The 72,089-nt window shown below is 44.6% G+C and overlaps 1 pseudogene; it reads right to left on the reverse strand.

The window, feature by feature from the left end:
• Positions 1 to 10,490: 10,490 nt before the first annotated feature.
• On the reverse strand, positions 10,491 to 46,492 carry LOC136628795 (receptor-type tyrosine-protein phosphatase alpha-like; annotated as a pseudogene).
• Positions 46,493 to 72,089: the final 25,597 nt, after the last annotated feature.

The following is a 72,089-nucleotide window of genomic DNA, read 5'->3' on the forward strand; positions in this document are numbered from 1 at the left end:
TAAAACGGGTCAAAAAGTGAACCTGCAAAACAACAGCTGGGTAAGTCTTACTTTCATTGTGGGTAAAATGTTTGAAGGGTTTCTAAGAGATGCAATTGAGTACCTCCAGGAAAATAGCTGTATAACTCCATATCTGCATGGGTTTATGAGTAGAGATGAGCGAGCACCAAAATGCTCGGGTGCTCGTTACTCGGGACGAATTTATCGCGATGCTCGAGGGTTCGTTTCGAGTAACGAACCCCATTGAAGTCAATGGGCGACCGGAGCATTTTTGTATTTCGCCGATGCTCGCTAAGTTTTTCATGTGTGAAAATCTAGGCAATTCAAGAAAGTGATGGAAACGACACAGAAACGGATAGGGCAGGCGAGGGGCTACATGTTGGGCTGCATCTCAAGTTCACAGGTCCCACTATTAAGCCACAATACGGGCAAGAGTGCCCCCCCCCCTCCCAACAACTTTTACTTCTGAAAAGCCCTCATTAGCATGGCATACCTTAGCTAAGCACCACACTAGCTACAACAAAGCACAATCACTGCCTGCATGACACTCCGCTGCCACTTCTCCTGGGTTACATGCTGCCCAACCCCCCTCCCCCCTGCACGACACAGTGTCCACAGCGCACACCAAACTGTCCCTGCGCAGCCTTCAGCTGCCCTCATGCCACACCACCCTCATGTCTATTTATAAGTGCGTCTGCCATGAGGAGGAACTGCAGGCACACACTGCAGAGGGTTGGCACGGCTAGGCAGCGACCCTCTTTAAAAGTGGTGGGGCGATAGCCCACAATGCTGTACAGAAGCAATGAGAAATCCAATCCTGTGCCACCTCCATCAGGAGCTGCACACGTGGGCATAGCAATGGGGAACCTATGTGCCACACACTATTCATTCTGTCAAGGTGTCTGTATGCCCCAGTCAGACTAGTAATATGTACCTTAACAGTAACCGCGTTGGTGGTAATGTGGTGGTGACTGCGGACCTAGTAGCACGGTTGTATTTTGTTGGTTTTCGGAATGTGGCCAGGATTAAGTGGGCCGTGGCGGGGGGATGGTGGGGGGGCTCTCTTGTTGTGTCGGTAAAGGTGAAATTCTTGGACTGCAACCAGACGAACCAATGCAAAGGAATTTGCCAAGAATGTTTTCATTGTTGGAGGAGGAGGGGGATGTTTTTGAGGCACTACGTGTCCTCTCCACGTGTCCGTGGTTATATGCACCTTAACAGTAACCGCGTTGGTGGTAATGTGGTGGTGACTGCGGACCTAGTAGCACGGTTGTATTTTGTTGGTTTTCGGAATGTGGCCAGGATTAAGTGGGCCGTGGCGGGGGGATGGTGGGGGGGCTCTCTTGTTGTGTCGGTAAAGGTGAAATTCTTGGACTGCCACCAGACGAACCAATGCAAAGGCATTTGCCAAGAATGTTTTCATTGTTGGAGGAGGAGGGGGATGTTTTTGAGGCACTACGTGTCCTCTCCACGTGTCCATGGTTATATGCACCTTAACAGTAACCGCGTTGGTGGGAAATGGCCTCGCCGCCATCATGTCTTTGTGAAGCCTCTGTTTCCACACCCCAGAGACATACCATTAGCAGCGGTATAGGCAGAGCCCAGAATTCGTAACATTTCAGCCGTAGCATTAGGACAGGCCCCACTAACATATCACTAGCAGCATTATAGGGGGAGCACAGTATTAGTTCCATTTCAGTAATAGTAGCACTCAAGACAGGCCCCAGTAACAATTCCGAAGCAGCAGTATAGGAGGAGCATAGTCTAAGTTCCATTTAAGTAATAGTAGCAGCCTACACAGGCCCCAGGAACAATTCCGAAGCAGCAGTATAGTGGGAGCGCAGTCTTAGTTCCATTTCAGTAGCTGCAGTATAGCCAAGGCCCAAGTTACATTTATGTAGCTAAAGTGTAGGCCAACCCCACACACCTTTCTGTACCATGAGTGCAGGCGAAGAACATAGAAATTGCTATGATTACACTGTAGGTGAGGGCCCAAAAAAATTGGTGTACCAACAGTACTAATGTACCTCAGTAAAAATTGGCCATGCCCAACCAAGATGGCAGGTGAAACCCATTAATCGCTTTGGTTAATGTGGCTTAAGTGGTAACTAGGCCTGGAGGCAGCCCAGTTTAACGAAAAATTGGTTCAAGTTAAAGTTCCAACGCTTTTAAGAGCATTGAAACGTATAAAAAAATTTTTAGAAAAATTATATGAGTGAGCCTTGTGGCCCTAAGAAAAATTGCCCGTTCAGCGTGATTACGTGAGGTTTCAGGAGGAGGAGCAGGAGGAGGAGGAGGAATATTATACACAGATTGATGAAGCAGAAATGTCCCCGTTTTGGATGGTGAGAGAGAACTATGCTTCCATCCGCGGGTGCAGCCTACGTATTGCTTAGGTATCGCTGCTGTCCGCTGGTGGAGAAGAGAAGTCTGGGGAAATCCAGGCTTTGTTCATCTTGATGAGTGTTAGCCTGTCGGCACTGTCGGTTGACAGGCGGGTACGCTTATCTGTGATGATTCCCCCAGCCGCACTAAACACCCTCTCCGACAAGACGCTAGCCGCAGGACAAGCAAGCACCTCCAGGGCATACAGCGCTACTTCAGGCCACGTGTCCAGCTTCGACACCCAGTAGTTATAGGTGGCAGAGGCGTCACGGAGGACGGTCGTGCGATCGGCTACGTACTCCCTCACCATCCTTTTACAGTGCTCCCGACGACTCAGCCTTGACTGGGGAGCGGTGACACAGTCTTGCTGGGGAGCCATAAAGCTGTTCAGGCCCTTAAAGACTGTTGCACTGTCTGGGCTGTACATGCTACTCGATCTCCGCACCTCCCCTGCTACCTGGCGCTCGGAACTGTGCCTTCTGCCACTAGCGCTGTCGGATGGGAATTTTACCATCAGCTTGTCCGCCAGGGTCCTGTGGTATAGCAACACTCTCGAACCCCTTTCCTCTTCGGGAATGAGAGTGGGAAGGTTCTCCTTATAGCGTGGGTCGAGCAGTGTGTACACCCAGTAATCCGTAGTGGCAAGAATGCGTGTAACGCGAGGGTCACGAGAAAGGCATCCTAACATGAAGTCAGCCATGTGTGCCAGGATACCTGTACGCAACACACGGCTGTCCGCACTAGGAAGATCACTTTCAGGATCCTCCTCCTCCTCCTCCTCCTCCTCAGGCCATACACGCTGAAATGATGACAGGCAAGCAGCATGGGTACCGTCAGCAGTGGGCCAAGCTGTCTCTTCCCCCTCCTCCTCATCCTCCTCATGCTCCTCCTCCTCCTCCTGAATGCGCTGAGATATAGAAAGGAGGGTGCTCTGACTATCCAGCGACATACTGTCTTCCCCCGGCTCTGTTTCCGAGCGCAAAGCGGCTGCCTTTATGGTTTGCAGGGAACTTCTCAAGAGGCATAGCAGAGGAATGGTGACGCTAATGATTGCAGCATCGCCGCTCACCACCTGGGTAGACTGCTCAAAGTTTCGAAGGACCTGGCAGATGTCTGCCAACCAGGCCCACTCTTCTGAAAAGAATTGAGGAGGCTGACTCCCACTGCGCCGCCCATGTTGGAGTTGGTATTCCACTATAGCTCTACGCTGCTCATAGAGCCTAGCCAACATGTGGAGCGTAGAGTTCCACCGTGTGGGCACGTCGCACAGCAGTCGGTGCACTGGCAGATTAAACCAATGTTGCAGGGTGCGCAGGGTGGCAGCGTCCGTGTGGGACTTGCGGAAATGTGCGCAGAGCCGGCGCACCTTTACGAGCAGGTCTGACAAGCGTGGGTAGCTTTTCAGAAAGCGCTGAACCACCAAATTAAAGACGTGGGCCAGGCATGGCACGTGCGTGAGGCTGCCGAGCTGCAGAGCCGCCACCAGGTTACGGCCGTTGTCACACACGACCATGCCCGGTTGGAGGCTCAGCGGCGCAAGCCAACGGTCGGTCTGCTCTGTCAGACCCTGCAGCAGTTCGTGGGCCGTGTGCCTCCTATCTCCTAAGCTGAGTAGTTTCAGCATGGCCTGCTGACGCTTGCCCACCGCTGTGCTGCCACGCCGCGCGACACCGACTGCTGACGACGTCCTGCTGCTGCTGACACATCTAGATTGCGAGACAGAGGTTGAGGAGGAGGAGGAGGGTGCTTTAGTGGAGGAAGCATACACCGCCGAACATACCACCACCGAGCTGGGGCCCGCAATTCTGGGGGTGGGTAGGACGTGAGCGGTCCCAGGCTCTGACTCTGTCCCAGCCTCCACTAAATTCACCCAATGTGCCGTCAGGGAGATGTAGTGGCCCTGCCCGCCTGTGCTTGTCCACGTGTCCGTAGTTAAGTGGACCTTGCCACTAACCGCATTGGTGAGGGCGCGTACAATGTTGCGGGAGACGTGGTCGTGCAGGGCTGGGACGGCACATCGGGAAAAGTAGTGGCGACTGGGAACTGAGTAGCGCGGGGCCGCCGCCGCCATCATAGCTTTGAAAGCCTCCGTTTCCACAACCCTATACGGCAGCATCTCAAGGCTGATAAATTTGGCTATGTGGACGGTTAACGATTGAGCGTGCGGGTGCATGGCGGCGTACTTGCGCTTGCGCTCCAACACTTGCGCTAGCGACGGCTGGACTGTGCGGTGCGAGACATTGGTGGATGGGGCCGAGGACAGCGGAGGTGAGGGTGTGGGTGCAGGCCAGGAGACGGTAGTGCCTGTGTCCTGAGAGGGGGGTTGGATCTCAGTGGCAGGTTGGGGCACAGGGGGAGAGGCAGCGGTGCAAACCGGAGGCGGTGAACGGCCTTCGTCCCACCTTGTGGGGTGCTTGGCCATCATATGTCTGCGCATGCTGGTGGTGGTGAGGCTGTTGGTGGTGGCTCCCCGGCTGATCTTGGCGCGACAAAGGTTGCACACCACTGTTCGTCGGTCGTCAGGCGTCTCTGTGAAAAACTGCCAGACCTTAGAGCACCTCGGCCTCTGCAGGGTGGCATGGCGCGAGGGTGCGCTTTGGGAAACAGTTGGTTGATTATTCGGTCTGGCCCTGCCTCCACCCCTGGCCACCGCACTGCCTCTTGCAACCTGCCCTGCTGCTGCCCTTGCCTGCCCCTCTGAAGACCTGTCCTGAGTAGGCGTTGCACACCAGGTGGGGTCAGTCACCTCAGCTCACCCACTGAAAGGTCTTGAGACAGTTGCCGGAAGTCCCCAGCCTCATCCCCCGGACCCCGGGAACTTTCCAATGGTTGTGCATCAGTGACGATAAACTCCTCTGGTGGGAGAGGAACCACTGCTGCCCAATCTGAGCAGGGGCCCGAGAACAGTTCCTGGGAGTCTTCCCGCTCCTGAGCATGTGTCATTGTAGTGGAGTGAGGAGGCTGGGAGGAAGGAGGAGCAGCAGACAGAGGATTCGGATTTGCAGCACTGGACGGCGCAGAACTCTGGGTGGATGATAGCTTGCTCGAAGCACTTTCTGCCATCCACGACAGGACCTGCTCACACTGCTCATTTTCTAATAAAGGTCTCCCGCGTGGACCCATTAATTGGGCGATGAATGTGGGGACGCCAGAAACGTGCCTCTCTCCTAATCGCGCAGCAGTCGGCTGCGACACACCTGGATCAGGAGCTCGGCCTGTGCCCACACCCTCACTTGGGCCTACGCATCCTCGGCCGCGTCCACGTCCTCTAGGCCTACCCCTACCCCTCAGCATGCTGTATTACCAGTGATTTCCAAGCCAGGAAAGAAATTGGCGCAAGCCTGCAGCCAAAATAGAATTTTTTCCCTTGTTTTTCAAAGGACAAGCCACACTGCGTGTATTCAATGAATACTACTAAGTTTAATAACTGTGTTGTGGCCCTGCAAATGTGTCAGAGAACTGCAGTGATGCAAAGTTATTCGCTACAGCAGATCAGGGATTTCCCATGCAGGAAAAAAATTGGCGCAAGCCTGCAGTAAAACGTAGCTGGCTGCGTCTGATTTTTTTTAACGTTCTGCACGCAGCACACACGTACCCAGAGCCCTGAGGACTGTGAGAGGCAGGCGAAATACAATTTTTTCCCTTGTTTTTCAAAGGAAAAGCCACACTGCGTCTATTCAATGAATAATGTATGTCTTCTGGCCCTGCCTACACAATTCTATCCCTGTAGTATTAATGCCGGGTGCAATGGTCTGCACAGCCGGTTTTGAGAAGAAAAAAAAAATATGCAACACTGCTAACAGCAGCCTGGACAGTACTGCACACGGATAGATGTGGCCCTAGAAAGGACCGTTGGGGTTCTTGAAGCCTACACTCACTGCTAACACTCTCCCTGCCTAACCACCACTTCTGTCCCTATTGCAGGGCGCAATGCTCTGCAGATCCAATTTTGAAAAAAAAAAAAAAAACAGTGCTAACACAGTACTGCACACTATTAGATGTGGCCCTGAGAAGGACCGTTGGGGTTCTTGAAGCCTACACTAACTCCTAGCGCTCTCCCTACAGCAGCTCCAGCACGATAGCACTTTCCCTCAGCTAACTCACAAGGCATCTGAGCCGAGCCGCGGGAGGGGCCGATTTTTATACTCGGGTGACATCAGATCTCCCCAGCCACTCACAGCAGGGGGGTGGTATAGGGCTTGAACGTCACAGGGGGAAGTTGTAATGCCTTCCCTGTCTTTCAATTGGCCAGAAAAGCGCGCTAACGTCTCAGAGAGGAAACTGAAAGTAACCGGAACACCACGTGGTACTCGTTACGAGTACCGAGCATCCCGAACACGCTAATATTCGCCCGAGTATCAAGCTCGGACGAGTACGTTCGCTCATCTCTATTTATGAGAGATCGCTCCTGTCAAACCAATCTGATCAGCTTCTATGAGGAGGTAAGTTCTAGACTGGACCAGGGAGAGTCATTGAGTCTTGTGTATCTGGACTTTACCAAAGTGTTTGATAATGTGTCACATAAAAGGTTGGTACAAAACATGAGAATGCTTGTTCTGGGTGAGAATGTGTATAAGTGGGTAAGTAATTGGCTCTACGAAGCAGAGGTGGTAAGAAATGGATGGTACATACTCTGTGTCACCATTACTAGTGGGGTCGGTACTGGACCCTATTGTATATATATATATATATATATATATATATATATATATGCGCCCCGGTAGAATGATTGCACAGTAAAATAGCAATATTTGCAGATGATACAAAACTATGTAAAGTAATTAACAGAAGAGAGGACAGAATGTGGTTGCAAGAGGATGTGGATAAGTTGAGGACTTGGGCAGAAAAGTGGCAAATGAGATTTAAGACTGATAAATGTAAGGTTATGTACATGGGCAGGGGAAATACATGTCACCATTACACACTAAATGAGAAACCACTGGGTGACACTCACATGGAAAAGGACTTGGGGATTTTAGTTAACAGTAAGCTTAACTGGAGCAACCAGTGTCAGGCAGCTGCTGCCAAGGCAAATAGGATCATGGGGTGCATCAAACATTGTTGTTCTTCCTCAAGTCACTGGTCAGACCACACATAGAATATTGCGTACAGTTTTGGGTACCAGTACTAAAGAAGGACATATTAGAGCTTGTGAGGGTTCAAAGGAAGGCAACTAAAGTAATAAATGGAATGGGCGGACTACAATACCCAGAGAGGTTATCAAAATTGGGATTATTTAGTTTAGAAAAAATACAGCTGAGGGGCGACCTAATAACTATGTATAAACATATCAGGTAACAATACAGAGATCTCTCCCATCATCAATTTATACCCAGGACTGTCCTCATATAATGCTGAAATATGCAGCAGCACTCACAAAATAGGAAAACCCCACTCTGGGGGGAATCTTCTAATATTATAATAAATGCACAGCCGTCAAGGAAGTTGTGAACACTCAACTTCAGAATCTTCAGAATATATCAGAGTCTGGCAGCTTAAACTGGTGCAAAATAGCTTCTTAATAAGAAAAAGCTTTTATTGTTCCATAGTCAGAAATGTAAGCAACGTTTCGGCCAGGATGGTCTTTCTCAAGCCTAAATACCAAACAACATATATACATAAATATACACACACACACATATATATATATATATATATATATATATATATACACGCACAATACATATGCACAACATCTTAAAAACATAAAGCCACATAAACAGTTAAACATTTTTCAGAGTAGTGTGTTACATACCGCTATCTGACAGAACAATGTAGCAAGTCCCTGTTCCGGATGCCCATACTCCAATAACACTCACTTATATATGTTCATCTGTATTGGCACGTCTGGCGCGGAACCTCTCATTCTCTGAGTAATTTCCGGCATCCCTACGTCACTGGTCGAAACGATGCCTACATTTCTGACTATGGAACAATAAAAGCTTTTTCTTATTAAGAAGCTATTTTGCACCAGTTTATGCTGCCAGACTCTGATATATTCTGAAAATACCTAGGATTGTGACTGTAACAAGGTGGCATCCTCTACATCTACAGGAAAGTAGGTTTCTAGACCAACATAGAAGGGGGTTCTTTACTGCAAGAGCAGTGAGACTATGGAACTCTCTGCCTGAGGATGGGTGATGGCGAATTCAATAAGAGTTCAAGAGGGGCCTGGAAGCCTTTCTTGAGCGATACAATATTACATGTCAGAATCACTAATAATTTCAGAAGTGTTTTTGATCCAGGCATTATTTTGACTGCCAGATTAGAGACGGAAAGGTTTTTTTCCCCTTAGGTCAAATAAGTGAGTTTTTCTTGCACACCTATGAAAGCAATGGGATGAAGGCAACCCCTGCAGTGATGATTTTCAAGGGGTGGCTTGAAATATTAGCCCTACCCCGAAAATCATCCCTAGCTGTTAAAAAAAAAAAAATGTAACTCACCTAGAAGCGCTGTCCGGCTCTTTTCCCCATCTCCGTAATTTTTCATCTGTATTCTGGTGGCTGGGGATTGAAAAATCCGTGCCTCCAGAAAGCGCTGCCTAGGATTGGCTGAGCACTGTGACCAATTTTTTTTTCTTTTTTTTTAACAGCTAGGGATGATTTTCGGGCTAGGGCTTATATTTCAAGCCATACCCCAAAAATCATTGCTGCAGGGGTTGCTTTCATCCCACTGCTTTCAATGGGGCGTCAGCAGCACCAGTCCCATTGAAAGCAATGTGATAGCTAGGGCAGGGATTCTTTCATCCTCGCGGGGAGTCCCATCACCACTGAACACTGTGACAGTATTTCAGTGTTCAATGATGAGGGGACCCTCATGGAGCAGCTGTGCTTCTACAAGCACAGCTGCTCCTGTCAACGGGCATCTGAAACTTTGCCTGTTGAAGGCCTGCACACACTGTTTCAAGCACATGTAAAAAAAAAAAGCACAGAGCATTGGTCACGTGCATTTTGCACATTTTTTTGCTCCCGTAGGCGCGCAAAAAAAACCAAAACACTCGTCTCTCCGAGCCCTTAAATTGAGAAAATTGGCTTATACCTCATCGCTTTTTTTGCCTTTCTCTGGATCAACATTGGCGGGTAGGGGGTGGTAACAGGCTGAATTGGATGGACATGTGTCTTTTTTCAGCCTTAGGGTTCTTTCATATGAGCGTATGTATTTTTACGTTTTCTCACCGGCACCGTAAAATCGCGTGAAAGGACATTTTCCTGCCAGGTTAATTAGCGTTTTCCCGCCCATTCACATTACCGTTGAGCGTGGTGTTTAGCGAAAAAATATGTTGCACCCCGCAAAACCCTCACTCGGCTTTATTCCTCTCAATGACTTTTAATGCCTACATAGAGGCCCCTAAAAGCTTTTTGCAGCCTCCCCCTCCCTTTTCCCCCCCGCTCCCAGAGTCTATTGGACCCACAGGTGTATATTGACCAAAACATAGTTCCAGAAGTATCTGTTTGACCAATGTATATGCGTCGGTGTATATTTTGGTCGCATATGTTACATTTTTCGCCTTTTTTTACGTGCCATATATTTGCCCGTGTGAACAACTGCATTGGAAGCCAATGCCACAGATGGTTACGTATATCGGTCACCCGTAAAAAGGTGCTGTTTATGCGCCCATGTGAAAGGCAATGGGTGAAGAGGGGGCAGAGAGGGGACAGAGAAGGGGCAGGAAGGAGGAGGGAGTTTAGCAAAGCTCAACTCTCTCCCCCTGTCCGACAGTATCCCGGGCTTGGCGTAAATTCGCTGCACTTGGGCCATCTAAACGGGCATACAAATCACATAAACGTTCATGAGACTGTCGTCCGTGCTACCGAAAATCGCAGCGCCCATGTGAAGGAGCCCTTAAGTGAGGAATTAACCCTTTCCAATCCACTGTCTGACCTCTGACGACATTATGATTTAAGGCTGTACAGCTCTGATGTGGGAAGACATCCGTCAGGGTTCTCTTACAATATATTGCCAGCCTCTCTGCTGTCGGAGCCTATCCAACGTGTCACCTCAGGCAGTACTGGCTTTAGCCAGCATATAGCATCATTGTATAACGGCAGAAAAAGTGTAAGCCCCCTAGGAAAACCAGGATACAAATTGGATTGGAAAGGGTTAAGCTAGGGTTTTTTGAAAACTTTGTAAAACCGATACCATTTTTCTTCAGTAAGCTCCTCAGGTACCCTGTACCACAGTACATAACTAGTGGTAATTGGTAAACATTTCAGAGAATTAAATAGGAAGATATTCATTTGATTTACAAGTTTGAATGCTTTGTAATAACTGAAAAGCATATGATAAAGTTGCAAGTAGCAAAAAACATTAGTGCTAGACAAGAAAAATTCATATGGAACTAATTCATATGAAATTATCTGAAGGACATGATTTTTCTTCATGTCGCCCAGCAGGTTACCCGTCCTCATCTTGTTGTTCAGAATATTAATCGACATTCCTTTTTTGAACTCTTCCTCAAGTCTGTTGCTGTTGGTCCCAGGGATTTTATTATACAACTTCTACAGTTGGGTTTTATAGAAAGGTCACCTCGAGCTCTGTGTCTCCATATAGGAAATGCTCCAGCAGCTCCTGATAGATGAACAAATACTGCATATCTGTTTGGACCATCTGACAGCGCTGAGCCCGGATCCGATTGACAAACCTGTACATATCCACCTTCTTCTCTGTGTTCATCATATCCAACATGCTGTCTATGATGCTGAATGTCCCAGTGCGACCTACCCTGGCACTGCAGTGGACAATGATGACTCTGACATATTGTGGGTTGCAGGCTTTCACTTTCTCCAAACATATCAACATCTCTATAAAAGAAACCCGGAAATAAGGTCAACTGGTGAGGTGCGACTGAGTGACAAGGCGCTGAGGTTTGTTATTGGTAATATTTCCGAATTGCTGAAAGGCGAATTTGCATATGGTTTAGTCCACCAAGAAGGTTACATCTTCCACAGACACCCTGATATTTCCGTAGCTCCAGCAGCCCTGGTCTAGCCAGTACTGGGCACATTTACACTCCTTCCTTTCTTTCAGGTTTGTCACCATGAGAATGGTCACTATATTCTCTTCCCAAATCATCCTCCAGAAATCATTCACAAGTTCTTCTTTTGGACCTTGAGCTGCTATAAACTTGTTTTTCTCTTGGCAGCCATTGATGAAGGAGGAATTAATGTAATCAGAATCTGGAACTCCTTTGATGGGACGCAAGCGAAGTCTGGAATGATCATAAGGTAAGATGTTCATGTATCAGTTCTTCTTCTCTTTCTTGAAAATAGCTTCACAGGTACTTTCCAAGCCAGCAAAGCAGTGGACTCGTTCCGGAAGAGCTTATTGTCATTGGCCATTCTGCAGTTTATCTCCTCCCAGCTTATCGATAGGCAGTGGTGGGTACTAGCAGTAGGTGCTGGGAGATCCAGCCAAAAGTGGCATGCTCAGAGATTCAGTGTCACCGGCCCTTCCATTTGAAAGCCTGAAAAATTAGAGTAACTTTACACTTGTTTATACTTCTTAAAATGCAACATGTACAGCACTATGATAATGAAGATGATGATAATGAGGAGAGCCACCATGAGTGTTACAATGGGTGTCTCATCTTGTCCTCCTTCCTCTGATGCACCTGTGGTCATAGTGCTCTTATCGATTCAAATTTTCCAGATTGGACTTGGTTGGCTGTCTTGTGCAGTTCTTTACCGATCAATGTCAGGGATCACTGAGACGCTTGTCTTACTGATGGGGCTGATGGTGGTGGCATGGACAGTGATATTCTCAAAGACTGTATGGAGTCAGTGTTGTTACTGGTTACCTTAAAGCACTATATTTCCGAGCAATTACAAATGGCTAAAACCACTAGTACAATTACAAGAGTAAATAACAATGGAAACAGTGGGCAGCCCTACCTAGTGCCTCTTTGAAGTTTAAAAATGGCAAAGGCAGCACCATTTACCTTAATTCTGACTATCAAGTCTCTATAAATCAACATTACCCATGAGAGTACCAACCTGTTACCAAATCCCCAATTTTTGTTAGCATAGAAGGGATATACAGTGGGGAAAAAAGTATTTAGTCAGATACCAATTGTACAAGTTCTCCCACTTACAAATATGAGAGAGGCCTGTAACTGACATCATGGGTAGACCTTAACTATGAGAGACAACATGAGAAAACACATCCAGAAAATCACATTTTTAACAAATTTATTTGCAAATTATGGTGGAAAATAAGTATTTGGTCACCTAAAAACAAGCAAGATTTCTGGTTCTCACAGACCTGTAACTTCTTCTTTAAGAGGCTCCTCTGTCCTCCACTCATTACCTGTAGTAATGGCGCCTGTTTGAACTTGTTATCAATATAAAAGACACCTGTCCACAACCTCAAGCAGTCACACTCCAAACTCCACTATGGTGAAGACAAAAGAACTGTCAAAGGACACCAGAAAGAAAATTGTAGCCCTGCACCAGACTGGGAAGACTGAATCTGCAATAGGCAAGCAGCTTGGTGGGAAGAAATCAACTGTGGGAGCAATAATTAGAGAATGGAAGAGATACAAGACCACTGATAATCTCCCTCGATCTGGGGCTCCACGCAAGATCTCACCCCGTGGGGTCAAAATGATCACAAGAACAGTGAGCAAAAATTCCAGAACCACACAGGGGAACCTAGTGAATGACCTGCAGAGAGCTGGGACCAACGTAACAAGGGCTACCATCAGTAACACACTACGCCGCCAGGGACTCAGATCCTGCAGTGTCAGACGTGTCCCCCTGCTTAAGCCATTACATGTCCAGGGCTGACTGAAGTTTGCTAGAGAGCATTTGGGTGATCCAGAAGAGTATTGGGAGAATGTCATATGGTCAGATGAAACCAAAGTAGAACTGTTTAGCAGAAACACAGCTCGGCGTGTTTGGAGAAGAAAGAATGCTGAGTTGCATCCAAAGAGCACCATACCTACTGTGAAGCATGGGGGTGGTAACATCATGCTTTGGGGCTGTTTCTCTGCAAAGGGACTAGGACGACTGATCCGTATACATGAAAGAATGAATGGGGCCATGTATCGTGAGATTTTGAGTGCAAACCTCCTTCCATCAGCAAGGGCACTGAAGATGAAACGTGGCTGGGTCTTTCAGCATGACAATGATCCCAAGCACACCGCCAGGGCAACGAAGGAGTGGCTTCGTAAGAAGCATTTCAAGGTCCTGGAGTGGCCTAGCCAGTCTCCAGATCTCAACCCTATAGAAAACCTTTGGATGGAGTTGAAAGTCCGTGTTGCCCAGCGACAGCCCCAAAACATCACTGCCCTTGAGGAGATCTGCATGGAGGAATGGGCGAACATACCAGCCACAGTGTGTGCCAACCTTGAGGACTTACAGAAAACGTTTGACCTTTGTCATTGCCAAAAAAAGGATATATAACAAAGTATTGAGATGAACTTTTGTTATTGACCAAATACTTATTTTTCATCATAATTTGCAAATAAATTCGTTAAAAATCAGACAATGTGATTTTCTGGATGCGTTTTCTCTCATAGTTGAGGTCTACCCATGATGTCAGTTACAGGCCTCTCTCATCTTTTTAAGTGGGAGAACTTGTACAATTGGTATCTGACTAAATACTTTTTTCCCCACTGTAGCTTCACTTGGTGTGGTCAAAAGCTTTGACCAAGTCAAGTGAGACCACAGCCTGATGTGTTACTCCAGAATAGTTTTCATATATTATCAAAAGTAGATTGCCCTGCTGGGAAGCCAATTTGATCTAGACATATCAAATTTAATCAGACTTTTGAAAGCCTCCTGGTCAACATTTTAGCTAATATTTTATAGTCAGAATGTAATAAGGAGATTGGTTTATACAATGCAGAATGTTTTAAAAAGTTTAAAAACAATGTAATCAGAGCTTTATTCATACTACTGTAGGTGGAAATTCATCCTTATGGAAGGAAAAATGAAATACCTTCAATAATTTGTATAACAATTGATCACCAGACTTCACAAATTTCCCTATTGGAAGGCTGTCAGGGATGGAGCATTTATTATTTGTTGTCCCAACTGCATGATAGAGCTCTTCGATTCTAAAAGTGGCATCCAAAGTTTCTTTTTTTGTATCTGTAAGACTTGGATGTCGATGCCTGTCAAGCAAGGTTTCAGTCCAACACTTTAACATAATGGTATCCCTGAGGGCAGGCCTGGCACACTATGGAGCAGTTGTTCATCACTGTGATGAACACAACCTATTACAAACCCATCTGCTTTTCAAAGTTTGACAGCTCCAACAAATGTGGCATGTCATATGTGAAGCAGTGCTTTGATTGCTCCAAAAGTTACTTGGTATTTAGGGGTCATTCACACAGCCATATTTATGGTGCAAATTACACACATATATTTTCCGCGTGTAATATGTAGTGAATTGAACCCATTGATTGCAAAGGATTTAGTTACAAATGCGTATTTTTCACACAATTTTCAGTTGTGTGAAAAAATATGTGGCATGTTCTATTTTGGTGAGTATTATGCACCGAAATAGGCCATAAAAGTAAATAGCCTAGCGCAAATACAAAGTGAATATGCAAGAAACCTGTGTGCATTCACTATATATTTGCGCAGCAAAACAATAGACTCTTCTGCGTATTTTCTTTATGCATGTAATTATGCTGCATATTTATGCACACAAAAATCTGCAGGAAGGGCCAAAATATACAGGGTGAGGGCTCTAGCACACGGGCGCTGCGAATTTCGGCTGCCCAAAATGCAGCCGAAAAAAATCACTTGAATGAGAGGCAGCCACGACCAAGTCGCGGCTGAATCTCCCATTTTCTCGTTCACATAGATGAGCGGGTGTGGCGTCTATAAGCTGCAGCCCGTAGCACCGTTGGCTGGAGAAAGAGAGTTCAGCTCTGCTAAACTCCCTTCCCTCATTCTCTCCGCCCCTTCCTGGCTGCTGGCAAGGAAATGGGACAGACGGGGCAGGACAGAGTGGGAGCTTAGAAGAGCTAGTCATGCTAAACTCCCTCCCCAGCCTATGGGAGCTGCTTGCAAGGGGAGGGGGAGGGACTTTAGCAATGCAAGCCACTGCTAAACTTCCTACCTATTGCCTTTTCTAATGGTTCTCATAGGCTCCCATAGGAGTCTATGGGAATGGCCAGCGTATTCTGGCTAAAGATAGGACAAGACCTATCTTTTCTGGCCAGCATAAAAGCGTAAAACCTATCTTTTCCGGCTGAACGATTTTATGCACCAGAAAATCGTCCATCTGAACAAATGCATGGGAATCCAATGCTTCAGATGGTCGCGATCTTCATCCAACGTTTTATCGCGGTAAAATCGGTGTGATAAAACACTCGAGTGACACTAGCCTGATGCAGGTTTTAGTCACATAAAGACACAGCATATTTACGCTACTGAAACCTTACATATGACTATGTGAATGAGCCCTTAGGCTGACCTGGAAGTAAACCTCTAAAAAGTCTGAATTTTTGGCATCTTCCCCACAATTGCAACTTTTATATACCAGAATTTTGCCACAACTGAATTTGTGAATTCCTCCCATTTCAAAAAGGCTCTGTGTGAAGCCAACTCTAGCCCCACTTTATTTAGGTGGTACAAATAGACTGATAGAATTTGTGTATATTTATTAAAAGTGCCAATATAGGGAAAATTTTGAAAAAAATTGTTATTTTTTCACATTTTCAACTGCAATATCTCAAATATGTGCAAACGTACTGTACAAATTTTGATAAGATAAATATTTCCATCTGTTAACTTTATTCTGGATGCACATTGGTAAATTTTCGTGGTTTTTTTAACCATTTAAGAGACGTACAAATTTAACATTAATCATTAATATTTTGAGGAACATTTTGTTTTCCTGCACCACGCTAAGATTGCCAAGGCTCATACGTGTCAGAATAATAGATACCCTCACAAATGACCCCATTTTAAAAAAGTACACATCTTAATATATTCACTGAGGGGAGTCAGGAGTATTTTGACTCCACAGTTTCTTTTCAGGGGTTAATGCGATTTAGAGGAGAAAAAATAAAATCTCTTATTTTTACAAATATGTCATTTTAAAGACAGTTTTTTTTTCTATAGTGCACATGAAAATGAGAATTTGCACCCCAAAATGGATACCCCTGTTTGTCTTGTGTTCAGAAACATACCCGTTCTGGCCCAAATCTTATGTCCGTATGCACAACGGGACCTAAACTGAAAGGAACAGCCGGTGGCTTTCAGAACAGACATTTTGCTTGAAAGTGTTTTATTCCTCATTACACACTTGTAGAGCCCTTGAGTGGCCAAAACGATAGAGAACCCCCACAAATGACCCCATTTTGATAACTAGACCCCTTAACGAATTCATGTAAGAGTGTACTGTGTATTTTGACCCAACAGTTTTTGAATGAATCTAAGCAAAGCAGGAGGAAAATTTTATGATTTACGTTTTTTTGGCAATTGTGTCATTTTAAAAAGTTTTTTTTATACAGCACACATATGAATGAAGACTTTCACACCAAAATGGATACCCCTGTTTGTCCCGTGTTCAGAAACATACCCATTATAACCCTAATCTTCTCTCTGGATGCACAACAGGGCCCAAACGAATGGAGCATCAAACTTCAACTTTTACATGATTGCCATTATGTGTTGCATAATGGTGATCACGTGACCAGGTACCGCTCACTTCAGCCTTCAGTCACTGCTCCAGGCTCTTGGCTACCTTTAGTAGTGAGAAGATTTAAAATTTCCCGGGCCCTGTTCAGTGAAGGGGCTGAAACTTTAACTTTTTAAAACTTTTGTATTACCTTTAATGAGATCGCGTGACCGGGGAAGGTGCTTCCCGCAGAACCGCATGACAGCTCCAGGTCGTCGGCTACCTCTGGTAACTGTCAGCATGGAGCTGTCATGTCCACAGCCTGCAAGGCTTAAATTCCCAGAGTAAGTGTGTTTTTACGGCCCTGGGGATTAAAGCCCAGCAAAAACTATGGGGTGGTCACTAAGGGGTTAAGAGTATGTTCACATGGGCAGTAATGCTGCAAGGTTTCTGCAGCGGAAAATTCCACAGCAAATTCTGCAGCATTTCTGCATCCGAAACGGAGTCAAAATACCCACAATTGGTGCAGAGTCTGATTAGGGCATGGGCAATGTGATTGTCGGCCGCACGCATAGCAGCCACATCGCGGCCGAAAATCGCATAAACAAGAGGCAGTCGTGACCAAGTTGTGGCTGCATCTCTCGTTTTCTCGCCTGTTCAGACAGCCAGGAATGCGGTGCATATATGCCGCAGCCCGAAATACCATTGAGCAGGGGAGACAGTTTAGCTAGTGTACGAATCTCTTGCACCGTCCCACCCCCTTCATTTGCTGGTAGCCAGCAAGAGGCGGAGAGGGGGAGGGAGTTTGGTAGAACTTTTCCGACAGCTCCCATAGGAGTCTATGGAACCACCCGCCATATTTCGGCCAAAGATATGACCAGATCTATCTTTTCCGGTCAGCGTAAAAGGGGCCAGTTGAAATGCGCTATTTTTTCCATCCGGCCAATCTTACACAAAAAAAAGCATTGGAATTCAATGCTTCAGATGGTCGCGAGTTTCAGCTGGCATTTTATCGCAGCAAAATCGCCACGATAAAACGCACTGTTGGAATAAAGTCTCAGCGCAACCTTTCTTCCGGTACAGGACAACCTCTACTGAGCACCAGGCTGCTGGTCAGGAGATGTGGAAGTGGCATCACCTGAACAGCAGCGTTGCACTAACTAGAGTCAGCCGGGTGAAGGAAGTACGGACAGGGCAAGGAATTTGGAATTAAGCGATGTGACTGCTGAAATCAGCTGTGGAAATGCAGCTAAATACTCGTCAAATTCCACACCGATGGATGCGGAAATGCTACAGAACTTTCAGCGGGATCTTCAGTTGTGGAACTTTTCGCTTCGTAGGAACATACCCTAAGACTCTTTATGAACTGATTTGGCAACAGATGGTATAAGACACTTTTAAAACATGTAATTTCTTTTTTAAGTCTACTATGGGGCTGACGGCACAGCAGAACTTACCCAAGCTAATCAAATGAAATCACAGTTTAGTTTACATCTGATGGATGTGGAAATAATGATGTTTTTCTCTTTATTTGTGGCTTTTAAAGTTGCCATTCATTAACATGTCAGATGCAATGGTGAATGCTTGCTACTAATGAAACTTAAAATGAACATATTCACTTTGATTGTGTATCATTTAAATAGACAATTTATCAACTGGTATGCTAATTAAACTATGACAATTACCTTGTATTTTGCAATTGAAATGAAGAAATAATTTGATAACTGATGCCTAATGTTTATTGGCTGCTAAGTACCTAAGGCTTAGAACATTTATTTCTCCTAATTAGGCAATTTAAGTGTAATATTTGTTGGAGAACTACTGCAAACTTTTACTGCAACAGAATGAATTATATTTTAATTAATATCGAAGAATTTTAATGCTTTTGGGTTGAAATGTTCATGGTGTAATTATTCCCCCTCCTGCATTACTCTGACACTTTGGTTACAGGCAATAATTTAAATATCTTAACAGCTTGTACTCAAAAGAAGGGTATAACGAGGCAACATGGTCCAGGATGACCTATCTTGGTGCCGAAGTAGGAAAGTCAGCTATGAAATGAAAGACACAGAAGAAGTCCAAATGTTGGAAAGATGATGGTGTCGTACTAAAAAAACTACATTGCTGATGGTTCCCAGAAAGTGCATTAATTATTTGCTCAGGATTACGGGGACAGAGACACATATAATCACCATATGTTTTATGTCTAAAACACAAATACAAAATAAGCATTAGAATTAAGTAACTTTCTCTACAAGGAAAACTTTCCCTCAAATGAAAGAGATTTCTAGTGATAGCTGAGCTTACAAACTCAATCACATGGGTGTCTTTCGGCTCAAGCAAGCTCTAAGAGCTCATGTCCACGGGCAAAATGTGATTTAAAATCCGCAGCGGATCTCCCGCGCGCGGATCCGCACCCCATAGGGATGCATTGACCACCCGCGGGTAGATAAATACCCGCGGATCGTCAATAAAAGGCATTTAAAAAAAAATGGAGCATGAAAAAATCTGGACCATGCTCCATTTTCATGCGGGTCTCCCGCGGGGACGGCTCCCGCGGGCTTCTATTGAAGCCTATGGAAGCCGTCCGGATCCGCGGGAGACCTAAAATAGGAATTAAAAGCATTTACTCACCCGCAGCGGACCGCGAAGCTCTGCTCTTCCTCACGGCCGCATCTCCCTTGCTTCGGCTCGGCGGATGTGCCCGGCGCATGCGCGCGGCACGTCGACGATGTGCCGGCGACGTGCCGCCGGCGTCAGGAATTCATCCGCCGGCCGAAAATGAAGATCCGGCCGTGAGGAACAGCTGACCTTCGCCGCCCGCTACGGAAAGGTAAATGCTTTTAAATTGCTATTTTCAGCGCTCATGTCCGCGGGGCAGGAGGGACCCGCTGCAGATTCTCCATGTAGAATCTGCAGCGGATCTGATTTTCCCCGTGGACATGAGGCCTAAGGGTCCTTTCAGATAAGCCGATTCTCGTTTGAATGAGCGAGCAAGTGACATCACCACTAACTCATTCGCACTCATTTAGACAGGAAAGTGCATTGTTGGCTTGTTCAAACGTGAATCATTCAGTCCTTGTATAAGCGAATACAGAGACTGAACAATTGTTTAAACCGAACGATAAATGACCGAGCCAACGATGATTTGTATGCCTGTATAAAATGAACGTCAAACGGCTATGGTCATCAGCGCTTGTGCAGAGTGTTTACACTGACATACTTCACCATTGGATCGCAGGCTTCTCGCTCAGCGCTTGACCTTCTATGTGAAGTGCTGAGCGGGGAGCGTTTATATGGAACGACAAGCCAGCAATCCAGCAATGGTTTTTAGGCTTACTGAAAAGCCAGCTTAAAAACTTGCGAATGAATAGTGAGCAACTTCTGTGCATTTACACATGATGATTATCGCTCAACTTTGTTCGTTTGGATTAATCTTGAGCAATAACCATCCCATGCAAATGAACCATTACTAGAATTGTGAGTAGCAAAGATAAAAAAGGAGGGTGAAAGGAGGCTGGATCAAACATGACAGGATGCCTGGAGGTGACACAATTCCAAAGGTTTTTGGATGTGCCAGAAGTTCTGTATGTGACAGGGAGACAGGGAAACTAAAGCACCTCATTCCTCCCTGTCTCCCTGCCACATACAGGACCCCTGGCACATCTAAAAACCTTTAGAATTGTGTCACCTCCAGGCATCCTGTCATGTTTAATCCAGCCGAACTGACGAAGTGTCTCGAAACCCCAAATGCGTATTCACTTGCTGGTTCTCTATGTTGTTAAATAAAAAAGAAATGCTTTCACTATCACATCTTGGACCTTTAGCTTTTACCCTGCTTAGAACGTTGCACCTTCACCACCAGTATTTTGTCACATTCTTTTTGGCATTGCTAGAATTGGTCCTCCATTTCTGTCTTGGTAAAAGTATTGTTCTGCATTTTCGTGCTAACTCACAGTTAGTATTGTAAGTTTGGTGCTGCTAGAGAAATTATTGGAGTGGCATTCTTCAGCCAGCATACAAAAAGGGATAAGTGCGGCTGATCTGAGAGTGTCCTCTTGTGTCTATATATTATATTATTGCTGCAGGCTATCTTGCTTGGAAAATACAATACAAATCTCTTCCAACACATAATTGCTGTTTTTGTAGTACCTACTGCCACAACAAGACTGGTCATTCCTGATGGTGATTTCTGTCCGTTGTTCCTTCGAGCTATAGACTAACTGTATCTTGGAACAATGTACCTTTAATGACTCTTTTATAGCTTGTTATTTCTTGTTATATATCTCTTACTGCCAGTATGATTTCCTAGTATTCAGCATTATTTCATTTACCACCTCCTCTCCGTCTTCACTAAGGTCTGTATAAGCAGATGCTGAACATCAGTTGATATGTACTATGTGAGAAAACGTAGCTATATCCGTAATATACACTACTCAAAACTAATTAAGGGAACACTTAAGCATCACAGTATAACCCAAGTCACTTAAACTTCAGGGATATGAATCTGTCTAGTTAGAAAGAATAAGTGATTGCGAATCAATTTCCCTGCTGTGGTACACATGAAAGTGCCAACAGAAGCAATAGAGAACCAACAGCAAGACAACCCCCCAATAGGGAATGGTTTTGCAGGTGTTGGCCACGGATAATTACTCTCTCCTTAGCTTTCCTGACTGATTCTTCTCTAGTTTTGCTAGTGACCTTGTCACTACTCATAGTTTGAGGTGATACCTGTAGCCTAATCAGGCTGCATAAGTAGTCCTGCTCCTCCAGTGGGTTACTGGCCTGCATGTTTCTGACCAAACTGCCAGAAACTGACTCCATGAAGGTACTACACTTTTCTTATGAGTGTGAGCATTTTTCTCAGTTATTTCTATTTCTTCATTTTCCAAAACCAACCATTTTGGACCTGACCCTGATGCTCTCCTAGCCTTTGGATGCACTGAGTGCATAAGAAGTATAGTAGCTTCCAGCCCACCAGGACACAAGGTGTGACGGCTACCCTTTTATTAGGTTAGTCGTTTACACCAGGTGAGTCCTTTTTTATTTTCTCAGACACACTTTGTTTCTGCACAAGGCGCTATCTTTCTGATCCTTATCTTTTCGACATCCTGTAGTGGGAGCTGTGCTCACAGCCCAGCATAGTATAGCTCGATTGACATTCACCATAGAACATCAGAATTGGCAAGACCACCACTGGCACGCCATTTTCCCCACAGATGAGAATGAGTCCACACTCGCCACATGTGACAAAAGTGAAAGAGTCTGTAGGAATTGGGCTAAACATTATGTTGCCTGCAACATTAAAGGGTTTATTGGAATGCACCTATTGATGACCTATTATCAGGATAGGTTATCAATAGCTAATCATTTGGGATCTGCCAGTCAACTGTTTGAAAATCCTACGGTATTCTCATGAGCACCATGGCCTCTTCTCAGACATGTGACATCACGTTCATCAGTCACAAAAGCAAATTACATGCTTCTCAGCACTCTTACACATTTAATATTTGAGTAAAATTGCATAAATGTTCTACTTACTAACTGCAAAAATATGTAACGTTCTTAGTGCATATGTTGATCAAAACATGTAGGCACATCTGCCATATCCAGGCAACTATTGCTTTAAGAAAGAAACTTAAGTCTATGAGCTCTTACCCACTGGCGATAGGTTTTCTAGTGATGCGAGAGTGAGTGAAAACGCATGATTATGAAATCAATGATTCTCAATAGTTTCATTCTCATCTGCAATGTGTTCACTCAAGCCTCGCTTTGATACCAAAAAACTGCAATATCGCCCACTGTTTTTACTGAGGGCGGGGACCCATTGAAATCAATGGAAGAAGATCGCACAACTGAGGGTGAGGGGGCAGGGCTAGATGGATTCTTATAGAGAGTCTTCTTTGGCAAAAAGAGGGGGTGGGGCTAGCAGGTGGATCATGCTAGCCCTGCCCCCTCTCTTGGCCAGAGATTAATTCACTACAAGAATCCCTCTAGCCCCGCCCCTTTTCTTGGCCAGAGATGGAATCACTATAAGAATCCCACTAGCCCTGCCCCCTCTCTAGCCCCGCCGCCTCACTCTTGGGGAAGCCCTGGAAAAGCCCTCTAGCCCTGCCCCCTATATCTTCAAATATGAGGAGATATGTAAGAGATCCCCTGTAGCTCCACCCCCCCCCCTTCCTCTCTCATTGCTATGGGGGATTCTAAGGCTAGTGCGAAATCCTCCCCCATTGAAAACAATGGGCAATATCACAACTTTTTTTGTATCGCAGCGAGGTTTGAGTGAACACATTGCAGATGAGAATGAAACCATTAAAAATTCTTGGCTTCATAATCATGCGTTTTCACTCACTATCGCATCACTAGAAAACCTATTGCCAGTGGGTAAGAGCTCTAACAGGCACCTCTTTTTGGGCCTAAGCCTCAAATGGATTCAGGGTGAGCAGGATAACAGGTTATATAATCTAATTAAAAGGCTTGAGACAGGTGGGTGAACAAGGTGCACAACAGATATGAAGGCAACCATTCCTCCATGCCAATTAACTATTGATGACCTATCCTGAAGATAGCAACAGTAACAAAGAAAAAACAGCAGTATTCAGAGAAGTGCCTTAAATATAAGCTGTGTCCTTATAAACTGTGGAACATAGAAAAGATTTATTTGGTATGAGGATCAGGGAATGTGCCCTCTAAACCCCCTCAAGCAGAACCCCAAATGACTTCTAAGAGAAGTGATATATAGCTGCCTCTCAGAAGGCAATAGATTGGAATACAAATTCTGTTTACCTTACACCAAAGCAACAGACTTTCGGGATCTATGGAGTACCACTTTTATCAATCATAAAAAGTATAAGAATTTTGCAGATTTTAATAATTACATACACACCAGGTCAGTTTCCCCCCATACTTTTGTTTTTTTCAGTTGGCTCAGAGCACACTTTGCCAAAGTAGATGCATGCCGCACCAACCAGGGGCGGCATGTTTTCCCATCAATCGGAAGTAAAGTGCATTCCACTGCCAAGCAGCTCACCCACCTCCAGGATAGAACATAAAACACAAATGGAGCACATACTAGAACAGCCAGTCCACATTCCATCATTGTAGAGGCACAGGCACAGCAATATCATGGGGAGAGAGATGTGCGCCCAACCAGCCCAACTGGAGTGATAAATCATTAAATCTAATAAATGTAGACGAGTGACCTGATAAACATAACCATTATAATTATAAATATGATAAAATCTTAAAAGCTAATTTGCTCATCAAGACAAAATAAGAAAATACACTTTGTAATTTAAAAAAAATTAAGCGCCTAGAAGGAGTTGTCATTTTGCTGATATTCACAGTAGCCTCCACAACAGTAACATACCCCCAGCCACATTGTCCCCAGTTAGTCCCAGTTTCTACTATGCCGATTATTAATATTTACATTTTCTCTTCTCCTGAGCTGCTCCTTTGACTAGTGCAAATTAAGTATCACAGATGGGGAGACTCAAAGATAGAGCTGTAAGTCATTCCTTAGATTGAAGCTCAATAGAATAAAAGTCTGCAAGCTCAAGATTAGAGATGAGCGAGCATACTCGCTTAGGCAAACTACTCGAGTGAGTAGTGCCTTATTCGGGTACCTGCCAGCTCGTCTCTAAAGATTCGACTGCCGGCGGGGAGGTGGGGAGCAGTGGCAGAGAGCGGGGAGGAACGGAGGGGAGATCTCTCTCACTCTCTCCCCCCCACTCCTCCCTGCTCACTCCCGCAACTCACCGCTCATCCGCACCGGCAGCCGAATCTTTAGAGACGAGCGGGCAGGTAATCGAATAAGGCACTACTCGCTCGAGTAGTTTGCCTTAGCGAGTATGCTCGCTCATCTCTACTCAAGATCCAAAAATGGCGTCACTTTTGAGTAAGAGTCGCCCAATGTGCCCCCGCCCTCCCACTCTAATTGAACGTTTGATTTTTTTTTATTCCATAAACTCTAAGAGAAGAGCCAGGTCTATTATCACATGAAATAAAATGTTTTCAGGCATTGGAGGTATTGTGATTTGAAGGTCAATTTATGTCATAAAGATGTTCCAAAAAGCGCAACTTTTGCTTCCTCGAGGTACAACCAACATAAAATTTGTTGCAAAGAACACATTCCAAAATTTATATAACAAGCTCAGAGTTACAGTTAATATAATAGTTAGTTGTGGAACTGTTTTTTCTGTTTGACAAAAAGTTTTACACAGAGAACCACCACATTAATAGCACCCCTAGTGGAACAACCATGTAGGATTAGTGGAACGAGGAGAAACAAATAAATTACTAAACAATATACTGCATTGGACAGTGTAGGAGCTTTTTTTACACACTATACTACACCCATTCTGTACACATATACACAGTTTATCATCCTCAAAATGGATTGGTAAGTATTTATGGACAATTCTCTTAATTTGTTTGAACTGACTATAGTTTAATACCAACACTGGTTTAGAGTGTTTCAAATCATGATTAGATCTGTGAAAATCAAGATACCTATCAAGAAGAGTGAAACAAGCTCTATTTTGGCTTTGTTTGATGCACGCTGCAGCATCCAGAAGGATTACCCTCTTTTTCTGAGAAGTTCACAAATCTTGCTATGTTCAACCGAATAAGCCTCATCATAAGAAAAGCTCTCTTTGGCCGAAGGCTTATAATAGGTTGAAGTATGATGTTTGATTGAGGACCCCAGTAGGTTACAAGTCCAAAAATGTTATTTCGCAATTAAAATTCTGGAAAAAATTAATATTTAATTTATTATTGTTGATTAGAGATGAGCGAGCACCAAAATGCTCGAGTGCTCGTTACTCGAGTCGAACTTTCAGTGATGCTCGAGAGTTCGTTTCGAGTAACGAACCCCATTGAAGTCAATGGGCGACTCGAGCATTTTTGTATATGACTGGTGCTCCGCTAAGGTTTTCATTTGTGAAAATCTTAGCAAATCACCAAAGTCATGTAAAAAACACAGAAATGGATAGGGCAAGCGAGGAGCAACATCTTAGCAAATCACCAAAGTCATGTAAAAAACACAGAAATGGATAGGGCAAGCGAGGAGCAACATGCAGGGCTGTATTTCGGGCTCCGAGGTCTCACTATTAAGCCACAATAGTGGCAAGAGTGAGACCTCACCCCCCCCCCGCACTGTCAGCATAAAGATCGTTCTCCTCTGCCACAGCTGTAACAGCTGTGGCAGAGAACAACGATGTTAGCCCAATGAATTCAATGGAGCCAGCAATATAGCCTGCTCCATTGAAAGCAATGGGCTGCCGGCGATCGCGGGATGAATTTTCGGGAAGCCCTTACCTGAAAATCATCCTAAAATGTGTAAAAAAAAAATGTAAACTCACCTTTCCGCTGCAGCGGGAGTTCAGCCGCGTCTGGCCGGCAGTTCTTCTGAACTGCTTTCTGTAATATTCAGCAGGTGGGGATTTAAAATCCCCGCCTGATGAATGAGCTGCCTCTGATTGGTCACAGCCTCACCATGAATTCATGAATGGGTGAGTGAGTGCTGCCTCTGATTGGTGAGGCTGTGACCAGTCAGAGGCAGCTCATACAGCAGGCGGGGATTTTAAATCCCCGGCTGCTGAATACTACTCACAGCAGTTCAGGAGTACTGCCGGCCGGCCGCGGCTGAACTCCGTCTGCCGGGACAAGGTGAGTATATATTTTTTTTTACTTTTTACACATTTCTGGATGAATTTCAGGGAAGGGCTTATATTTTTAAGCCCTTCCCGAAAATTCATCCCGCGCTCGCCGGCAGCCCATTGCTTTCAATGGAGCCGGCTGTATTGCTGTTATTTCTGTGTTCGGTAACTTGTTATCAGTCATGTTCAGCTTGTCCCCATTCTGATCTGTGTTTGGAAGTTGGTCTGTTGTGTCTCTCTGCTTCCAGTGTGTCAGTTGGTGGATCCCTGACACAGCCCCCTATGTCAGCTCTGTGGCTGACTGTCAATCCCCCCTGGTATGAGGACACATAGACTTGCCGTGAGTTTCACCTGTGTATGAGTCCGTGCCAGTAGAGTCCGTGCCCTGGTTGTCTGTCCTGTTGCAATCACAGAAAAATGGCCGTTACTTACTGACTGAGGAGTGCATATAGATGCATCCTCCTCTCACCATGCAGGTAGCTGACTACCAAATGGAGGAGCCAATAACACCTGTGCAGGACACCGATAAGACAACCACCCACACTGCCTCTTGATAATGAGGGGGGTGGATGCTTGGTGTTCACTCCCACACATAGTGGATACAGGGTGCCAGACCATTCTGATATATGTAGTTCACCATGCAGAGCAGCAGCCTATTAATGACGCCATGATAATTCGGCGGGTTGCCCTGCATTTCCTTCAGTGAACCACATTGGTACTGCAACCCTGTCCTGTTGCAAGCTTGCTGTGTCATCTGTGACCTGTTGGTTCATGTCCGTTTGTATGTTTATTTCCTGTCAGTTTTCTGTCAGCTCACTGTGCCCTGCTCGTTACTTATGCAAGCTTGCTGTGTGATCTGTGTCTTGCTGGTTCATGTCAGTTTGTATGTTTAAATTCGTTCAGTTTTGTGTTAGCTTGTTGTATAATCTGTGATCTGTGTCCTGTCCTGTTGCAGCGTTCTGTGTGAACTCTGTCCGATTCTGCAGGACTCCTGGTAAGTGTAGGGACTAGAGGTATAACCAGGAGCCGTGAAGTGGCCCGCTAGCTTCCACATCTTGTACGGAATGTCAACTAATACCTGGTATTTATATTCAGCTTCCTATCTGTTACTAGTGGTTGCATTTTGGCTGCTGTATGCTGTGTATTCTGGCTCTGTGTATCCTGTTGTTCTGTCCCTGTCATGTGGCATGTGAATGCGTCCTGTTCTGGTGCATGGCTCCTAGGATCAGCTAGGGCCCAGATCCGAAGACCGCTGGGCCACCCTTTATTGGGGCGAATCCCCCGCTTAGGTAGGGCCATGCCATTCTCCCATTTAGCACAGGGTCAGTTGCCTGAAATCCGTGTAAAACCCTGTGTGTTCCGTCCCTTTTTGGTCACGATCGTGTGGGCCCCGTGCTTAGTTTGCCCACACAATCGTAACACTTGCAGGTGGCAATGCCTTGTCTTTCCAGTTTCTTTAGGCTCAGTGGACCCGCAACCTTGTGCTTTTCCTCTTTTAAGGCTCAGAGGGTTGGAGGAATCTTGTTGTTGAATTTTGGAAGGCTCAGAGGGCTTGGTGCCGGAGGCAAATTCATTTTACGGTTTCCTCAGGCAGAGAATTCTAATATCATCCATGTCTGTTGATGGCGGAAGCAGTTATTGTTCTTTTTAAGCAATGCACGGAGGCATTCATCCTGTTTGTGATGCCTCAGCTCCATCCTGTAGCGTCTGAGGAGTAGGTCTTCAGCTGAGCAGACAGCAGGGTAGAGAAATACCTTGTTACGGTGCTTTACTGTCTCCTCCCTAAGGGTAGCTCGGGACCCGGCCTCGTTACAGACAGGGGGAGATCATGAATTAGTAACCGTGGCTACCTGCAGTCCTGTTTGTCCCTCAGATCACCAACTTTCAGATGGAATAAAGTAGTCCATGCACACAGTGTATTTTCTGAAAGAGAACCGGAAACGTTCAGTTCTGTCCTTTTACTTAAACGATGATAACAAATAATGAAACAGTTCTTACAGTAGTGAAGCAGAGAGGATTTACAGGGTATTTGTACATCCACAGTCCTAGTTATCTGCAGAAACTCACTCTCCCGGTAATTCTCTCTCTCTTGTCAGTTACTCACTGGCTTTCTAGCTCTTTGGCAGTTTCTCTATTTTTCCGGACATACAAGGCTCTTGTGCGACTTTTCCTGGGTCTGGGCTCATGAACGCTGTGTGGCCTGTCACTATGGAGAGTATCTCAGGAAGGATAGGCCCAAGTGGGAACAGCAGACCACATTTCGGCCTCCTCCATGTTTCCCTAACTCTCTGACTCTTGTTAACTAACTGACTGTCTCGTTCTACACTTCACTGCACTCTCTTGATATAGACATGTAACCACTGTTTTATATGACACACAAGACAAAACAATACATTTTTTTTAGACCACACCAGGCATTTCCAGACATTAAGCCTTCCATGCCTGCATACATTAATACACATAAATCTGATTCATTCCACGTACAAGACAGTGAACAAAACAAACATAAAACATATATTTTGAGGTACTGGAGGGGAACCATAACCCTAATATAATAATTTTAGAAATAAAGAACTATAAATGTAAAAAGCCTTTTTTTTTTTACTTTTTGTACATTTATTCCCTAATAAAATAAAAAAAACTGAAAAAAATTCTGTGAAAAAAGGTACTAAAAATAATATGACGGAAAAGAAATTAAGCAAAAATATTTTGGCAGGCCAAGAAAAAAATAAGGCCATAAAACCACCACATGGGTAAGATCACTAAAAAGTGTCTGGTCCCTTAGGACCAAAACAGTCTGCAGAAAAACAACAGGAAATACACGCAGATCGAGGCAGATGGGATAACCTGGCAGATAAAGCAAAAACAAAAAAACAGGAGGCTGACAGAGGCAGGATGCTAGCACACTGAACAGAAACCAAAAACTGGCAGTGAATGGACCTCACTGCCAGCTTTATAAACAGAAGCCTCCCCCCAGGGGCGGAGAGAGGGAGGCAACTAACTCCCAGCAGATAACAATGGGCTCGTGCATAGTGCTGCACTCACAGGCGCACACGCGTATCTCGCCGCCCGGACCCACGAGCATGCGCACCGCGCTGACCAGCCACCCGCGCCCCCGGCAACCGCCACATGGTAACATAGAAGCTATAGGTAGTGCCAGAATGCATTGTTTTTAATAGAATTTCACCTCGGATGAGCTGGATCCCTTCTTTTTTGCATGCTCTACCATGCATGGCCAAACATTTCTGTGCCCTGCTCTCTTGTTGAGCTGGTTTTCTCTTGCTTCACTTTTGTTCAGAACCCAGTGACATGTTTTCTTTAAAGAGTGGGCTTTGCATAGATTTTGCTCCTGGGAACAAGGAGCTTCAAGCTGCATTTCTAAAAGCTCAACAACTAGTCCAAAATACTGTCTACGCTAATTTTTATAAATGTGTCTCATTGATTTTTAATTGTTGGCCAGAAGGTGATGATGTGATAATTTAAGATGCCAGCTGATCCTGGAACATTGGGTCATTATTAGCTGACAGGTCTACTACAACTGTATTTGCCTTAGCAAATGGACAACAAAATGTTTCACATGGGCAAACTGTTTTTATTATCAATATTACGGTACATTTCATAAAGACATATTTCAGTGGATTTTCGCAACCTGTGGAAGATGACCCATAAGAGTAGTCCTTGAAGTGGAATGGAAGCTAGTAGGCAGCCATATAATGTCATATAATACAATGATTTATGTATAACATTATAAATAGTCACAAAGTACTACTAACCTATAAGGAGGTTGGAAAAAAATTAACCCCTTGAATGCAGGAAAGTTATCCTATTGAATAGAGTCTAGTTGGATAGTGCGGTGATTAAGACCTGCAAAGGTTGAAACGTGTCCTCAGGTCGTATGTAGTTTCTTTGTTACTATGAGCACGTACTAAATAAAGCAGAAGAAGTTTTTATCTCTAAAGCATTCAAGCTCCTATCAGTTAATTCTATTTACATTCTAGTTGGATAGGATGCATAGAGTGTTAACCCTTTCCAATTCAATTTGTATCCTGGTTTTTCCTAGGGGGTTTACGCTTTCTCTGCCGTTATACAATGGCGCTATATGCTGGCTAAAGCCAGTACTGCATGAGGTGACACATTGGATAGGCTCCGACAGCAGAGAGGCTGGCGATATACAGTAAGAAAACCCTGATGGATGTCTTCCAACATTGGAGCTGTACAGCCTTAAATCATAATCATGGACTGGAAAGGGTTAACTATGGTTGTAAAAATGTCATATTTTCAGTGTAAGTGTCTAAGTATATTTTTAATATAAATAGATGTATAATTTGCTGTATATGTTATACATTGTATGTATGCCTGAGGAAGGTGGCGCAAGCCTGAGAGACCCCCGAAATGCATTGCTCTTGAAATAAATTCTGAGACATCATTGTTTTTCTACAATATGTTATCCAATTATATCATGATATGCAAATTCAATTTAAATTAGCATAATCCAAGACATTACAAACACCAAAAATAATAAAATTATGTTGCATATCATATGTGAACCGCAATAAGTAGAATAAATGCCGCCATCTGCTGGCTAAAGCCAGTACTGTGTTATCGGACATCCTGGAGAAGCCCCCGACAACAGAGTGGCCAGTAATATACAGTAAGACTACCCTGCTGGACGTTTTCCGACATCAGAGCTGTACAGCCTTCAATCAGAATGTCTTTAGACGTCAGACAGTGGATTGGAAAGAGTTAAGAAGCTCCTGAAACCATACGATCGCGGTCATTAATGAGGTCTGCTAGGTGTTCTAAGATGTGTCTTTAATGCCCTTGAAGCATATCCCATGTAACTCAAATTGTAGACAGAGCACCCAATGCGGTATATCATGCTTTCATGGTTGCAAGTTAAGTGCTCATTAATTTAAAAAAAACTCTGATTACTGGGTGACAGATTATTACCTGAAGTGCGCGCTTTGCGGTACATGATGTTACAACTGTCACATAAGATATTACATAGTTTCTCATCATCATATAGCAACGGAATGTATTTCAGAATTATTTCCTTGATCTTAGGGAAGTGATGACTATATTGCAGAACCAAAGTGGGTTGTTCGTGAATGTTAGATGCATTATTAGAGACCTTATTAGAATGTAACAAAGTAGAACAGCATTTCTTTATAGCAATCAAATTAGTTCTATGCAGCATCCAGCCCGTGTAGCCATGTTTTCTCATGCGAGAATCAATGCAACCCAGCTCATTTTGAAAATCTGAACAGTTCTGACAGTCTCGAATGCACTTACCTGCAGGTACTGCTTTGACAGTGTGAATGGGATGTGCACTGGACATATGTAGAGTAGGTCTTCTGCGGAAATATGGATGACCTTATCACGAGCCCCATTTGATTGCATACCCAAAAACTATATTTCAGTTTCACCCATAGAAATAATTTAAGTCATTGTTATTAATGTATTGTAAAAATGTTGGTATGGCAGATGCATGACCCCGCCAAATAAATAGCAGGTTGTCAATGTATCTGCCGCACTACTCTGTGAAAGAGAAGGATTAATAGAACTGAAAAAAAAAAAAATCTTCCCAATATGCCATAACTAAATTGGCAATTGGTGGTGAATGTTTGGCTCCCATGGGGACACCTAAAATCTGCAAAAAATGTTATTGAAGGTGAAAAAATTAGTGGTCATTTAAAAAATGACCAATTGTATTCCCTGAGTTCTAAGGTGTAATTACTATAATTTTTTTAATTGATATTCCAAAGCTGGAATGGAAATTGAAGTGTACAGAAAGGACATGTCATACATAAGCCAGGAGAACTCTTCCCTCCATAGTTTATGCTCAAATTGATAGAAGACATTACTAGTATCCTGGATAAAGCCAGGAATCCTTAGACAGACATAGACCTAGATGTTATAGGATAAAATAGAGGATTAGTGATCCGAAAATCACCGGCATGTGATATATCCTGTGTAGGAATAGAAGACTCAAACTGTAATTGAATCAAAGTCACCAAAGCCATCAGATCAGAAAAATTCAAATCTGAAAATTCATTAGACAGAATTGCATTTCTATCAGAAAAATATGCATTATCGTAGCCAACAAAATGTCTCTTAACGGGTAATAATCTAACAAATTTATTTCTGTCCAAGATTGTGGAAAATGATCAAGATCTTTCAATGAAGCAAAAGTCAAGCTCATAGATAAAACTTGTGTCGCATAGAAAAATAGATAAAACTTGTGAACATATAACTCTTCTCTGAGTCCTGTGCACCCGCTCTCCCATACAAGTCTATGGAAGACTGCACACACAAGCCATCTTCATGCCCAGCGCCATCTTCACCGGCAGACACCATGGGAACTGGGAGCATGTGAGTATAAAGATTACATCCCCCCCAACTCCCTGTTACCTACAAGAGCAGCACTATAACTTAGTTTAGGGTGCTGTTCCGACACAATAGATTCCCTTTAAAAGCTATGTCCTCATTTACAATCATTTTTTTCTTGAGTCCAATGCATATAAAATGCATAAAAAATTGTGAATAGTTTTCAATAAAACTTTTCTACCGTTTTATGTCTATATCTAAGAATCTTCATGGACAATAAATAAACCTCTATAGTCTGATCCTATACTCATAGTCCTCTGCATTTGTCACTCATGTTTTGTCTGTTAGCTTGTGAAGGAAGTACATTTTTAAAATTACTACTGCGTTTCCCTGAAAATAAGTCCTACCCCTAAAAGAAGCCCCACCGTGATGTTGGTGGGGGGATTGAAATATAGGCCCTACCCCGAATATAAGCCATAGCCATGCTACATAAAAAAAGGAATACATTACCTAGCAGGTGCTGTCCAGTTCCTTCCCACTGGCTTCGGCGCTCTTGCTTCAGTCCTCAGCTGCCGACAGTGGATCGTTTGCTGGTAATGAGGTTCATAAACCCCGCCTCCAGGAAGCAATGGCCCTGATTGGTCCTCGAGCGCCACAACTGGGGCCAATCACTGCAGCGCTTGATGAACCAATGTGATGCCTGTGATTTGCTCTTTGAGTTCTGCATTGATTGGCTGAGCCATGGCACTCGAGAACCAATTAGAGTCATCGCTTCCTCGAGGCGGGGGTTTACGAACCCTGTTACCCGGGAGGGATTATTTGTCAGCCGCTGAGGAATGAAACAAGAGCGCCGGGAGGGACCCGCATGGTGTCTGCTAGGTAAGTATGATAAGACATTTTTAGGGGCAAAAATTGATATAAGATAGGGGAAACACAGTATATACAGAGTTGCTTCATTTTTCATTTTAAATGTGTGGGAGCAATAAAAAATGTGATTTTGAAGGCGGACATAGCCCTTAATCCCTGCTCTCCATTTATTAGTCTAGAGGTAGGTCCTACTGACAATTATCTCTGTATAGATACAAAGAAAGGAAAAACTGTCAATCGCTTTGTAGGGCTCAACACATATGCATATATCATCTTGTTCAGTTCCTCCAATAGCATGCCCCCACGGACAGGATAATATGTCCAAGTGACAAGTTACATTTAACCCTTTGCAATCCAATTTTGGATTCAGGGTTTCCTAGGGGGCTTTCTCTTTCTGCCAATATACAATGGCGCCATCTGCAGGATAGAGCCAGTAATGCAGTAGGTGACATGCTGGAGAGGCCCCCAACAACAGAGTGGCCAGTAATCTACAGTAAGATTACCTTGCCGGACGTCTTCTGACATCGGAGCTGTACAGCCTTCAATCAGAATGTCTTTAGATGTCAGACAGTGGATTGGAAAGGGTTAAAACCAGCAAAGCATTGAAACCATACAATGGATCCAACTTGTACCGTTTGTGTTGGATCTAGAAATGATCACTTACAGGGTGGCTGAAAACAGAATACCTAAGAAATAAACCTAGAAAATGCAATGAGTCTTCTATAGTGCAGTAGCACATGCCAAATGAGAATATATATTTAGTGTAATTAATAATTTAACATCCATTGTCTAAATACAACACCCGTTCACATAGAGATGACATTTACTTGGCATAAAGGCGTAAGGCAAAATGAGGCCACTAATGATGGGAATTCAATACAAACCTGAATCTTTGTGCTATATCCGTTCCATTCCAGCACAGTGCCACCCTTTACTTTCCACTACCTGCTGGTATCGAATGCAGATTTTTATATCCCGATGACTATAAGTGAAGTAAGAGGAGGTTTTTGCTGGTGTCTGCCAAGCACCATTACATGTACGCCAGAAACATATTAGCTGTCACAGATTGTGCTTAGTCTCCATACAAATTCATGCACCTCCTTGTTGTCTGCATTCTTAAGAAACTTCTTAGTAGAATTCCTAGAAGTAGCAACCAAACTTCTTTGTTGGAAAACATAAACCTTGTAAATAATAAATTTCATGTTCAGAGGTTAAAATATGTAACAATCTATAAGTGACGCCATAAAAGTTCCATTAGCATTGTTATCATTTATAATGCAACATTTTGAGCAGGAGGGGGGGTGGATATCAAAATGCTGAACTTGTTTGCTCTTCGTTAACATCTAGAAGTCCAAAAAAAATAAAAGTAAATCCAATTTTCTTTAATTCCAGCACGGCTACAAAATGTGATAATACATTTTCAGCTTTAGTGTCTGTCATTCAGAAGCCTTTTCGAATTTTAATGCAACCTAGATAAACTAGAAAAGTTTTTTGTAGTATTGCACGGTGGTATCAGAATTGGTCTGCATTTCTTGTGCAACAGTGCCCCCTTGTGCTTCATTTGGTATTTAGTTAACATTGGTTCCAACAATATTAGGATTGCCTTAAAGCTTCTCTCAAACATACTTTTAGACCAACTTCATACGACTGGATTCCTATTGTGGAATCCACAATCAGCGTATATACGCAGGATCTGCAGCAAATCGGCCGCTATGCAATATATGTACTTTCGCTTTTTTCTTCACACTGGCGGATAAGGGTTCCGTATTGTGCGAGCGAAGGAAAAATCGTAGCCTTCTCTATTTAGCTTCAGACACCACGCAGACAGCCTCCATAGAAGCCAATGGAGGCTGTCCGACCCCCAGCTCAACGCAATTAACATTGCATCTGGGACGCATGTACCATCGCCTAGCAATGCTGCGGGAAATACCAAATTTTGGGGAAAAAATGATTGTACTTCACATGGCTGCCTACGAGTCTTCTTAGTCATCTACCTTAGGCCTCCCTCACACAGGGCGTTTGCAGAAACGCAGCGTTTTTCAACGCTGCATTACTGCAGATTCCGCCCCGTTTCAGCAGCGCTGGCATACTTTATGCCAGCGTTTTGGCTGCGTTTTCAGCCGAGCTAAAAAGGAAAAAAAAAAGGAATACTCACCTAGCCGCTGCAGTCCAGGTCGCGGCCGCTGGTCTCTGCCGCTGATCCGGGCTTCCTCGGCACCCCAAAGTCTATTGCCGGAGGCAAGCTCTGATTGGCTGAGACAGTCAATGAAGGGCTGTGATTGGGCATCGAGCAAGCACCGACAACCAATCACAGCACTCTATCGCCGGAGGCCAGGGGCAATAGACTTTGGGGTGTTGAGGAAGCCTGGATCAGCGGCAGAGACCAGCGGCCGCGACCCGGACTGCAGCGGCTAGGTGAGTATCGCTTTCTTTTTTTTCTCTAGCCCGCTGGGACTGATTTTCGGGGTAGGGCTTCTATTACAAGCCCTCACCCCGAAAATCGGCGAGCGGTTAACACTGCGAAAAACGCGGCACCAAGTGTTGCCGCGTTTTTAGCAGTGCCAAAACCGCTGCCCATTCATTTCAATGGGCGACGCAGGGCTGAAAACGCCCCAGAATAGAACATGCATCGCTGTCAAAGCGCAGCGTTGGGAGGCGCTACGTTTTCAGCTCTGTGTGAGCAGCCCCATTGAAATGAATGGGAGTCTTGTACAGCGTTTAGCGCTGGGCTGAAAAGGCAACGCTAAACGCTGTATAAAACGCCCTGTGTGAGGGAGGCCTTACAGATAATGCAGGTACCTGGGTCTCCGGCCGGGGTCAAAGCCGAATTCCACTGAGGGAACCCGCATGTGAAATCCAGCTCGCCCGTGTGCAGTCGGCCTTAAGTGTTTTTTTTTCCTTGAATACCAAGCATGTTTCATTGCATTTTTACAAGCATTTTGGTGATATTTGTTCATTTTGTTACTTTTGTAAATTGTGTTGTTTTTATGTTTTTCAAGTCTAAGGGCGCCTACCCACTTGCGTTGCTGATTTTCGCGCGTGAAAAACGCGGCGTTTTCACGCGTTTTTTGCGCGTTTTTCGCGGCGTTTTTTGCAGCCCTCCATTGACAATCATGGGTGCATTAAGAGAAAAATAAGGACACATATGCAACTGACAGTTCCTATGTGAAAAAACCCCACGAAACGGAAAAAAAACCCCGGATGGACAAGAACACATTCTATACTAATTGCTCTTGAGAAAAAACGCAAAACATCGCAGGAAAAAAAATCGCCAGTGGGTAGGCACCCTTATAGAGAAGTCTATGTGAAAAATGCCCTACTTAAAGCATGCTGCAATTTGAAAAAAATGCCACTGACCCAAAAATGCAAAAAGAAAAAGCCACCAAAACGCCACAAACAAAAACATTCTATATTGTGCATCATATATCTCATTGTAAACTTTAACCCCTTAATGACAAAGGAGATAAGTTTACATCCTGGGCGCATGGTACTTAATGCAACAAGACATATATTTATATCCTGTTAGAGATGAGCGAACGTACTCGGTAAAGCACTACTCGTCCGAGTAATGTGCTTTATCCGAGTACCTCCCCGCTCATCCTGAAAGATTCGGGAAGCGCCGCTGCTCACAGGTGAGTTGCGGCGGGGAGCAGGGGAGAGCAGGCGGGAGAGAAGGAGAGAGAGATCTCCCCTCCGTTCCTCCCCGCTCTCCCCTGCAGCTCCCCGCTCCGCGGCGCTCCCCGAATCTTTCAGGACGAGCGGGGAGATACTCGGATAAAGCACATTACTCGGACGAGTAGTGCTTTACCAAGTACGTTCGCTCATCTCTACATCCTGTAGATGGCACGTGTTCAGAAGTGATCCTGTGCCATCCTACTGTGGGAGCTAGCTGTAACAGCGGGGATCGGTGAGAACACTGATCCTCGCTATTAACCCTTCACATGTCACGTTCTATATTGATCTTTCTATGATGTCATCAGCCCTCTGCTATGTAATCATGGAGGGCCAATGGGTCGCCATAGCAACCGGACGCCAGACAATGACATTTGAGCCAGTCTTAATGTGTGATCGCTATTTTAAATGATACTGCATTATCATAGCAATCATAGCTTTTCTGGTTCAGGTTCCTTACAGGGACATAACAAAATGTAAAAACACAAATAAAAAAATGTAAAAAGATGTAAAAAATGTTTTTTTTATTATTTTTTGCGCACTTTTGCCTGTTTAAAAAAAATTTAAAAATCCACATATTTGGTATCATTACAAACTACGAACTGCAGAAACCTTAGTTCATGTGTCCACTATTGGAAAAAACACTGAACGAAAACACCACGATGGACACCGTTGCTGTCCATAAAACATTTCAGCCAATCTTAGTTTGTCCAAGACCAGCTGGACAGTCAATTATTATCTCTGTCATGGTGCTCTTCCGTCACCGCTCACCTGCTCCTGTTGCAGCGAAGGTTCGCTGATATGCTCCTGCTCCTTCCTCTGCTTGCCTTCTGGTGTCTGCTCTTAGGCTGCGTTCCCATGGGACAGAAATCCCGCGGAAATCTCGCAGCTTGGCCGCACCGAAAAGCCCTGAGATTTCTGCGAAAGAGCTGCAGCTTCAAAACTCGCAGCATCTCGCTGCAGGTTTTTGAGTGGTACGGCAGCAGCAATCCATTGCGGCTTTCTCTCCCTATAGAGAGTAGAGAGACTGCAATGGGTAAAAAAAAATTGACATGCTGTGGCTGTCAATTCTGCATCACTGATTCTGCCCGGCTTTGTCATGACAGATTGGACGCCCTGTGGGGACGAGATTTTTGCAAAATCTCGGCCACATGGCTGGCTAATCCTGGGATTAGGAGCTGCAGGCGGATTTACTGCATAGAAATTCTGCACGGAATTTCCGTGGTAAATCTGGCCCGTGTGAACCCAGTCTTAGAGTTCACACTCGCTCCTGCCTCCTCTCTTAAAAGGCTAATGTACATTCCCTCAGGCCTTATGTCTACGGGCCCGCATGGTTCCCCCGTGCAGAATCCTGCAGCAGATTCCACCCAGCTCGCAGACATGAGGCCAGAAAATACATTTAACTCACCTGTCTGGATGCTGTGGGGCTCTTCTCCATCACGTCCGGATCTTCTTTCTTCTTCGGCGCATGCGCTAGGGACACCAGCGATGTGCCACACACATGCACCGTGTCGTCTTTTTTTTTTAATCCTGCTTTCCTGCTGACCGCGGCACAGGTGCAGTGACAGCTGCGTCGGTGCCACAGATCAGGACGGCTTCTATATTAGCTTCAATGAAAGCCATGGGAGCCGTCCGTGCAGTAGAACCGCACAAAAATTGAGCATGCTGCAGTTGTTTTTCCGTGCGTGTGGTCCGCAGGTATTTAATTACCTGTGGGTGTCCAATGATTCCCTATGGGCGCGGATCACGCATGGGGGAGAACCGCACAGATTTAACAAATGTATTATCCCTGTGGACATTGGGCCTAAACTATTTCCCCAGCAAACCCATTGCTGCACCTGCTAAGTTGGGCATCCACCCTAGTGGATTATTGCCTAGGAAATTCCTCTCAATTAATTGTGTATTCCAGTCCTGACTCCTGCTTGATTCCTGACTATTCTAACTTCTATATTCCCTGACCTTACCTCTGTTTCTTAAACTTCATTATTGCTTGCTGCCTGTCCTGACCCTCTGCCTTGGCCTCGCTATTGCTACTGTGATGCCAGTGCCAACCTCTGCTTAATTTTTGGTTAAAAAGAGAAAAAGGAAAGCAGTTTGGTAAAAAAGACCACAAAAAAATATATAATGAACGTGAATCTACACCAGAGGCTGAAAGTTTCAGAGGATGTGAAAATAATATCCACTGGATGGTGGAGAGCTGCAAGTCTAAAGGGGACTTAATTTTTTATTAAATTCCTGTCCACACCATCAGGTACTGCGCGTCAGCCCAGTGCAGTGTCAGTAGATACATAACTGGGACTATCTGTGTGTGTAACAGTTAGGAGAATCTGCAGCAAAGCCAGTATCCCATTTGGAGGAGTAAAGTATGAAAACTGGGGTTCCCCATGGGTTGCCACATCAGATAGTCCACAGCCAAACAGGTAAGTGGCAAAGCAGATTCACATCCGTCTGTTTGACAGTTTCCTTAGGCCATGAATCCTGCTGGCTCTGCAAACACCACACTGGTTCCAGCCATGCACAACCCCACATTCCAAGACCATGTTTTGCGGGTTCTTCAGATGGTTGCAACCTCCTTGGAATCCTTGGCAAATGCACAGTCTGCATAGGTTCCTATTCAAGCAGCTACCCAAACTGCTACACAAGTGATTACACAGCTAGTTAATCAAGAGTCTATTCATCCAGCTGCTCCGATTGTGTCTCATGCTTCTGCTCCTGTCATTGAACCTCAGCTACCATACCATCACACTTTGATGGAGACCAGAAATCCTGTCCTGTTGTCTGGTGAAGCTATAGCCTAGGTGAGTCCAATATAAGAGCGCAAGAGTCCTGTGAGTACTGATCTTCAGACCTTCCTATTAACATCCCAAACAGTATCTGAGGAACCAGGTAAAGTCTCTCTGCTGCTTCTGCTCGTTCTTGTACAGTTGTCCCGAGACTTAAGCACAGTTGGCCAGTATGCATTCCAGGAATCAGTGCGCATGTGCCCCCTGGCCTCGGCAACTACGGGACCAATGGGGAGTGCTTTGATGATGTAAGAGCAGCGCCAGGATGCGCCCGGCATCTGAGAAGCGGCAACCTACTTGCTTCACACACCTAGACCAGGTACACATTACTATTTATAGAAGTATTGTTAACTTGTTTATTATGCTTGATAAGGGCGTTATACAGACGCCGAAATGCGTTGCATGTACCTACTTGTTTTAGACTGGACTTTGGCATTTGTTGAATAAATGAATGTTGGAGCCTAGAATTGAGTTCCAATAGATTGTTTTTGGTAAAGATTACAAGGGACCTCAACACGAGCCAGGAAGTCTTTTTCATCACATATCCCAATTGTTTCTTCCCCATTTGGTAATTCCATATGGGGCACTTCTGACCACTGCTCTTCATGTTATGTGGATTGTTGGATGACCTACAAGACACCATTGTTGAGCCCACCAGGATCTCCGGTGAAAGCAAGTACCTCGCCTATTGGAGGGTCCCGCTAAGAACCAGGTGAGTTTATTCTGTTCTATATTTATTTATTATTTAGGATTTATATATCAAGGCACTGTTCTCTATAACTCGTCTAGCCTCCAGAATTGATATACGTTTTAGAGATTGCTTCCAAAAAGTTACCTGCAAAAGAAAGAAATCCAAATGGCTCCCAATTTATCCAGGCCACCTCAGCTTGCTCGTGTTCCATCTGCTAAAGTAGCTATGGAGGTAGAAAGAAATAAGCTTTTGTCAAAGAAACGCCTAAGTTATTACAGTGGACACTAAACTCTTGCCTAGTTGAACCAAGCAAACTCCACCATCTAAGGCCAATAGAACAGACTGCCTTAGGTGACACTGAATCCTGCATCTCTGACCTGTGGTGATATGCACTTCTCTACAGAGGCATACCTAGAATCTGGCTCCGCTAGGAATTTCATTCACCAGGATCTGGTGGTGAGGTACAGGATACCCATGCTACACTTGAAGAAGCCAGTCTTGGTCACTTCTGTGGATTGGGAGCACCTGCCTGATGTCATCAGGTCTGTCACCATGCCACCTGATCTGCAAATCAAGATTTTGCATAGATAGAAGATTTCCCTGCTTGTTGTACTCAGGTCCATAAACTCAGTGTGGTTGGGACTACCTTGGCTTCTTCGGCATTTGTCAGTCATTGACTGGCATACTGTGCAAATTTTTTGTCGGAGCATTCTTTGTCTATGTTCTATCACTCCAGTCCTGAAACTGCAAGTTCCTCCATAGCTTCCAGGCCTACCTTCACAATATGCTATATACTCTGAAGTCTTTAGTAAAAAAGAGGTTGAGATTCTACCGTCACATAGTATACATGACTGCTCTATTGACCTCTTGCCAGACACAACACCTCCCAGAGGTCAAGTACAGTATATCCATTATCCCTGCCTGTGACTCAATCCATGTCTGAGTATATGAAGGAAAATCTTGAAAAGTCTTCCTAGCCATCCAGTGCAGGGTTCTTGTTTTGAAAAAGAAAGATAGCTCCCTGCAGGCATATATCAAGTAGAGAGGACTTAATGCAGTCGCAGTGAAAAATAAATACCTGTTATCATTAATTTCTGAGTTGTTTGACAGAATCTGGGCATCTACAGTCTTCACCAAACTTGATCTTCCTGGTGCCTACAATCTCATCAGACTACGTGAAGGTGATGAATAGAAAACTACACTTAACACCAGGGACAGACATTATGATTACTGTACCTTGTAATGTCATTCGGCCTGTGTAATGTTGCTGTCATGTTCCAGGAATTTGAATTATGTAGTCCAAGACCTCCTGCGTTCCTCTGTCCTAGGGTTCAATGACAACATATTGATTTTTTCGTCTGACATTTCCTCTCATCGTAAACATGTACAAACCATCTTACAGCACCTATGTCAAAATGGTTTATATGCCAAGCTTGAAAAATGCATATCTAAACAAACCAGTCGGCAAATTTTGGGGTACATCATCTCTGGTCATGGCCTCAATATGGACGCGGAAAAACTGTCTGCTGTCCTAAAGTGGTAGAAGCCCTTTGGCCTGAAGGCCGTCCACTGCATTTTCATGGATTTGCTAATTATTACCAAAAGTTTATCCTGCATTTTGCCTACCTGACTTCTCCAATTTCTGCTCTGACTCATCAGCGTGCTAACCCAATGATTAAGTCGCCCAAGGCTGAAGAGGTCTTTTCTAGACTTAAGCATATGTTCGCAAGTGCTCCCATTCTTCACCATTCGGACACTTTGAAGCCCTTCTACTTGAAAGTCACCTATTCTCTTGGGACTGGATTGCTCTTGTATCAAATAAAACTCAAAGGGCAAGAAGGTAACCTGCAGTTTCCTCTATAAGTTAGTCACCCTTGCAGAGAGAAGTTATCCAATTAGTTGTTGAAAATTAAGGCCCATTTAAATACTACAATTATTGCTCAAAATTCACTCAAAAGCCATCTTTTGAGCAATAACCATTGTGTGTAAATGTGCCCATCTTTCACTGTTCGGCCAAACGATGAATTTCAGTTCTGCCTGAAAACCATCATTCACATCAGAACAGCTAATAAGCAGAACTGCACGCTGTGTTCTGCTGGGGAAAGCTGATAACAGCTGATTGCTTTGTCTCAGCTGTTCTCAGCTGTCAGCCCCGATGCAGATCAAAATGAAAGTAATCAGAAAACAGAGGGAAGTTGGTTCCCTGATTACAGCTCCCGGCGGCTCACAGACTGCTACTTGGTAGTAATAGGCATAAGTGCCAAGTAGTAGTTTATACAAAATGATCGCTCAAAAGCAATCTTTTGAGCGATCATCTTTGTGGTGTAAATGTACTTTTACTTGCAATTAAATTTGCCCTGGAGGAATGGAGGTATCTGCTGGTGGGATCTGGTCATCCCTTTCGTATTTACACCACGCACAAGAATCTGATTTATATCCAATCTGCACAACTTCTAAACCCTATGTCAAGCTTGGTGATCACTCTTCTTTGCCAGGTTTAATTTCTTGTTACATTTCTTCCCTACAGAGAAGAGTATCAAGGCCAATGCTTTGAAGCCTCAGATGATGGTTTTGAACCCCAGTTTATTGATCAGAAAACATCATGTTTACCAATGCTACACACCTGAGAGACATTCGTCTGGGGAAAACCTTCTTTCCCTCAGCACAGTGTTCCCATATTCTGCCCTAGGGGCACGACTCTAAACCTGTGGGGCATGCTCAGGTTTTAAGAGCACATTTCAATTTATTCTTCACCATTACCGGTGGCTTACTATCGAAAGAGACATTAACCCCTTAGTGACCAGCCCATTGCCTTTTTACGTCCTGGCCTGCTGGGCTTAATTCTCAGAGGATATAAAAACATGCCTCCTCTGGGAATGACAGCCCTGCAGGCTCAGGACGAGACAGCTCCATGCTGCCGGTTGCCGGAGCTAGCCAACAGCATAGAGCTGTCATCCTGGGTCGCGGGCCCCCAACCTCCGGTCACGCAATCGCTGGTATCCACCGGATACCGGCGATCGCGTTAAAGTTAATGAAAAGTTGTAAAAAGTTAAGATTTCAGCTCCCCTTACGGATCGGTTCCGTAAGGGGAGCTGAGAATACTCACCCCCGGTCCTCCGCGCCGTCCAGAGTCCTCTTCATTCTCCCCGGCCCTGCCGCCAGCGCCTGTGCATGAGACGCATTATGTCACGCGCATGCGCAGAGAGCCGGGAGGCCCGGGAAATTTAAAAACTCCCTGCTCTCGGATAGTATAAGTAGCCGAGAGCAGGGAGCTGTCACCGGGAGCCGCTGTATGCTTTTAAAAGTTTAAAAAAGTTGAAAAAGTGTGAAAAAAAAAAGAAAAAAGTTTGTTTCATCTCCCCTCATGGATCACATCCATGAGGGGAGATGAAATTAGGTACCTAAGGCCCCCAGATTTATCCGTGGAACTTGCCCGGTTTCTGTGCACGCGTCCGTCGCCAAAATGGCGGATAATGGCGATCACATAAAAGTTAAATGACAGTTAAAGTTTGACGCTTTGTTCAGTTTGGGCCCTGTTGTGCATCCAGACAGCAGATTAGGGCCACAATGCATATGTTTCTGAACACGGGACAAATGGGGGAATACATTTTGGGGTGAAAGTCTTTATTTATATGTGTGCTATACAAAAAAAACTATTTTTAAAATGACATAATTGCCAAAAACACAAAAATCGTAATTTATTCCTTCTGCTTTGCTTCGATTCATTCAAAAAACAGTGGGGTCAAAATACGCAGTACACCACTAGATGAATGCGTTAAGGGGTATAGTTTTTAAAATGGGGTTATTTGTGGGAGTTCTCTATTGTTTTGGCCGCTTAAGGGGTCTATAAGTGTGCAATGGGGCCTAAAACTCCTTCAAGCAAAATGTCTGATCTGAAAGCCACCGGCTGCTCCTTTCGGTTTGGGCCCCATTGTGCATACGGCCGAAGATTAGGGCCACACAGGGTATGTTTCTGAACACAGCACAAATGGGGGTATGCATTTTGGGGTGTAAATCCTCATTTACATGTGCACTAAAGAAAAAAATCCCGTGTTTAAAATGACGTATTTGCAAAAATATGATTTTTTTTTTTTTTCTCGTCTAAATTGCATTAATTCCTGAAAAGAAACTGTGGGATCAAAATACTCCTGACCCCCCTCAGTGAATACACTAAGGGGTGTAGTTTTCAAAATGGGGTAATTTGTGGGAGTATCCATCATTCTAACACCTATGAGCCTTTGCAATCTTGGCTTGGTGCCGGAAAATAAAGTGTTCCTCAAAATGTTAAATTTGTATGGCTCCTAAATAGTTAAAAAAAAATATAATAAGTTTTTCCAATGTGTGCCCAGAGTAAAGTAAACAGATGGAAATATATATCTCATCAAAAATTGTTATGTTTGCACATACTTGAGATATTGCAGTTGGAAATGTAAAAAAAAATGACGTTGTAATGCAGGATGTAAGAATGCAAAATCTGTAGTAATGAATTCCTCTTGTGAATTTTTTTGCAGTGACTGAAATAAAGTCACGCTGGAGAAGCTCCCGAAAAAAGTTACATGGATCAACCATGCCCACAAAGACATCTGCTCACCGGGTGAAAGCATGTTGCCAGAATAATTTAACGGTGCTCGCACAAGCAAGAGGGACAAAACGGAGTCTGGGTGTTGGTTTTTAAGCTGTTTTCCAAGGAATGGGCAGTTCTCTAGGGGTTGGGTTTACAATAAAGGGTGTCTGCTGGTTTTTCTACGCGTTTTTTTCCGCAACACATCCGCGTATATCCGCGCGTGATTTTTCACGCATCCGCACCTATCCGCAAGCACATTTAGGTACCATACGCGCGTGAAAATCCGCTAGCGGAATCCGGAACGCTCGTGTGCAGGCGCCTAATGAAGTACAACATGTGGCGAAAAAACAACGTCTGAATCACTGGGATATGCAAAACCTTTACAGTGTTTTTCCATGTAAAAGTGACACATGTCAGATTTCCAAAATTTGGCCTGGTCATTAAGGTGCAAACAGGCTTGGTCACTAAGGGGTTAAGGACTTTGTTTCTGCCTCCTAGACCTGCACCAGGAATAAGCTATCACTACAACATCTGGCCGGTTTACTCTGCCCGCTGCTTATTTCAGAGTCAACCTGGTTACATACCACTGTGGACTTTTTTTAACCTATTTCCCAAATTCTTCGAGCAACACAGCAATCTGCATGGTAGTAGACAGGTTTTCCAAAATGGCTCATTTAATTTCCCTCCTGGTCTGCCAACCACTTCCTGCCTGGCACATATTTATGTAACACATATCTTCATATTGCGCAGTCTTCCACTCCACATTGTCTCAGACTGTAGAGTACAATTTAAATCTAAATTCTGGAGAACATCATGTCATCTCATGAATGTCAAAATAGATTTCTCCTCCACATATCATCCACAGTCCAATACCGAGGTGGAATGGACTAATCAGTCACTAGGGCTTTACCGTCACCACTTTGTATCCTTCCAGTAGGACAATCTTCTTGGGCATATCTTCTTTCATAGTCTGAATTCTCCCTCAATAACCACATCAACAAGTCCTCAGCAATGTTGCCATTCTTTCTACATTATACTCAGCCTCTTTGGGTACCACTGTCTGTTGCCTCCTCCACAGATGTGCCAGCAGCAAATCCTTGCAAATAAGAATTCTTAAAAATGTGTGACTAGACCAAGAACGCTCTGGCTCATGCTGTTGACCTCATAAAAAGGCTGCTGACAGGAAGAGGAGTGGTCCTCCGAAGTTGTTGCCTGAGGACTGCATCTGGTTTTACTCAAAAAAATCTATGTTTAAGGCCTCGTTCACATTTTTTATTTGCATTTTTGAACCACATGCAGTTTTCAAAACAAGAACTTCAATGCTCCTCATATAATCAAGAAATGTTATTCCTCTCATAGGATTCAATCTTGGGGTGGGGTATGTCATAGTGCACTTCTGTCCCCACTTACCTGTTGTGTTGCCGCGATGGGTTGCTGACATGCTCCTGTGCCTTCCTCTGTTCATTCCTGCTCCTGCATGCTATTCCCCTTCCAATCCTATTCCTGCACTAAAGTGACCCTCCAGGCCTGGGCAAACAACGATGGTCAAACTACTTCTCTGCACGCACCTGACTACCTCTAAACACTACATGCTGCTCTGACTGGCCTGTGCTCTCATATGGACAGCACTGGTTAATCAAAACAGGTGTAGTGTCTTAGACTAATGATGCTCTTTGTTTCTCCAGGCCCATTAGCTGTATATCATAAAAATGAAGTCATTTTGCAAACATTGCTTGCATTGTTTTCATTTAAGGGGTAATTGCAGTAATACTCATAACTTGAGGGTAACTCTCCACCCCCATAAATATTTATAAATATTAGCCTTTATAGGAAATTTGAACAAAAATCCCTATTCTTGAGCCTCTTTTAGTATTTTAACAGAAGGACTCCCTTTTTTTTCATAAAACTAACCTAGATCATAGTTCTGGTACTATTTCTGTGTGTCTTTGCTTAACCCCTTAAGGACCAAGCTGTTTTGTACCTTAAGGACCAGACACTTTTTATGGATTTTTACCCATGTGGCGGTTTAACTGTCCTATTTTGTTTCCTTTAGCTACCAAAATTATTTTTACTGCGTTTTTCGCCTGTGACATATGGGGTGATTTTTTAAATATCTTTTTCACTGAAATTTTTCAGGTTTTTTTGTTTTATTGGGGGTAAATTTAGTATATTTATGCTGAAGTAAAGTATGGAAACAGGTTCCTCTATTTGTTTTGGACGTTTTGATATATAATATGTATGGTTTTGGTTTACACGGCGCATACAGCGACGGTTTTGGTTGGCGTCAGCATTGGGTTATTCTCTTTCTTATGTATATATTGTTATTTTATTCTGTAATAATGTTTTATTTATGTATGTAATCATGTTTTTTTACTATCCATGTCCCCCATGATGTCATGTAAGACCTCTGGAGGACATTCATTTTTTTTTATTTGACACTTTTCCACTTTAGCTGGGGCATCAATAGGAGCCCCAGTTACAGGGGGAAAGCAGCCCCTGTAGTGACATTAGTCACTGGCAGAGCTGGCCAGGGTCTAGTATGACCCTCCAGCTCTGCTGTAGCAGGGAACCCTGGGGGTCATATGACACCCGGGCTCCCGTAGTGAAAGTTACACTGTACTTTCTAGTACACAGTGCCACATTTACTAAGAGGCATGCTCCTCTAAAGAAATTTAGTGCAGCTTACTTGGTGCATTTTGTTTCAACAGACTTTTGATTAAGAGTGGCATGTGAAATGCCAGTCTTAATATATCTCTCCCATAATGCTTAAATGGAACTGAAAATGTCTACTTACGCCACATTGGTAAGTGTTTAAAAAGGACTTGAATGCTATCCTCATTTATGTTCCCTATTTCCTTTAAACCCACTTCTGGCTTTGGCTAAGGCTGATTTCAGACAAGCGTATTTTAGTTCCGTATTTAAGGCTTCTTCACACGACTATATTTACGCAGGTATTTCAGCTTAAAAAAAACGCACCTAAAATGTGACAATGCGAAGCATTGGATTTCAATGGCTTCATTCAGACAAAAGTTTTTTTTCCGCGTAAAAAATATTTGCATGTGAAATAATAGGACATACACGATGATTTTTAGCCATATATATTATACGGTGTGTGAAAAGATAGGTCTTGCCCTATCTTTTGACGTGATCTGCAGCAAGCTCAAATAGACTTCTATGCAAGCTGGAAAAAAAGGAGGAGGAGGGCAGAGGCACGTAAGACGTTGCAAACGGGCAGAGGTACGTAAGAGGTTGCAAACGGGCAGAGGCACGTGAGAGGTTGCAAATGGGCAGAGGCACGTGAGAGGTTGTAAACAGGTAGAGGCATGTGAGAGGTTGCGATCTAGTTTATTTTCGTTACTTCTATAAGTAAATTTGTAGATCCCCACTAGAATGAGCTCCATACTTGACAATGCCGTCCAGTGTGCAACTTGTGCAATATATGCGGTCCTTGAACAGCCGATCGAGGGTGCATACTCTTGCGCAAGATGCGTGCACGTTGCACATTCGGAAGCCCAAACCTGGATCTAAATGAGCAACTAGCAAGACTGAGATCCATTGACAATATGGAAAGGAGTTTCCTGCTCACTGAGCAGGCACTCGCTGGAGTAGATGTGCGGGAGGATGGTAAAAGAGCAGGGGGAGCAGGCAGCTAGCTGGGTGACACTTAGAAGGGGTAAAGGGAAGAGAACCAGGGAGGCTAGTCCTGAACTGGCACACCCCAATAAGTTTGCAAAGTTGGCAGATGAGGGGAATGCCATTAAAGGGACAGCCCTGCTGCATCACGACATGCCCTCTGAACACCAGGGAGATGACTACTCTAGTAAGAAGGGGACAGGAGCGCAGGCTAGGATAGACAGGTCCTAGTGGTGGAGGACTCAATTATAAGGGGGACAGATAGAGCAATCTGCCACAAAGACCAGGATCGTTGAACAGTGTGTTGTCTTCATGGCGCTCGAGTTCGACACATCGCTGATCGGGTTGACAGAGAGGGCAATCTGCCACAAAGACCAGGATCATTGAACAGTGTGTTGTTTTGTCAGGTTGACAGATTACTGGGAGGGGCTGGTGAGGATCCAGCGGTCATGGTGCACATTGACACCAACAACAGAGTTAGTGGTCAATGGAGGACCCTCAAAAATTATTTCAGGCACCTAGGATCTCAGCTCAGCGCAAGGACCTCGAAGGTAGTTTTCTCGGAAATACAACCTGTACCACAAGCCACACCAGAAAGGCAGCGGGAGCTTAGGGAGGTAAACAAGTGACAGTCAAACACTTCAAATGTCGTGCAATATGCAAACGAGTACAATGCGATGTTTCTCATTGAAAGGAATTTCAGAGAAGTTATGCGAGGCATTTTGCAGGCAAAACGCATGTTGAAAAGTTCAATAGCAGGCCAGGTTTCTTGGGCCAATATGGCCATGTTCGTCCATGTGAATGTAGCCTCACTGACACTGAAAGATAAATCTGGTGTATTCACACAACTGAGAAAATCGTGCGAGATTTGAACCCCATTCATCATGAGTGGCATGTCGTATCTTTGGGCATTCCTTCGAAAAGCATCCCTATTGTTTTCAATTGGGCCAGGAAAAACATCGAACAGCGTGCGAGATGCATGCGATGCAAGGTTTCCCATTGAAAACAATAGGAAACACTTGCTGACCCTCCAGCATGGCTGAAACCCACCCCAGAGGATCGCTACTTCCCTGAATTCAGGGGAGGCGTTATTAACACAAAAACGCCTAGCATCAGCTGGGGGAAATCGCATGTTCTCAAACCAATATTGCATTTGCCTGTGTGAAATTAGCCTTAGACTATCTATACCACCTATTAGTTGGTCTAATTTTACAGAAGATTTTTATGCAAAAACTTTGGTGGCGAAAGTCACATTTAGGCTATGCCTTTTTTCAAACTTGGCAAAAAAAGGTCTAAAACACATCACGAATGTGGTGCAAAGCATGTAAAATAATTTTCTGATGCATTTTCATTTGTAATTCTGCCCATTGCTTTTTGTGGCAGTTTGACACCTTCTCTTGCATTTTTTGGGTCCTTGGTATATTTTTTCTTTCAAATGCTCTAAGATTGGCTTTTTGTCCCCACAAAGTATCCTATAGATTGCTGTGTATAAAAAGTCACCACAAAAGCAAAAAAAATCTACGGTAATTAAATTTAGGATCGTTGCAAAAAACTCTGCCTGAATAAAACCTAAGGCTGACTTGACACTTGCGTTTAAATCTCGCCATCACTCGTGTGTATAGCCACATAGGACAACACATGGACTGAAAATATGCCTGTCTGAATGAGACCTAAGTAAAATTTTGTAAAATATGAAAGTCATTTTTCATATACTGTTATTAATAAAAAAAAACTGTAGATTACGTCACATTAATAAATATTTCTCTTTATATAGTGCCAATATGTTCCATAGCACTTTACAACTCAGATGGTATTCCACCAGGATGCTCCAAGAGATGCAGAGCTACTGAACTAAGCACCAAAATCTGCAGGGCAGCTTCACACGGAAGTATTTGCACTCACAATACGCAGAGAATATAACCCACTGATTTTGATGGGTTCATTCTTATTTCACTTTTTTGCACGTGCATTTTACATATGTGAAAAAATAGGACCTGCCCTATTTTCGCGAGCATTTACGCAGCAAAGAACCTCATAGGAGTCTATGGGATCCGCGCAAATGTGCATTCCATGTGTGCAAGTAATATGCTGCATAATCCTGTATAAAAAAAGAACACATCTGAACCTTATTAGGCTAAATAGACTTTTAAATCATGGCAGGGCCTTACATGCTCAAAAAAATACAGTACAATGCACCGATATGTGCGCAAAGCAATCTCATTGACTGCACAAATACGTTGTGCTGAAGTGTGTGCAACTGTCTGAAGCACACTAACTGCGGATTTTGATACAGAATTGCAAGCCAATTTTCAATTCGTCATCAAAATCCGAAGTCAGAATCTTTTGAATGGAGCCATACACATGAGCGATGTTTTCTCTAAGGCCACCTGCAGACGGCCAGGTCGGATCCCGCTGCAATAATTCTCACAGCTGGATGCGGACCCATGCCCCTGCAGAGACCTGCAGCTCACCCACTCCCGGCATCTGGCGCATGTGCAGAGCGGAGCCGGCCCGTCACTAGTGACATTACTATGTGGGCCTCTGCGAGACCCGCACAGAAATAGAACATGTCACAATTTGTTTTCACGCGGACAAACCACGGCTATGTGCAGGCACGGGGGCGGGAATTCTGCGGGAAATCCCGCCTTGGAATTTCCACCCGTGTGCAGGGGGCCTTACAGTGAGAAAAAATATCATGGCACGTCCTGTTTTTTTTTTTTACGCGTAAGGAACTCGAGCACATTTTACCTGCGGATGCAAGGCAATTTTCAGGCAAAAATGCCTTACATTACTTCTGTGAAATTCTGATCCTCTCACATGAGTTTCACATGCGGTAGAGGATCAGAAGTCTTTTCCATTGATTTCAATGGGAAACCTTGAATCGCACTTGCATGCACATCGCATACCATGCAAGAGCCATGCAATGCTATAAAGGTCCCACTGAAATCAATGGGCAATGTGTTCCGAGAAAAGGAACGCAAAAAAATAGGATGTGCCACAATATTGGTCCCGTAGCATCGCTGTGAGGGAAACCATCACTCATGTGTATGACTCCATTCAAAAGAATGGAGATCCTATTTGTGCAAGTTTGTGAGTCTCGCAAGTAAATTACAAATTCAAACCAAATCCCACAAGTTACAAGGAAATAGACTGGACAGGAGATAAAAGTGCGTGATTTTTAATATGGTCCAGTTGTTTTTATACAAATCAGTATAAACGTTTACAACAACTAGTTGAAATGTCAGAAAACTTAGAAAACCTAAAAATATATAGATGATACAGAAAACCAAGTCCACAAATACCATAATACACACAGCCCACACAGCATTAGCTTGTTCCGCTCGTAGACTTGTTTTCCTACCGATGCCACTTTGGATCCTGACGGAATGGATGCTAATGACAGAAAATTATTTCCTGATATTTCGTAAAAAGTGTAACTCCTAAGTGAAAGTAAACTGAAAAAAAAGAGGCCACCGAGTGTACATCATCATCATCTTCAATATTCAGTTTTCTGTGACTGAATATATTACAGTTATTTAGGACGAAAAAAGACAAAACTGACACAGATATATCTCCTTTTTCTGTATTTTATTCCTTTCTTGTCAAACTGCCAAGCTATGTATTTGATCTTTATTCATGAGTCTTTGTCTGTTTATGACATTCTCAGCTGTGAAGTATGAATTTGCTTTGTAAGACCCTTCTGGAATAGGTAAGTACTCACAGTGCCAATAACATAACAATACGCTGTTTACAGTCAGTGTGTCTATCTTATAGGGGATCTGTCATGAGGATATGCTGCCCTATTTAATACTTGTCTATTATACCAAGCCAGAAAAGACAACTATTATACCAAGAGTCACAAAAAATATTGTGTTGTTTCTATAGCAGCCGAGAATACGGAATACAGTAGATTTATAATTATGGGCCCGTTGTATTAATGAGCCTCCCTGCCTCCTCCAGCCTCCCACACCAAGGATTGATGCCACATACTTAAAAAAATGATTCCTTCAAGTCACTATAAGGGCCTCTTCACATGAGGGTAGGCGTAAAAATGCTCACGTCATTTGCGCCATGAACATTGTGATTTTGCGCACATTTTTGTGCATATTTGTTGTACCTTTTGCGCTCACAGGGCCAGTTTACATAGGTGCTGGAGACACCCCGGCCATGATTTTAAAGGCTATTTAGCTTAATCAGATGTGTTCTTTTTCCAGATGTGTTCTTTTTCTTGTGAAATTCGGCAACATGCTGCACAATTGCGCGGATACTGAGTGCATATTTGTGCACCTCCCATAGGCGCAAAAAAAGAGTCAGGGGGAACAACCTATTGAAATCAATGGGTTCTATTCTCTGCGTATTGCGCACACAAATATATGGTTATGTGAAGGGGCACTGAGACATTAAGGTGCATTTAGACACAAAGATGATCGCTCAAAAGATGGCTTTTGAGCGATCCTATTGCATAATCTTTTAATTGGTACTAATGCCTATTAGTACCAGTTAGCAGCGTGTGAGCCGCCAGACGTTGTATTAAGGGAACAGACCACCCGCTGATCTCTGAATAAATTCCCTGTATTCTGCCAGCAGGGCTGACAGCTGAGAACAGCTGAGACAATGCAATCAGCTATTATCAGCGGTCCCTGGCTGAGCACAGCGTGTGGTCCATCTTATCAGCTGTTCTGCTGAACGATACATTTCAAGCCGAAATAAAATCCATCTTTTAGCAGAAAACTGAAAGATGGTTTTTGAGCGAATTTTGAGCAATAACCATTGTGTTTAAATGGGCCTTTAGTCACATGACTGCATTATGGCTTCAATGTTGGGAACCAATCCTACTGTACATACTTTGTAGTGTACACGGCTCTTAAACATATTCGGAATACAGTCATATGAATGAAGCCATATCTAAAAAGTCTAAAGCTGGCCTCACATGGGCAAAAGCGCATTTATGCTTGCATTTGCACAGAGTATTTGTGCAAAGGGCATTGCATTTTTTGTGCATGCCTGTGCGTGCTACACTGTTTTTTGCTTGCATATGTCATGTGTATTTGCATGCACAAACAAACATGCAAGCATGCATGATGTTAATGGGCAAGTAGGTTAATTTATTTTATTATGTGCTATATTCGTGCGCAATACGCATAAAAATAGAACAAGCTGTGTATTTTTTTGAGTGAACAAAATGTGCACGCAACATGCACTTATGTAAATGAACCCATTGAAATCAAAGGGTTCTATTCTCTGTATACTGAGAGCGTAAATTGTTTGTGCATAATATGCTGCGCAAATACGCTTGTGTGAATCCAGCCTCACAGTAGGGCTATCGTAATAATGGCACAGGTTGGATACAAAACAGTATAACTGGACTTCACCTATAGCAATCGCCTTTCCAAAGGTACTAACAGTGTTTCACAGAAGTCAGATGCCCCTGGACCTATGTCTATCAACAGTAGTAAGTAATGCAAAAATAGGGGCTCTTAAACAGAAGACAGGAACAGAGCGGTGATAGTAATCAGCTGATGGCACAAACGGATGATGTTGGCGATGGCAGACAGATAATGGAGCAGACAGATGATAAAAACAGAAATAAACTGACAATAACTGATCCTAATGCTTGCTATCCATAAGTCTTTCTCTAAGATATCTTTGACACTTACCCTGGGTAACCCTAAGATATTGCTAGTGGAAACCCTACCTGAAACACTATCCCTGACAAACAATATAAGGTCACTAGGAGCAAGAGACAAGAAAGCCAAACTGAGCGGAATGAAACTAGAAACAAGACAAGGCCAATATAAAAAATTCACAGAGTAACCAACACTGGTCCAATTTATTCTAACACATAACTTTTAATATGTCCTATAAAAATAGAAAAACAAACCCAAATGGAAGGAAAAGGGCACTAGTAGAACCCTAGTTTACCCTAATATAGCCATTAACGAAAATGGAGCACTAACTCTGAAAATGGTGACCTTCGATCCCAAATGTGGCCCTATATGTTCCTGGAATTCCCTAATGTTGGTTTAGGAACCATAGGTATGAGGACCAAAGCAAAAAGACCAGAAAAAAAGTACAATAAAGTAAATATTGCTCCAAAGGTCGTGACAGGTCAGATAGCAATCAAGAAGGTAAATAACAATAAATCAATCTTACTAATTAAGACACTTGCATATCATATAATAAAAAAAAGTTTATTTAGTAAATCCTACGCATTGCACCTGTGTGTATTGCAGGCTCATCAGGGAACATTCACTCAAAGTCTCTGCTTGAATATAGACCATCTGGAAATGCTTGCTGATAAGTACCTTAAACTACTCCCAAATATGAAAGCACAGGAAAAAGTACCTTTGCTTCAAAATTCACTTTATCACACTATAATCTCATCATAGGAATATGTACATTAGTACATATGTGCAAAAGTTTTAGGTAGATATGGAAAAAATGCTGCAAAGCAAGAGGTGTTATTGTTTGTTCGTTTTTTTAATTTAAAAAATACAAAGTAACTAAATAGAGAAATCTAAATCAAATCAATATTTGCTGTGACCGCCCCTTGTCTTCAAAAAAGCATGGACTTTTCTAGGTACACTTGCACAAGGTGAGGGATTTTAGACGATTATAGTCAGGTGTTGTTAATTGACAGAAATTAACTATTAACAATTCTATTTTTGGAAGCATTCTCAGAGCTCTTTCACATGGCCGTAGGCGTTTTTACATGCGCCTGCCGGCGCCATAAAAACATGTGAACGGGCACACAAATCTAACGTTTGTGCGCCCATTCAGACGGCCCAGGCCTGGCGCATATATGCCAAGGCCGCCATGCCATTGGGCGGGGAGAAATAGCTTAGCTATGCTGTCTCCCCCTTCCCTCCCCCTCACCGGCTCCCCTCCTCTCTCCTCCCCTTCGGCTGATTGCAATGGGAAGCGGGCAGAGCTGGGTAGTGCTTAGCTTCACCTTCATTCTGCCCCCTCCCATTGCAAACAGCCGGAGGGGAGGAGAGAGGAGGAGAGAAGGGGGAGGGAGTTTAGCAGTTATGCTGCTAAACTTTCTCCCACCTCCCGTCTCCGGCCCCTGTCATTGCCTCCCATAGGAGTCTATGCAGCAGCCGATGTATTCTGGGCAGAAAGATAATTCGGGGACTATCTTTGCTGCCCGGTGTAAAAGTGCCCAACGCTATATTGGCCGGCCAGGCGCTTTAACGCCACGGGAATAGACCTGTGTGATCTGATGCATTGGAATCCAATGCAGCAGATGGTAGTGTATATCGCCGAACCGTGAAAATGGCGGCTGATATACGCTTGTGTGAATAAGCTCTTACTTTGTAGCATTTTTTTCCACACCTGCCTAAAACTTCTGCACAGAACTGTAGAGGTCTTCAATTTATCAGCATCATGAAAACATACATATAAATATCTTCAGTTCATCAAAAGCCACACTACAGACCAATGGATGCCCAAGGGAATCAAAAGACACAGATGAACATACCTGATAAGAATTTGCAGATATCAACAAAGAAAAACAAACAAGCTATAAGGCTAGAAGCAAGGACTGGACTAGAAAATCATACAGGCAAACTATAATGATAAGGAACAAAGCTAAATTAGGAACAAGATACTAGAACCATATAAGGAATCAGAAGGCTAGACCAGCTACAAGATACTAAATGCAAACAAGAAATACTGGATTTAAACACAAATAGATTACGCTATAACCAGCAACTCATTGCAAAAGCCAGGAATATTTAGAAAAGCTAGGAAATGGGAACTTCTCTTCCAAACATGCCTGGGCTGTAGCAGTGAGATCACTTAACCCACTGTAATGGATCAGATGCAGGACATTTATGTAGCAACGGCCTCAGCAAGAATCTAGAAAACAGGAAATAAAGAAACAGCAGCACCATTCCTGCTGACCGCAATGATACTGGCAATAGTCTCCGATGAACACCTTTCCCACACAGCATTGAACATGCTTCTGCAGCATGCTGACAATTAAGTAGGTTCTAATGTAAAGTGGAAAAAGACAGTATAGGAAGAAGAGTCATCCTTTAATATACCTGTTTGTAACAGTAAGTATTTTGACCCTGCAATGCTCAGTGCACCTAAAGCAGTGTTTTTCAACTCCAGTCCTCAGAGACCCCCAACTGGTCATGTTTTCAGGATTTCCTCAGTATTGCACAGGTGATGTAATTATTGTCAGCGCCTCATACATTGCCACAGGTGTTCTTACTATAGGATATCCTGAAAACATGACCTGTTGGGGGCCCTGAGGCCTGGAGTTGAGAAACACAGATGTAAAGGGGTAATCCCATCTTGTACATTTATGACCGCAATGGGAATACTTTCATGCCAATCCAACCTGTATATAGGAGTATGCAATAGGAGTACCCCTTTAAGCATTTGTGCCACAGTATGTACAAAGAATGGCCCTTTTTTTAAACACACTTGCACTTTCATGATTGGAGCTTCCCTGCTTGTACGGGAATTTGACATAGGACCCCACAGTGAAGCTTAAAAATCCAGTGAGCGAGTTTTCCATGGATCAGTTTCAGTGTGAATTCACAAGAGAATGGGAAAATCTGAGCGACTTTGAAGGAGGCATGGTAATTGGTGCTAGACTAACTGAGGACAGTATTTTAAAAAACCGCCAACCTTATGGGGTTTTCTCGTACAACACTGTGGAGAGTATACCAAGAATGGTGTGATTGAAGAAAAATATCTAGCAAAAGGGGATCCTGTGGATGTAAACAGCTTGTCGATGAAAAAGGTCAAGGAGCATATAAAGAATCATTCTGACAAACAAGCGATGCACAGTCAAGCAAGCTGCAGCCGAATACAACGCTGGTTATCTATGTTCTTTAATAATAAAAAAGAAGTGCTTTCACTGCCGCATCCTTGACTTTCAGCTTTCAACTAATTTAGAGCGTTGCGCCTTCACTACCAGTATTTTATTTCATTCTCTTTCTCCAACTAATGTATCTACAGTAAGTTGTTTCATTGGACACATGGGCTATTGCAACAAATGACCAATTTTAGTGCCATTGCTGTATAATAGAAACAGGGAAGCAAGAATCCAGTGGGGAAAGGAGTGCAAAAATTGGATCACTGAGCAGTGGAAAAAAATTGAATGGCCAGATGCATTCATATTTCTGTTGCACCATGCTGATGGGAGGGACAGAGTTTGCCACAAGAAGCATGAATTGATGAACCCTTCCTGTCAAGAGTTAAGAACATGTCCTAGAAGCTTACTTGTCCTTATGACTCAGTATTCCTGCAGAACAATTTCAACATCTAGTGGAATCTATGCCATATTGAATTGCTGTGGCTATGAAACCTAAAGGATGTCCAACATGCTACTAGATGGATGTCCCAAACAAAGTAGCCATTTAGTGCATTGTACTGATTTATTAGATTACCCAAATAAATGTATAGAATAGCTGTACTTTCAACTAACATTTGATATGTTCTAGAGACATGTCAAAAGTATTAATCAGTGGAGTCCCACTGCTGAGACCGCTGATCGCTAGAAGAAAGGGGCTGCAGCACTTAACTGAACACTGTGGACCCTTGGCTGTCTTTGTTGCTTTCCGGCTCCTTCTGGCAGCTGAAGAGGTCTATAAAAAGTTCTATACATTTCTATTATGAAACTGTCTTCGGCTGCTGGAAGGAGGAAAAAAACAGCAAAGACAGCCGAGGGGGCACAGTGCTTGGATGAATGCTGCAGCCCCCAGGTTCTAGCAATCAGCAGAGGTCTCAACAGCAGGACCCCCATTCACATCTCCTGCAATTGTTGATCTTAGAAAGTTTGGATTTGAAAAGTGATTCGGGCGTTTTGTACCCCCTAGTGAGAATTTTAAAAGAGTTCTCTTGGATTTGAATGCATCTGGAGGAGCCATGTGAATTGTTTAGGAGCTTGTGAACCTCAATCTCATTTAAGGGGGGGTTGTGTTTTTTTGTAACATGCTTAACAAAGGCTGTTTGTAACGGCCGAAACGTTGCGTGCTTACTAAGGATGGAATAAAGAAAGAAAATACCTGTTTTATTGCACCTGAATGTTTCTGCTGCCATTTCTGGATAGGACTTTGGGAACTAAGTGGAAGATTTGGATCCATCTTCAGAATAGTGGCTGTGCAGGGAGAGCCTCCCCTTGGATAAGGGTTTGCTGTGGTGCTGCGAGCGCTTGAGTGTGTTTTGAATCTCATTTAACGTTATTTTTACTTTCCTTTCCCATTCTCTGATGTACCAAGGTTTTTCGGGAGCCTGATTAAGTAACAAGTAGAGATGAGCGAGCACCAAAATGCTCGGGTGCTCGTTACTCGGGACGAAATTTTCGCGATGCTCGAGGGTTCGTTTCGAGTAACGAACCCTATTGAAGTCAATGGGCGACCCGAGCATTTTTGTATATCGCCTATGCTCGCTAAGGTTTTCATTTGTGAAAATCTGGGCAATTCAAGAAAGTGATGGGAACGACACAGCAACGGATAGGGCAGGCGAGGGGCTACTTGTTGGGCTGCATTTCAAGTTCCCAGGTCCCACTATTAAGCCACAATAGCGGCAAGAGTGGCCCCCCTCCCCCCTCCCAACAACTTTTACTTCTGAAAAGCCCTCATTAGCAATGCATACCTTAGCTAAGCACCACACTACCTCCAACAAAGCACAATCACTGCCTGCATGACACTCCGCTGCCACTTCTCCTGGGTTACATGCTGCCCAACCCCCCCCCCCCCCCCCCGCACGACGCAGTGTCCACAGCGCACACCAAAGTGTCCCTGCGCAGCCTTCAGCTGCACTCATGCCACACCACCCTCATGTCTATTTATAAGTGCGTCTGCCATGAGGAGGAACCGCAGGCACACACTGCAGAGGGTTGGCATGGCTAGGCAGCGACCCTCTTTAAAAGGGGCGGGGCGATAGCCCACAATGCTGTACAGAGGCAATGAGAAATATAATCCTGTGCCACAGCCATCAGGAGCTGCACACGTGGGCATAGCAATGGGGAACCTATGTGCTACACACTATTCATTCTGTCAAGGTGTCTGCATGCCCCAGTCAGACCGCGTTTTTTTATAAATAGTCACAGGCAGGTACAACTCCGCAATGGGAATTCCGTGTGCACCCACAGCATGGGTGGCTCCCTGGAACCCACCGGCTGTACATAAATGTATCCCATTGCAGTGCCCATCACAGCTGAGGTAACGTCCGATTAAATGCAGGTGGTCTTCGGCCCACACTGCATGCCCCAGTCAGACTGGGGTTCTTTAGAAGTGTACACATGGAGTTACAACTCCGTGTGGACCGACAGCATGGGTGGGTGCCAGGAACCCACCGGCGGTACATAAATATATCCCATTGCATTGCCCATCATAGCTGAGGTAATGTCATGTTTAATGCAGGTGGGCTTCGGCCCACACTGCATGCCCTAGTCAGACTGGGCTTCTTTAGAAGTAGGCACATGCAGTTACAACTCCCTGTGGACCCACAGCATGGGTGGGTGCCAGGAAGCCACCGGTGGTACATAAATATATCCCATTGCATTGCCCATCACAGCTGATGTAACGTCAGCTTTAATGCAGGTGGGCAAAAAATTAATTGGATTACACTGTAGGCGAGGACCCCAAAAAATTGGTGTACCAACACTACTAATGTACCTCAGAAAAATTGCCCATGCCCAACCAAGAGGGCAGGTGAAACCCATTAATCGCTTTGGTTAATGTGGCTTAATTGGTAACTAGGCCTGGAGGCAGCCCAGTTAAAATAAAAATTGGTTCAGGTGAAAGTTTCAACGCTTTAATGAACATTGAAATGTATAAAAATTGTTTACAAAAATTATATGACTGAGCCTTGTGGGCCTAAGAAAAATTGCCCGTTCGGCGTGATTACGTGAGGTTTCAGTAGGAGGAGGAGGAATAGAATACACAGATTGATGAAGCAAAAATGTCCCCGTTTTTGATGGTGATAGAGAACAATGCTTCCATCCGCGGGTGCAGCCTACGTATTGCTTAGGTATCGCTGCTGTCCGCTGGTGGAGAAGAGAAGTCTGGGGAAATCCAGGCTTTGTTCATCTTGATGAGTGTAAGCCTGTTGGCACTGTCGGTTGACAGGCGGGTACGCTTATCCGTGATGATTCCCCCAGCCGCACTAAACACCCTCTCTGACAAGACGCTAGCCGCAGGACAAGCAAGCACCTCCAGGGCATACAGCGCGAGTTCAGTCCACGTGTCCAGCTTCGACACCCAGTAGTTGTAGGGGGCAGAGGCATCACCGAGGACGGTCATGCGATCAGCTACGTACTACCTCACCATCCTTTTACAGTGCTCCCGCCAACTCAGCCTTGACTGGGGAGCGGTGACACAGTCTTGCTGGGGAGCCATAAAGCTGGCAAAGGCCTTGGAGAATGTTCCCCTGCCTGGGCTGTACATGCTGCCTGATCTCTGTGCCTTCCCAGCTACCTGGCCCTCGGAACTGCACCTTCTGCCACTAGCTCTGTCGGATGGGAATGTTACCATCAGTTTGTCCGCCAGGGTACTGTGGTATAGCATCACTCTCGAACCCCTTTCCTCTTCGAGTATGAGAGTGGAAAGGTTCTCCTTATACCGTGGGTCGAGCAGTGTGTACACCCAGTAATCCGTAGTGGCCAGAATGCGTGTAACGCGAGGGTCTCGAAAAAGGCATCCTAACATTAAGTCAGCCATGTGTGCCAGGGTACCTGTACGCAACACATGGCTGTCCTCACTAGGAAGATCACTTTCAGGATCCTCCTCCTCCTCCTCCGGCCATACACGCTGAAAGGATGACAGGCAAGCAGCATGGGTACCCTCAGCAGTGGGCCAAGCTGTCTCTTCCCCCTCCTCCTCATGCTCCTCCCCCTCCTCCTCAACGTGCTGAGATATAGACATGAGGGTGCTCTGACTATCCAGCGACATACTGTCTTCCCCCGCTTTTCCAAGCGCAAAGCATCTGCCTTTATGCTTTGCAGGGAACTTCTCAAGAGGCATAGCAGAGGAATGGTGACGCTAATGATTGCAGCATCCCCGCTCACCATCTGGGTAGACTCCTCAAAGTTTCCAAGGACCTGGCAGATGGCTGCCAACCAGGCCCACTCTTCTGTAAAGAATTGAGGAGGCTGACTCCCACTACGCCGCCCATGTTGGAGTTGGTAATCCACTATAGCTCTACGCTGCTCATAGAGTCTGGCCAACATGTGGAGTGTAGAGTTCCACCGTGTGGGCACGTCGCACAGCAGTCGGTGCACTGGCAGATTAAACCAATGTTGCAGGGTCCGCAGGGTGGCAGCGTCCGTCTTGGAGTTGCGGAAATGTGAGCTGACCTGGCGCACCTTTCCGAGCAGGTTTGACAAGTGTGGGTAGCTTTTCAGAAAGCGCTGAACCACCAAATTAAAGACATGGGCCAGGCATGGCACGTGCGTGAGGCTGCCGAGCTGCAGAGCCGCCACCAGGTTACGGCCATTGTCACACATGACCATGCCCGGTTGGAGGCTCAGCGGCACAAGCCAGCGGTCGGTCTGCTCTGTCAGACCCTGCAGCAGTTCGTGGGCCGTGTGCCTCTTATCTCCTAAGCTGAGTAGTTTCAGCACGGCCTGCTGACGCTTGCCCACCGCTGTGCTGCTACGCCGCGCGACACCGACTGCTGGCGACGTGCTGCTGCTGACACATCTTGATTGCGAGACAGAGGTTGCGTTGGAGGAGGAGGAGGAGGAGGGTGGTTTAGTGGAGGAAGCATACACCGCCGCAGATACCAGCACCGAGCTGGGCCCGCAATTTTGGGGGTGGGTAGGACGTGAGCGGTCCCAGGCTCTGACTCTGTCCCAGCCTCCACTAAATTCACCCAATGTGCCGTCAGGGAGATATAGTGGCCCTGCCCGCCTGTGCTTGTCCACGTGTCCATTGTTAAGTGGACCTAGGCAGTAACCGCGTTGGTCAGGGCGCGTACAATGTTGCGGGAGACGTGGTCGTGCCGGGCTGGGACGGCACATTGGGAAAAGTAGTGGCGACTGGGAACCGAGTAGCGCGGGGCCGCCGCCATCATGCTTTTGAAAGCCTCCGTTTCCACAAGCCTATACGGCAGCATCTCCAGGCTGATCAATTTGGCTATGTGCACGTTTAACGCTTGAGCGTGCGGGTGCGTGGCGGCGTACTTGCGCTTGCGCTCAAACAGTTGCGCTACCAACGTCTGGACGCTGCGCTGAGAGACATTGCTGAATGGGGCCGAGGACAGCGGAGGTGAGGGTGTGGGTGCAGGCCGGTAGGCACTCGTGCCTGTGTCCTCAGAGGGGGGTTGGATCTCAGTGGCAGGTTGGGGCACAGGGGGAGAGGCAGTGGTGCAAACCGGAGGCGGTGAACGGCCTTCGTCCCACCTTGTGGGGTGCTTGGCCATCATATGCCTGTGCATGCTGGTGGTGGTGGCTCCCCAGCTGATCTTGGCGCGACAAAGGTTGCACACCACTGTTCGTGGGTCGTCAGGCGTCTCTGTGAAAAACTGCCACACCTTAGAGCACCTTGGCCTCTGCAGGGTGGCATGGCGCGAGGGGGCGCTTTGGGAAACAGTTGGTGGATTATTCGGTCTGGCCCTGCCTCTACCCTGGCCACCGCACTGGCTCGGCCTGTGCCCACACCCTGACTTGGGCCTCCGCGTCCTCGCCCGCGTCCACGTCCTCTAGGCCTACCCCTAACCCTCAGCATGCTGTATTACCAGTAGTGCAGAAACAGAACGCTGTAATTAAATGTGACGCTTTTTGGCCTGTGGTTGGAGGGTGACTTCGCTTACGGAATGCACAGCAGAGGCAGGAAAGAATTTTGCGCAAGCCTGCTGTAACACTTAGCTGGCTGCGCATGAATTAGGACAACTATCCCCAGCAGAGACCCAGTACACTTGTGGACAGGAATACAGCGGTGATGTAAGAGGCAACACAGAGGCAGGAAAGAATTTTGCGCAAGCCTGCTGTAACACTTAGCTGGCTGCGTATGAATTAGGACAACTACCCCCAGCAGAGACCCAGTACACTTGTGGACAGGAATACAGCGGTGATGTAAGAGGCAACGCAGAGGCAGGAAAGAATTTTGCGCAAGCCTGCTGTAACACTTAGCTGGCTGCGAATGAATTAGGACAACTACCCCCAGCAGAGACCCAGTACACTTGTGGACAGGAATACAGCGGTGATGTAAGAGGCAACACAGAGGCAGGAAAGAATTTTGCGCAAGTCTGCTGTAACACTTAGCTGGCTGCGTATGAATTAGGACAACTACCGTCAGAAGAGACCCAGTACACTGAGGACAGTCACAGGCAGCCCAAATAGATTTTTTTTCCCAAATGTTTTTGGAAAGGCCCACTGCCCATATACACTAAATATGTCTTCTGTCCCTGCCTCACCACTACTGGCCCTGGACAATGTAAAATTACTGCAGGACGCAATGCTCTGCACGGCCGATATACAAAAAAAACGTGCAACACTGCAAAAAGCAGCCTCCACACTACTGCACACGGTTAGATGTGGCCCTAAGAAGGACCGTTGGGGTTCTTGAAGCCTAAAATAACTCCTAACGCTCTCCCTATAGCAGCTCCGGCACCAGCAGCACTGTCCCTGATCTCTGTCAGAATGCATCTGTGGCGAGCCGCAGGAGGGGCCGATTTATATACTCGGGTGACACCTGATCTTGCCAGCCACTCACTGCAGGGGGTGGTATAGGGCTTGAACGTCGCAGGGGGAAGTTTCTAATGCCTTCCCTGTCTTTCTATTGGCCAGAAAAGCGCGCTAACGTCTCAGAGATGAAAGTGAAAGTAACTCGAACATCGCGTGGTACTCGTCTCAAGTAACGAGCATCTCGAACATGCTAATACTCGAACGAGTATCAAGCTCGGACGAGTACGTTCACTCATCTCTAGTAACAAGCCTTTGTATAATTGGGTCATGTTTTTCTTTGGAAGAGCAGGAAGAGATAAATAAGTCTCAAACCACAGAAGGTCCCTTAAACTGTTGCGAAATAATGTTTGGAATTTTTGAATTGAGTTAAATATGCCCAAGGTCTTGAGAAAATTAAGTGGGTTATCTGGCAATATGGGAGACGGGGACCAGGAAGAACATATTATTTGGAACCTATGGATCCAACATTCAGGTTCTCCACAGTAACGATCTAAGTCCTCCAAAATGTTCTCATGTTTTTTCAATCCGATCCACTTCTCTACCTTATTTGTGCCTTATTTTCTTAGTGTTACAGATTGTCATCTCGTCAATGTTGTCCGTAGTTGGTTAATGTTCTTCTATGTTACAAATCCTCATGACATGGTCTCTTTAATATTACTATGGGTACACTCTATGCCATAACATATTAAATTGCTTAAGATTGAACTGTTATTAATGGCCTCTTCCATGTGCACCATGTTCTTTGTTATATCATTCAGCATTCCTTGAGTCTTGCGTGACTTGTTCGCATAATTTTCATACCTACATTGAGATATGCTGTTACCCTTTTAACTTGAAATGAATAAAGGAGATTGCTCAAAAAAAAGTTAGTTGAAAGTGCAGCTACTCTTTTACTTCAATGTGATATAGGACATTATTTTCATGAAAAGTTAAAAAGACATGAGCATTACGGTATGCAAAAGTCTGAGATGTCCCTTTTATAAGTCCATTTATTTAATGTAAAACCCAGTCATTCTTTTATTATTGTCAGAGTAAACCTTGAACCCAATTTATGGGAGAGGAGCCCTAATCTACTAAGTGTCTGGCCTTCTGGGATATTATGGCCAACCTAAGTGCATGTCCAGATGGGGTAGAATTTGTTGCAGAGTGTCCGCGGAAGTCATTCCGTAACAGATCTGTAGTGCAAAATCCATGTCAAAATGCACAGATTTCGGCACAGAATTCACTCTCTTAGGCCTCACTCACATGAGCATGCTTTTAGCACAGTATAGGTGCGTGAAAAAATCCCTTTGGGGAAATCCCTTGGGGAGAGAGGTGGAGGGAGTCCCCTACTGCCCCTTGCTGCTGGGGAATTGCCCAGCAAAAGTTTACAGTGGGACATTTAAAATGTGCTTCTGGGCAGCACATTTTAAATGTCCTGCTGTAAGCAGTGGGGTATTCCCTCAGTAGAAATCTTCTTTTCCTGCACAGGAGTTTCCGTAAACTCCTGCTCCCATAGAAGTCAATGGAAACTCCTGTGCAGCTCGCACCAAAGATAGGTCAGATGATGATCCTATCTTTTCTCACAGCACGGACCTTAGATGCGAGCATTGTAGCCACGCATGTCCTATCTTTTTGGTGCGAGGATTTAGCGCGTCTAAAATTCCTTCATATAAACGCTTCTATAGTTACCCATTGGTTCTTGTAGAAGCACTCTTTTCACGCGCCTCTAATGCGCAAAAACAGCGCTTGCATAAACAAGGCCTTATTTGAAGAGGAGGAATCCACACTGCAAATATGCTGCAGCTAATTAACATGCTTTGGATTTAAATTCCGCACCGCATGTCAATTTCCCCAATGACTACAGACATCCTCTACACACTCTGTGTGTTGGAATTCCTGCTTCTCTTCCGGCTACTCTCTGGCTACTCTGTTAAGAGGTAGACACCTAGAAGAAGCAGAGCAGTGTAATTGAGTGAATATTTAATATAATCGCAGCCATAGTAAGACATCTAGCATCACTCTATTTTTCATCAAAAAGCACGTTATCAGAGTAGCATACATAGCCTTACTTACCTAGATAAACAGAGGGCACAGTGGTTAGGTGGGACACACTGGGAGAGACTTCCAACTAGTTGTACGTAACCTGTATTATTCATTTAAAATTTGCCAGCACCACTTTCAGTTACTTATCCATTATGTCTCTTCTGGTGATGCAGTTGCACACCGCCTGACTACTAATAATGGACCAGAGTAAATTCTGGTGACAGATCAGATGTCCTGCCTTGTATCCAGCTATTGGCACTATATCCTGTAATGTCACTAGTGACATACCACTCCCAGAGCTCTCAGAGCTCCTCCAGCCACCCCTGCAGGTCCCCTCCTCTGCTAGTGCCCAGGCAACTCCTCTATAGAAAGAGGGAATAAGGCAGTGGTAGTGAGCTTGAGGTGCTGTGCTAGGCACAAAGGGAACAGTCACCTACAAGCTATACCTTTAGGCTAGTTTCACACAAGCATTTTATTGTAGCGATTTTGCTGCAATAAAACGCCAGCCAAAAATTGCGACCATCTGAAGTATTAGATTTCAATGCATTCATTCAGATGGGTGATTTTTCTGGCGTGTAAAAGAGCCGGACAGGAAAGATAATGCATACAATGCGCATTGCCGTTGGACGCTTTTATGCCCAACCGGAAGAGATGGGACTTGTCCTATCTTTTGCGGGAACACGCCGGCTGTTCCCATAGATTCTTATGGGAGCCTATGAGAGCTGTTGAAAAGGGAAGGGAGTTAAGCAGTGGATTGCATCGCTAAAGTCCCTCCTCATCCCCTTGCCGGCAGCTCCCATAGGCTGGCGAGGGAGGGGGAGGGAGTTTAGCACGACTAGCTCTGCTAATCACCCACCCCGCCCCGCTTCCTCCCCTTGCCAGCAGCTGGCAAGAGCAGGAGAGGGGGTTTAGCAGAGCTGAACTCTTTCCCCTCGGCCGATGGTCTGAATGGGTGACAAAATAGGAGATGCAGCCAGGACTTAGTCGCGACTGCCTCTCGCTCATATGACTTTTGGCCGCTATGAAAATAGCAGCATCCCTGTGAAAGAGCCCTCAGGCTGAGGGATGGAGATCATACCCTGAATACGGCCTGGAAAGTAGATGAAATCCTTATTGTAGAGACTTCCTAATGGAAGAAATCTGTCTGCTGATCCTCCAAGGATAGAAGAAAAAAAGTACACTAATGCTGTGTTTAGAAAAAATCGTTCAAATGAGCAAAAGTGAGCGATAATCGTTTGGTTTAAACACGAGCCAACGACTAAACCGGCAGCTCCCATAGGCTGGGGAGGAAAAAGGAGGGAATTTAGCATGGCAAGCGCATCTAAAGTCCCCCTCCTCTCTTTGCCAGCAGCTCCATAGGCTTCTAGGGGAGCTTCTATTGCTGTCATCAGCCGGCAAGGGCAGCGGGAGTGAGAGGGAGGGACTTTAGCAGCGCTAAGGTCTCTTCCCCCAGCCCACAGAATTCCGAGCTGCGTTGTATATATGCCGCTCATGGTTGTGTGAACGGGCAAAAAAATGGGTTATTTAGCTGCGACTTGGTCGATACTTTCTCTGGTTCATGCGATGTTCGAACGCAATGCGGGAAGCCGAAGATCTCAACACCCATGTGAAAGAACCCTTAGCCAGCATAAGAATCAACACTGACTTGTTACCTAACATTGCATTTAAAATCTCCCCACTCAGTGTTTCAAATAGGAATGTGAAACACTGAATGAGAAGTTAATGATTCTCAACAATGATCCTCCTGTCTAAGCAGGCTGCACAAGTTAGCGGTGACATCACTCTCTAGTTCAAACGAGAATCGGCTCATCTAAAAGAGACATAAGTCCTCTGCCTTGCATATATAGGGTAGGCTAATTGATTAATTTGTTAATTATTGCTTATTGTGGTTGTATCTAGGAGATTTAACCCACCTGTGTTTGTGCTGCCTTAGGCCTCTTTCACATGGGCATTGAGATTGTCGACCGCCCAATTTGCGTTTTCTCGCCCATTCAGACAGCCGGGTGCAACGTATGTACACCGCAGCCCAGAATTCTATCTGCTGGGGAGAGAGAGTTTAGCAGAGTTAAATTTCAGTCTCACTAAATTTATATTCTTTCCACCATCATAACAAAACAACCTGGCAAACCCTTGTGTTAACAGCAGTGATATGTGGGAAATAACAGTGTCTAGTATATGATCACTTGAACTCAGCAATAATCTAGAAAGTAGAGCATGTTCTATTTCCCTTTGTTCTGATTTCTGTCTTCCATCTCTCAGAATACCTGCATTCATGTACACTTTCTTACTCCACGGAGACCTGTGTTCCATCTTCAAGTACTTACCTCACTTTTGTTCCCCTAAAGCAATTTAAAATGTGCGCTATTATCATCTAAAATATTTTCCTTCTTCGATTAACTTCTTAAGGACATGGCCTATTTCAGCCATGAGGACAATACGATTTTTTGGTGACTTCCATTTCCACATAATTTTTTTATTTTCCCGTCGACATGGCCATATCTGGGATTGTTTTTTACGTTGCGAACTGTAGCTTTTATTGGTTCTTTTTTTTTCGATGCATATAATGTGTTGTAAAACTTTTATTCATTTTTTTTGTCAAGCAGAGACAATAAGCACATCAATTCTACCATAGTTTTTTTTTTTACAGTTTCAAACATTGTGCCAATCATGGTACAATGCCTCCCCAATAGGGCTTTGCAGACCTGCGCTCGAAAGTGTTTTCAACGTCATGATTTTCGAGCATTGTCTGCTCCAGTTTTTCGCATTTAAGAGTTTTTTAATGCAGCTCATGACCCATCACATTGATAGGGTGAAGTAAAAAAGGCTGTCAGATGCTGTAACATGCGTTCAAAAACGCCATGCGAAATCACGATTTTCGGATGCGGATTTTTGTGAATGCATGTGTGAGAGCAGGCTTACAGATACCATGGCTGTTAGCCGCTTGTATCATGCAGCTGAGTGCCATGAGGAAGCTCTGAGTCGTCTAGTCTATGACCCAGCTTGGAGGTGGAGAAGGGAGAGCAGAGAGCAGTCGAGTTAGTGTAGTGCATAGCAGCGCCATTTAAAAGCTCCCCTCCACTAGCCAAGTACCATGGCAGGGAAGGGATTGATAGAGGCACTATGAGTCCCATGTTGGTGAAGCCCAGCATGGAGCTACTTGGATGAGTTCCGTACCCTCAATTATGTCAGGGACTGAGGACTGCCTCTCTGTGCTGGGACTGTGTATGAGGGCTTAGCCCTGCCCCCAGGTCATGTAATGGTGGATATCTTGGTCTATAATTTTAGTGTGCAGGCATCAAAAGCAGAAAGAGCTGCAACACAGAGCAGTTGAGTCTGGGAAGAGAGCTGCAGAGGAGCTGGAAGTGCATCTGGAGCAGCACTGTACTATAAAGTGGCAGCAGCAGTGAGAGACTGAGCAGTATCGATAATGTGGCAGTGGCCCTGTGCCTAGACTCGAGAGTGTCTGGGAGGCCACAGTGAACTGAAAGAAGCACAAGCCGTGGTTACAACCAGATCCCCATGCTAAGCAATGTAGGACCTGGCAACCTGGGCCAAAGTCCAACAAAAAGGTCCTGATGACCGGGGACCAAAGGGCAGGTCAGGAAGCGAGGGCCTGTGAGAAAATTTGGAGCAGCATTGCAAAAGTGGCAGATTGGACTACCAGAGGACAATGTACATTGCAGCAGCATTGGGACATAAGTTCGATGTGCACACCATGTGACTTTACATTATGCACAGGTCTGCAAAAGTGAGACTAGTTCAATGACGGGAGTGTTGCTTGATATGTGAACATTTGTGATGTTATTGATGTAAAGGCACAGTAGGATGCCTAACGTATAGGAGGAAATGTTACATACCCAGGGACAGACCTAAGATATATTGTTTATGTGACGTCTACAACTGTGCATCTCAGGGGTTGCATCGCTCCACCATAGGGTGAATAGGTCTCGTCCACGTGTAGCAGAATGGATTATAACCAACAACCAGCTGAATGTGACAACTAATTCCTGATACACCCATTGGGGTGTTAACCCTATCTTTTCCTTTTGCAGATGTCAGAATGCCTATCTAGCACCCTCCGCAGGCTAGTCTGACACTCCCCTGCTACAGTATGCATTATGTAACTACACTCACACTCAGTCATCATCACCATAGCATCTACAGGATGGGTCATACTCTTATGAAAGCTGTCTAAAAGAAATTCTGTCTTTGTTGCTTATAGTAACCAATCACAGCGCAGCTTTTACTTCTTAAATTGCTGTGGTAATATGAAAGCTGTGCTGTGATTGGTTGCTATGGGCAACAAAGATTTTCTTTTAGATAGTTTTTAGAAGACTGTGGTGCAAGGATAATTTTCTGTGATGTTTTTTTTTTACAGACTCTAATTGTAGAATTTTATCTCCTGTATGTTAAAAACCGCAACAACAATTACGCAAGACGTCCTTAATTCCGCAGTAGAAAACTTTTTCCGCTGCGGAATTCAAACTTGCGATTTTGAATTAAGACACAGAGATTTTAACAGATGCAGAATTCAAGCCCCATATCAATTATATTATGATGCAGAAATGTCCACACGGGCAACCTCCGTCCCGTGTGAAAGGTCCTGAAAGGAACACCACATGGTCAAAAATAGAGTACTATGCAGAATTTCACAAGTAATAATAATAAGAATAATAAACTTTATTTGTATAGTGTCAACATATTCCGCAGCGCTTACATAGACAGGGGGGATACAGAAAGACAATACAAAAATTACAGAACCACGGTTGCATAGTAATCAGTTGATGGAAACAATAGGGGTGAGGGTCCTGCTCCAACGAGCTTACATACTACAAATAATGGGGTGATACAGAAGGTAAAGGGGCTGGAGATGTGCACAGTATGGCGAGGTGGAGAGTAAGGGATGCTATACACATAGACAATGGTCAGACATTTAGCCGTGTGATGGCAGAAACGGTATGACTGCAGGAGCGGTTTATGATGGCTAGCAGGGATGGCAGTCAATAGGTCAGGGAGCATGTTATCAGGCGGAGTACACAGGGGTTTGTTTAGGGTATGCGGTAAGCCTCCCTGAAGAGGTGCGTTTTTAGAGCACGCCTGAAGTTCTGCGAGTCCTGGATTGCTCGGGTAGCCTTTGGTAGTGCGTTCCAGAGGACCGATGCTGCTCTGGAGAAGTCTTGGAGGGGGGAATGAGAAGTTCGAATTAAAGGGGCACTCAGTCTGGTTTCGTTAGCAGAGCGGAGAGCCCGGGCTG

This window comes from Eleutherodactylus coqui, chromosome 5 (assembly GCF_035609145.1).
Source record: "Eleutherodactylus coqui strain aEleCoq1 chromosome 5, aEleCoq1.hap1, whole genome shotgun sequence".
Lineage (NCBI taxonomy): Eukaryota > Metazoa > Chordata > Amphibia > Anura > Eleutherodactylidae > Eleutherodactylus > Eleutherodactylus coqui.